At 34.3% G+C, this 72,089-nt stretch overlaps 3 protein-coding genes and 1 non-coding gene across 8 annotated transcripts; 1 reads left to right on the top strand and 3 right to left on the bottom strand.

Annotated features, from left to right (window-relative positions):
• Nucleotides 1-22,548: 22,548 nt before the first annotated feature.
• On the top strand, nucleotides 22,549-35,776 carry LOC127100383 (B3 domain-containing transcription repressor VAL2). 4 transcript variants are annotated; one of them, XM_051037530.1, is made up of 13 exons: nucleotides 22,549-22,923; nucleotides 23,048-23,186; nucleotides 24,109-24,190; nucleotides 24,286-24,387; nucleotides 24,758-25,395; nucleotides 25,537-25,633; nucleotides 25,781-25,955; nucleotides 26,493-26,569; nucleotides 26,749-27,066; nucleotides 29,299-29,348; nucleotides 29,484-29,597; nucleotides 29,685-29,755; nucleotides 34,667-35,776. In XM_051037530.1, the coding sequence occupies exons 2-13, from the start codon at nucleotides 23,074-23,076 to the stop codon at nucleotides 35,440-35,442; spliced, it is 2,613 nt and encodes an 870-aa protein (XP_050893487.1). In that variant the 5' UTR covers nucleotides 22,549-22,923; nucleotides 23,048-23,073; the 3' UTR covers nucleotides 35,443-35,776. The 4 variants fall into 4 exon arrangements, with proteins under 4 accessions (XP_050893487.1, XP_050893488.1, XP_050893485.1 ...); XM_051037531.1 differs by having other exon boundaries at nucleotides 22,550-22,923; nucleotides 29,688-29,755; XM_051037528.1 differs by having other exon boundaries at nucleotides 22,551-22,923; nucleotides 26,641-27,066.
• A 1,136-nt stretch (nucleotides 35,777-36,912) lies between these two features.
• LOC127100385 (probable serine/threonine-protein kinase PBL1) lies at nucleotides 36,913-40,865 on the bottom strand. 2 transcript variants are annotated; one of them, XM_051037532.1, is made up of 5 exons: nucleotides 40,612-40,865; nucleotides 39,237-40,060; nucleotides 38,743-39,000; nucleotides 38,417-38,539; nucleotides 36,913-37,862 (listed from the first exon to the last, which is right to left on the bottom strand). In XM_051037532.1, the coding sequence occupies exons 2-5, from the start codon at nucleotides 40,017-40,019 to the stop codon at nucleotides 37,248-37,250; spliced, it is 1,779 nt and encodes a 592-aa protein (XP_050893489.1). In that variant the 5' UTR covers nucleotides 40,020-40,060; nucleotides 40,612-40,865; the 3' UTR covers nucleotides 36,913-37,247. The 2 variants fall into 2 exon arrangements, with proteins under 2 accessions (XP_050893489.1, XP_050893490.1); XM_051037533.1 differs by having other exon boundaries at nucleotides 38,417-38,536.
• Nucleotides 40,866-43,298: 2,433 nt separating this feature from the next.
• On the bottom strand, nucleotides 43,299-44,217 carry LOC127104665 (uncharacterized). The gene is made up of 3 exons (XM_051041839.1): nucleotides 44,191-44,217; nucleotides 43,520-44,101; nucleotides 43,299-43,319 (listed from the first exon to the last, which is right to left on the bottom strand). The coding sequence occupies exons 1-3, from the start codon at nucleotides 44,215-44,217 to the stop codon at nucleotides 43,299-43,301; spliced, it is 630 nt and encodes a 209-aa protein (XP_050897796.1).
• Nucleotides 44,218-67,016: 22,799 nt separating this feature from the next.
• LOC127109963 (small nucleolar RNA R71) lies at nucleotides 67,017-67,123 on the bottom strand. Its single transcript, XR_007797204.1, has one exon. It is a non-coding gene; the product is annotated as a small nucleolar RNA R71 (small nucleolar RNA).
• Nucleotides 67,124-72,089: the final 4,966 nt, after the last annotated feature.

Raw genomic sequence — 72,089 nt, 5'->3', positions numbered from 1 at the left:
AACGCAAGGGTTGACAACGATTCATCATCCCCGGTAGCGGCCGAAAGCACAACAGACATCAAGAGATGGTAGAAGGATTAGCGGTCAATTATATTCAATGTACCCCTTTTCCATGTAAATTACCATTTTCAAATTTGTAAAAATCTATGGAGTCTTGTCATTTACAGACTACCATTCCATTAAATAAAGTTGAGCTTTTATCCAATTATTTTCACTCTTATTTACCTCAGCCAATAGTTTTAAATTTTATTATGATCATTTTGAAATTTAAAATTTTAATCAAAATCATTTTTCTTAAGTATATAAAAGCAATAATTTTTCAAAGCAAATTTAAAAGAAATATCAACAGCATTTCAAAAGCAGCAAGTCTTCAGTGTGAAGCATTAAAGGTTCCCCAAGCAGTTAACCATTCAGGTTTCCCAGCTAAGTCGGTTGATTCAGTACCCTGCAGAGTTGAGTTTGATCCCAGACAGAGTTTGTGTATTCATCAATAGTTTTGGTCCTTAGTGGAGTATTTTGATTCCCCAGTAGATCGCGTTGGCTTCTCCACCTGTCGCCATCCGACTCGCTCCCAGACAGAGTTTCCTCCTGGTTTCTGAGAAGCTATTTGTGTTATCCTCTGTATGATTGTCTCCCATTTAACATGGTATTGACCTAAAATTCCCCGCAGTCTCGATAATGTTTCCTTCCCTCAGCAAATCTCCTCCTTCCCCAGCTAGGGTTGAGCTTTTGGGATGTGGATCTCTCTGTTCTCTGGTAGTTATTTCCCTTTTGTGGATTGGCCGAGGATTGTACCGATGATTCAAATTCTGCGACACCTTTGTATCCTTTGTGATTGTTTTGTCAGCTTAATCATATATATATATATATTATATATATATATATATATATATATATATATATATATATATATATATATAATATATATATATTATATATATATACACTCATGTAAGTTCATATTTGCATATTTGCATCATTCATATTTGCTGAATCATTGTTTGAGATTCTTATGCTCTGTTATGGCGATACTTTATCCCCATACAAGTTCAGTGTCTGTCCTCTCTCCATTATAGAAGGTCGGCCCCTTAAGCAGAAAGACTTTAACCTTTCTCCTTTCCCCATTGAGTTATTTCCTCGTGGATGATCATTGTTTCAGTTTTTCCTCCCCAGTCGATTATCTGGATGGAACCACTCCCCTTGAGATATATCCCCATTGGGTTGAGTCCTGATTGACCGTTTCTTTCTGGCTCTTACCTAGATAGATGCTTTGAGTCTCCTAAGAGTTTATTGCCCAGTAACTGGTAATATTCTCTTTAGTTCACATTTTGTTACTTCTTGCCCAATACCCGACAAAAGTATCCCTGTTTTTCTCCTCAGTAGAGTCCCCAGTGGATCTATTCCCCAAGAAGTATATCCTTGATATGTCCATCCTAACCGGTGACAGATATCTTTCTCTCCCCTGCCTGAGTTTATCCTTGATATATTCATCCTAACCGATGACGGATCTTCTCATCTTTGGTATTCTACCCAGTAAAAAGGTAGTTGTAATTCCTATTTTGTTCCTTAGAGAGTTAATCCTTGATATGTTCATCCTAACCGATGACAGATGTCATTCTCTTTGCGGTCTTCTACCCAGTAACCAGTAGTTGTAAATTCTACTTTTGTCCCCTTCGTAGAGTCTATCTTTGACATGTTCACCCTAACCGGTGACAAATTTTCTCTTCAATGGTATTCTATCCAGTAGCTGATAGATGTAATTCCTATTTTCTCTCCTCACCAGAGTCTATCCTTGATATGTTCATCTTAACCGGTGACGGATTTTCTCTTTGATGGTATTCTATCCAGCATTCGATAGATGTAATTCCTACTTTTTGTATAGTTGGTATATCCTTGATATGTTCATCTTAACCGATGACGGATATCCTCCTTGACAATTCCCAGGAAAGTCTATCCTTGATATGTTCATCCTAACCGATGACGGATTTTCTTCCCTGTTGAGTTTATCCTTGATATGTTCATCCTAACCGATGACAGATACTCTCATCTTTTATCTTCTACCCAGTAACTGGTAGTTGTAAATCCTATTTTTCTTTTGTTTTCCCCAGCAAGGTTGTTCTTACCCAGTAACCGGTAATGAATACTCCCTCCTGGTGTTTCCCAGTGAGTCATCCTTGATATGTTCATCCTAACAGATGACTGATGTCTTCTCTGTCAGATCTTTATTATCTCCTTACCCAGTAACAAGTAGTAGATAATAGATTTCTGCGCCTCCTGTGTTGAAGTTTATTTCTTTCCCAGTTGAGTTGAGTGCGTAATTCCTTAGTGAAATCGCTTCTCCTGCATGATTCGAGTACTTCAGTGTTATCCTGATCTACTCACTTTCCCTGCAGATGTTTTGTTTCCCCGGATGAGTCTTTCCATTTTGTATGGAATTCCTCTAGTCCCCCAACAGTTTTAAGTCGTAGCCTGGCCTACGCATAACCTCATTTATTTCCCCAGAGTCTCTGTCTCCCCAGTGAGTTTTCCTCATGGAATGCATTATACTCCTGCGGACTTTCGGTCTCTCTGATCTCTTTTCCTTTGTGGCAATATTTCCCCACAGAGCATTAACTTTTACATTCATATCATATGCATCATGAGGTCTCTTAGGGACCAAAATTTGTTTCTATATGTTGTTATTTAAGCCCATTCTACTGAGTCGAGCCAAAGATTTTAACCTTCACCTCTTCAGTTAGAATGTCGTTAAATAGGGGCAACTGTAAGACCCCAATTTTGACCCTAAGATCCCCTATGCAATTCCATCATAAGCACTAGCATTGGGACCATACCTTGGCATCCTCCTTACCCCTCTCTCATTGGGTTTGTTTTGGGAGAGATCACCAAGCACTATGTGATTGTATCATACTTGCATCTTCTTATTTAAAGGATATTGTGGTTTGATGTAATCCGATAAATGAGGGTTTGGTTCATTGAGGATTTGGTTTTTTGTTCTCCGAAAGGGTGAATCTTTATCAATGAATTTATAAAGTGTTTCCCTTTTCTTAAGAGTCTCACTAGAAGCCTCATCTTCTATTGGGATTGTTTTGGTTCCTCATCTTTCTCATTGCTCTTTTCCATTATCTGTTTTTGTTTGTTTCTATTAGGAGTTGAGGGACTTATGCGGTTCTTTATTCTATGGTGTCACAATCCCCGCTTTCTTGTGCTAATGATATGATTTGATAGGATAGGTTAGACATTTGTCCTTCCAGTCTTTCCATTGACTCCTCATATTTCTCGTTCGAGCTTTGTAACCTGTTAATATTCAAGAATTTGTTTTGTGTTGTCAACATAAATTGAGCCAATGTTTCTTCAAACAATGAGATCTTGAATTCTGTCTCTGTTTGTGTTGCTCTTCGATTGGAATTCATAGTTACCGCTTGTACTTATCCCTACGTTTTCTTTAGCATAATTACCTACAAAATATTCTTCCCCACAGTTAGCACATAATAAAATACTACCTCATTTTAAGATTCATGCGTTGTACTTGTTGCATTCAACTTTTAGTTTAGTACTTCCAACTTTGTGAGAAGTTCCTCGTATCCTCCTAAAGTCAAACCCTCTGGTATTTGCAAAGTTGTATTCATTCAGACTCATCTTCTCTTTTAGCTTTTTTACCTGCAGTTCGGTCAGTGTTCTTATTGTACCTCCCGCCAATGCATCTAAAAGCATTCGAACTTGCGTTTGGAGACCCTTCACAAAATTTTGCATTTGTTCAATATTGCTCATATTATGATTAGGGCATCTGCGTATCAATAATTTAAACCTCTTCCAATAATCGTAAATAGATTTGGTCTCTTGTTGTTCGAAGTGTGTAATTTCAACATTTCTCTCCGTGAACTGTGTTGTAGTGAAGAATCTTTTAGAAATTTATCTTTCAATTACCTTCATGCTCTAATTACTCCATTTGGAAGACATAATAACCAATCATTCACTCTCCCCACAAAAGAGAAGTTGAATAATTTTAGTTTAACCTGATCTTCCGTAATATCCTCTGGTTGACACATTGACGTTGTCTCATGGAACCTGGCTAGATGTTCCCATGGGTCACTAGTTGTGTTCCCGTCAAATGGTTTATCCTTTAAATATGAAACCACCGAGTATTTGATGTTGAAATTTACGGGAGTAGCTGGAATAAACCCCAAAGAAACCTGTGATGCGCCAGTAGGCCTACAATAGTCCCTCATAGTTTGTGCTCTTAGTTCTTCCATGGTGAACTTTTCAACACATGTGCCATGCACTTCACCAACAAGAACAAATATCCACAGTAGTATTTCTCGAAAATATAGAGCAATAATAATAAAATAAAATAATTTAAATAAATAATGTAAATTAAAAATACTATAACCCATTGCACAAAGGTCGCCTTGTTGAAATATCAAAAGTGCCAGAAAACAGCGCCTAAAACTTGATGACTTATAGGCAAGTGTACCGATAGTGTCGCAGTAATAAAAAGATCGAATCCACATGGACTGCTTTTTAACAAGATAAAATGTGTGCAATTTATTGAAAAGCATAAGACGGAGGGGGGGGGGGGGGGGGGTCGAGTTTACAATACCAAATTGATAAATGAAAATAACATATGAATTTCCTTGAATTAATGATCTCCAATGGCTTCCAATGCCCTAAACATCACCCGTGATGTTGTACAAATCGTGTCTTGCTCTCCAAAATTCGTAACCCTAATCAAAGTGCATAATTTCCCCTTAAAAAGAGCTCAGAATGGATTCAGATGCGTCAGAAAAAGCCCAAAAAAATGATCATCGCGCGCGTGATGACTTGCATCGCGATGCAACTTTTATGGGACTATCGCGCACGATGCTACATGATGATGCGCTTCTCGAAAATGCACTCTTTTGCTCCTTTTTCACTCAATTTTTCACTAAGTCCGTTTTTTTCACACTTAGTTATTTTTTCCTCATTCTTTAGTCTTTCTTCTTCCTTTTGGCTCATCATTCACTTGTTTTGATCCGATTCTTCGACTAAATTCATGCAATGACGGAATGTCATCACTAACCTATCTTTTGATAATTTATTTTTAATAATTGGTGTATTAAACTTATTCTCTTTTTTTATGTCTACAATATTTTAGAAAAACATTAATTTTAGTAAGTCTCACGTGTAGAATAAATTATAATTAATATATATCAAAATTATTTATATTTTTATTCAAATGATATTTAAAAAATTAAATAATTGATTAACAACAAACAATTGTCTTGTATATAAATGTCATATTATAACCACACTATTCAGTGAACTATTCAATGAATTGCTTGTAAAAAAGTAATGATTTTAAAAAATAGGTGACAAAGATATTTAATTAATTTTCATTATTTTTAATAAAAAATATTCATTAAATATATAATTTTTATAATAAACTCAATTTAATTATTTAATTAATAATAAATTATAATTATTCAGGAACCGGAGACTTCAAAATCACTCTTTAGTAATTCACTTATAAAAAATATGTAAAAAATATAAAAAATTTGTATTAAAAGAAAGTATGTCAAAAATAATAAAAATGTATATCACATTTTAGTTATATGCATTTGTTCTATGTAATTTTATAATAATTTATTTTTATTTAGAAGATATAAAATTAAACTATTAATGACAATATCTGGTATTGTATATGAGTGATATATTTTAACGTCATTTAATAATTTGTTTGTAAAAATGAATATAAAAATAATTTGCTAAGATTTTTTTTACATATTAATATGGTAAATATATTTAATTAATTATTTAATTATAAATACTTATTTCTAGTATTTTTTTAAATAAATATTAACTCATTCATTAATTAATATAAAACAGGTTTTTTTTTTATAAATTATATGCTTAAATATGAAATAATGTTTTTTCAAGAATAAATACATAAAATAGTAAAGTTCTCTTTATTCAAAATATATGAAACAAAAGTAATTGCTATTTGCAATAAAAAAATGAAACAAAAGAAAATGTCAGTTTTACATTAAAAAGTGAATACGTGTCGTAAAAAAATGCAATTAGAAAGGTTATATATAAGTATTATTAATGGTCATGAGTTTTCTCAAATTTATATTGGATATATTCAAAAATTATACTATCAACACCTTACGTATTAAATACCAAAATAAATATTACAATCTTAAATAAAATCCCAGTCATTTTTTTAAAATTAGAAATTAGTTTCAAAGAAAAAGAGAAATTTTGATAAATGTTAAAGTAGTATTTTCAAATGCCAAATAATAACTTATGATATGTGGATCCGATTCCATGTGTTATGTCCGTATAGGTCGATATCTTCTCATGCGTACTAATGTGCTGTAGTTGATCTTTCTCTTCCATCGTCATCATATCCTCACAATGACGTCAGAAATCACATGGCTTTTCCATTTTTTTAAAGCATGAGTGGAGAAAAATAGCATTGAATTCAATCCCAAAAGTTCATTTTCAAAAAAACAATATTAAATCAATATAATTGGTTGGTATACAAGATGTCACTCTCATTTTCATTCAAAAATAAGTTTAACTTATCTTGTAAAGAATACGTCAACAAAATTATATACACACCTCATAATTGACTTATATTTTTGGTAATCATAAATTCTAAAAAAAGAAATTAAAAGTAATATTATCAGAGTTTAATCACATTTTATATTAGTCAACTTTCAAATATTACTTTTAAATGTTTAGAGTGATTTCGTAACTTAAGTTTTTATTAGGTATATTTTTTTTTAAATAATAAAATTTATGGAATAATTAATTTGTTTGATAAAATATTAAATATAATTTAATCGTGAGATCTCATTAAATATAAAGACAATATTTTTAGAATATTTGTAATTAAATTTTATTGTGAAGTGAGATATCATTAAAGTATTGAGATTGTAGTGTTGATAGATTGATGATCACATATTCAGATCATGGATAAAGAGTTATCAAGTGATCATATAGATATACATGAGTCATATTTATATAGAATTGATCTATCACAACAATACCACATAAAATGTTATGAAAGTGTCATAAATTATTCTCATGATGATTGTGGTGTACACCAACCTTTGACCTGAAACCACTATGAATCCTAAATGTGGAGTCGAATATTTTATTACTGTTAAATTATTGTGATAGAAACCATAAAGATAGTTTACAGGTAGTCCACAAATCATATTGAGGGACTTGAGGGATCTAGATGAAATTTGTTCATCATGCATAAGAGAATAAATGTCTAATGACCCAATATTAAATTGGACAAGGGTGACACACTTTATGTCTTGTGTTCAATGTAAAACATGAGAGAAAAAAAGTAATTGTACACATAAATATTATCAGGGCCGATATATTAGAGGGCCTCATATTTTTAAATTTTAATTTTTTTTTTATAAATATTAATAAAAATAAATAAAATATTATTAAAAAAACTCAATAATTAAAAAAATGTTATGATAAAAACTCAATTTATACAAAAATCAAGATTGATCAAAATTCAAAATAATTATAATTAAATTTATTTTTAATTAATACATAATTATATTTTTGATATATTTTTTTAATTATTATAATTATATTTTTTAAAAAAATTGGGCCCATTTTTATAATTAGAACGGGGCCTCCGATATAATTGGGTCGACCCTGAATATTATCATAGTAATATTTCTTTATATCACATAAATTTTGTCACTTAGATAACAATGAGTGTGTTGTTAGATATCACACACTACTTATTATATTAAATGCGTGATTTAATATAATTGACGACATTAGAAGAAACTATATGATCACACACATATAATAACTAATTAATGAGAGATATAATAAATAAGTTAATTTTATTTGATTGTGTGGTCTTCTTGCAATACACTAGCATTAATTATAGAAACACGAGAGACCGTAAGGTACAATATACTTAAGCGCAGAGACGGATCTATTAGTCTCAAAGTGAGCTCATGCCCCACCACAATTACCACAGTTTTAGTAGTAGTAGCAATAATAATATATTTATATATTGAATGTGATAAAAATTAAGAAGAAGTTTCTCTAATAGCCCCCGCTTAATTAATAAATATTGAATAATTTAATTTCTTACACATATGATCCAATTATATTTAAAATGTAATCATTTGGTACACTTTTTTTTGATAAATGATTAGTTTCATATATTAAATAAAATAAATGCATTAAATAAAAAAAAATTGACTCTTCATTTCCTTTTTCTATTAATTTTTTTTTACTCTTTTCAAACATAAACAAACCACTTTGTATTCTTCTTTCTTTCGGTGCAAAGTGCTTCTTCGTTATTAATTTCTTCTGTCTTGTTAATCTTTTAAAAAAATAAATTATTAATCTTTATGAATTTATAATTTATTTTTATTATTGTAATAAGAGTGAAAATATATTATTATTTCTTTATTATTATAATTATTTATTTATTTTAAAAATTATATATATATATATATATATATATATATATATATATATATATTGACCTCACTAATCAAAACTTATGTCTCCGCCCTTGCTTAAGTGCAATACATAACACCGTAAGGTATAGTGTAATTAAGTGCAATACAAAATACTTTAAGGTACGTGTACTTAAGTGAAATACACAATATTGTAAGATATGGTGCACTCAAGTGAAATAATGCACATCGTAAGATACAATGTGCTCAAGTGGGCATTTTCAACTTGCAACCCACACAAATAGTTCTATCTAAATGGAACTCTGGTTCTACTCTCTGGTCTCTCTCTCTCTCTCTCTCTCTCTCTCTCTCTCTCTCTCTCTCTCTCTCTCTCTCTCACTCACACACACACACACACACACACACACACACACACACAACCTTAATTCGTATCAGCTAGCACTATGTGTGAAGACATTCTGCTTATGTAGACTAAGTAGAGATGTTGGCATTCATGCAGTGCTCATGACCGCTCTCTAAATTCTGATTTAAGGGTTCATCACTATAAGAGGTAACCATATAATCATTGATCATGACCATTTGTAAGGATTCACCAAATAAAATATTTTTGTTTTTCACTACATATTTTCTCATAATTTTCCTTCAATGTATTGTTCAAACAAAAATATCTACTTGATAATTAGGGATTCAAATTTTAATACATTAACTACAATGTAATAGACACCAAGTTCGACATCATTGTGTCAATCAAAGTTACATAGAAACAAATAACTATATAACTATAATTCAATTTATGTTCATATAAAACCCAAAATTTGCATAATATCTATGTTATGATTTTTGTTCCAAAATAAAAACCCGAGAGAGAAAAAAACAAATGTTTACCATAAAATCCCTTTATTCTTTTGTTGAAGGGGATTGTGATTTTGCGAGACACGCTCCACATGAAATGATCCTGAAACCTTCTTGAAATCATACATATTAAAGCATTTCAGCAATTTGAATATGTATGTATTGTGACTAGGGGTGGCAAAACGGGTCGGACCCGTTAGGTCTGCCTGTTTAACCCGCCATTTTTGGTGGGTCGGGTGAGGTTTTTGGATCGATGTCTTAAGTTGGTCCGCCCCGCTTAACCCTCTTTTAAAACAGGCTGGTGCAGGTCTAGGCGGATTTTGTCCGCGGGATTTTTGTTAATTTTTTTTACTTGGAATTAAAAAAATATTAACGTGGTATGTATTATTGACCTCCCTTTAAAACAACCCTCATTTCTTCAAACCTAATATTCATTTTTCACATAACCAGGAACACCTTTTTTTGAAGACATTAACTAGTTTTTGCTTCATTCTCCATCTTCACTCATTATATGACAAGTCTTTATTGCAAAACATAGATAATCCATTGTTTTTCCTTTTCTATTACTTGTTTCCATTGGAGTTGGGTTCTAAAGCTTTAAGGTAATTTTTGCAGAGTGAGATTTATTTCTCATTATGATAATATATTTTTTATTTATATTTTGTTCTAGTTGAGTTCTCATTTCTTTTATTCTTTGACACTTAAATGTCCAACTAAGTGCTTATTATTTGCCCTGATAGTTATTAAATAATGAAGTTTTGATTTTACTTGGATTTTTTCATTTTTGAGATGCTTCCATTAATAAAGTTGTTGATTTTAATATTGTTATACTTCATGGTATATTGCTTGTTTTATGTTTGATTAAAATGTTTCGACCAAGCTTTGTTCAAAGAGCACAAGTTTAAAACTCAGATTCTTAGTTTTACGCATTGACTTAGTTTTGGAACTAAATGCCCTATTGTTTATCATTATTTGTTTGGTTCCATCCTTATTTGTAACCTTGTCGGAGTCTCTGCATTTATCACACCATGTTGTGAAAGATAAGGGGTAAAGACCCTTCATGATGTGAACATCACACACATGATGTCGACATATAAAAAATATCCTAGTAGCATAAATAGTCTATCTTTCAAAGATGTATCAAAGTATTTTTTTAGGACAGACCGATGTTAGTAAGTTATTGGTTGTTAGTTTTTAGGATTTGAAAATCCTATGCCTCCTTAAAATTTATTCAATGTTCCTTACCTTCATCAACATCTAGGTTAGGTGAGTATTTACAATCTGATAGTTTGTTGGCATAATTGATATACTTTTTTGCCTCGCATAATTTAAGTTTAAAATCATTTGCAATATCATCGACCTCAGATATTTAATTTTGGTGTCTAGTTAGGATAAAAACAAACAAGGTGCAATTTTAATTTTTAGAAATTTTATAAGCATGCTTGCGCCCTGAGCCAGAAAAATGAAAACATATTACATCCCTTGGCAACTAGGTTATGCTTGTTGGTTTTTTGAACCAAATGGATTATTTTGGTATTTTAGTGTGTTTGTTTTAAGTTTTTGGTATTATAGTTATTAAGTTTTGTTTATGTTAAAGAATATGACATTTACATTAAGACTTGTTAAAGTTTCATTATGTGTAGTTAAAATTTATAGACATCTTTGGCAATGATTAACAATTTTGTAAATTATGTAATAAATAAAATTGTAAAATAGTAAATGGGACGTGCTTGAATTTTGAGCTTTGACGCCTAAGTTGGCTCGCCCCGCCCCTCTTTTAGATGGACTTAAATAGTGTGGCCCTAAATAGGACGGATCACTCGCTTTGACACCCCTAATTGTGACTTAGTCTAATTAACCTTTGAGATTTATCTCTATAGATTCTTATTCCTAGTATATTGATAATTTCACACAAATCTTTCATAGAAAAGAAATTCCCCAACCAATTTTTAACATGTTACAAGGTAGCACATATAACACCATATATATACATACAACTATGATCTCACTAACCTTATTATAAACACAAGTTTCATTTTTCATTTTTAATGAGTCCAAACTATCTTAAAATGTCATCAAAATGAGTGTTCTTACTTCTAAAAGCTTGCTTTAATCTATTGATTGATTGATGCAACTTGTATACCTTTTTTTAGCTTGCTCTGGATTTTCAAAGTCTTTAGGTTAACATCCTATAAAATATTTCCAATTATGAAAGTAGTCTTGACATCCATTTTCCATATTTCATAATCGTGGTGTGCAACAATGGCAAGTAAAATTTGACTTACGTTGTTCTTGTATTACTTGAATAGGTTGCTCATATACAACATCTTATGTAACATGCTCTTGTTTCTTCATTGGGGTATCTTTACTTGGTGATTCTTGAATTCCTTCAAGTGATACTTTCTTCCCATTGTCACCAATGGAAATAGATTCCCTTTATAGGAATGCACTAGTTCGTGCGACAAAAATGTTTTCCTTAGAAAGGTTGTAGAATTGATATTCTTTTGTTTCTTTAGGATAATCCACAAAGAAATCTGATTTTTGATAAAGTGTAGTAAAAAAATTGTTTCATATACCCTTCACAATCTTAAATCTTTATGTAAGACATATTCAGTTTATTATCACCCCCACATCTCATATGATGTTTTTCCCATTATTTTGGATGGAACACAACCAAGAGTGAAAGATGCAGTTAACAGAGCATGTTCCCAAAAATAGTTTGGAAGATCTGCATGACTCGTCATCGATGAGACCATGTCTAACAAGGTTTGGTTCCTCATTTCATAAACACCATTTCACTGCAACGTTCTAGAAGAGGTAAGTTTGGAGATGATCCTACACTTTGTGAAAAAAACTCTTCAAATTCTATACTTAAATATTCACAACTACAATCGGATTGAAATGTCTTAGTATTCTTACCTAGCTGGTTTTTTAGTTCACATTTGAGTTCTTTGAAGATTTTCAAAAGATTCTGATTTGTATTTAATTAGATACACATATCCATATCTTTTGTAATCATAATTAAATGTTATGAAGTATTGGAAAAGGGTCATGTAAAATTCAAATCCCTCATGCCTAGATTGCTATTGATGAATCCTTATGAGGTGTTCGATCATATCGTACACCTTCATGTTCTCATGTTTCTTATAGATTTCATGGTATCCAACATGAGGCAAAAAAGTTTCACAATATCATCAAAATGCTTATTATAACCATCCTTTTGAGACTTGGTATATTTACTAGATGGTTCCTCTTCAAGAATGATCCCTTCAAGAACATACAAGTTTTTCTCGTGCTTGAGAATAATCCCCAAGTTTTGGTACAAGTCAAATAAATTATCTTTGTCAAGGTTTGTTCATATAATGTTGTTTGAAGTGTTTACCATAGTTATCTACATCAAAGAAAATTTGCGTAAATAAATATCATGTGATTAAAAATATTGAATTGGGTGTTTGATTTAATATGTCCCCACTATTTTACTTAAATCAAATGATCCTTAAAATTTGATTCGGAAAATCGTGTTGAAAGATTTTCAAGTAGTCCAAGATCCATATTTCACTATGAACTAGGAAAGCACTGATTGATCGCCTAAGACCTAGTTATTTATACATAAATTCCTTCCAATTATCTCTTTAAATAGTTGGGGGAATAACTTTTTATTCTATTCAATCATATGAATTATTCTTAACTTTTACTTCTAAAATGTTCAATCTTATTGAATTTAGTTTAATTTAGTTAGACCCAAAAGACATGAGTTAAATATTAATTGTATTTCATCTCATCTTATTATTATAAAAATGTACCTCACATTGGAAAAATCTACATTTATGATATTAATCTTGGCGAGTGCTAAATTTTGGGAAAAAATAACTTAATATTCAATTGAAGGGATTTTTGTTAAGTGATTTCACTTATTTATGTATCTCATACAAAATATCTCTCACAATATTTGTATATCATGTGTCATTCATACACATATATAGAAAATTAAAATGACATGCTTAGGCCCCATAACACAATTGTTTTCTCAAGTCAATGGGATAAATTTAGCTAAAGCTACAAAAAATTATGCTTCTTCATGCTTTGACTTTCATAGTTGTCCTCTTATGATTATTTTTCTTGTCTTTTCTACTGTATTACATTAATAAGAATATTTATTTTACATAAGAGAGATTAAAATGAGGAAAAAGAATATAAACATAATAGTAAGAGAAAGACATGACACATGCCACAGTTCAATAATTACTAAAATAAAATTAAAATTAAAGAACTAAGATCATAACCATTAACCATGCAAATCAATGATAGTAACTCACCTTTATTATCATTAATTTTCTTTAAATTAATTAACAATTATTAATAATAAAATTAAATCATTTTAATATTTTGAATAACACACTTCAAAAAGTTAGTATAAGGGTTCTAGTGCCCAGTCAACAGACGATGGTCAAGGGGGATGCCCCTTTTGAGGGTCGTGGCAGAGCCTGGGCAAAAAAAATCATGTTTTAGTGAACACTTTCATCATGTAGAAATCATTTCTCATTGTATCTAATCATGTCATCATTAATCTATTATGGGTATTAACACTTGAACTCATATGACACAAACCCTAACATACTATAACATGATTATCCATATTTTCACCAAGAGCAATCGATAATGAGTATTGAAATTCTAGTTAACAGACTTTCGATGTCACACGGGTTGTTATGACATCCAATTCTGCGCAGACAAGAATTATGCAAAACTTAAAAAGTAAGTGCAGTAAATAACACGAGGAATTGTTTACCCAGTTCGGTCCAACATGACCTACGTCTAGGGGCTACCAAGCCAGGGAGGAAATCCACTATTAGTAGTATTAATTCAGACCTTAAACCAACTATTTAACCCTATCACTTAATACCTACCCAATGCAATTTCAATCTTAAACTAAGATCAGAGTTCCTACTCACTCCCCCTCAATCACCTCAGCGATTACAACCTTTAATTAAGATTAAAAACAATTTTGAAGTCACACTTCAAACAACTCTTGATTGTGCTTAACAGCTTTAATCAAGATACACAGCACTCACGCTTAAAAGCTTAGAGTGACACAACACTTACAACTCAATGAACACCCTATACCAATGCAATCATCTCAGTGATAATAGCTTGGCTCACAAGATACACATAATACAAGACACACAAAAATACAACAGTGAAGTATGATGGACACACACAATCTTCACGCCTAAAATCCCCGAGTTCTGAAAGAAGGATTGCCATCCTTTTATATTGCAGCACTTGGGCCTTGTACTTGTATTTCCTGAATTTAAGGTCAAGCGAGTTAACCTAAATTCCACAACTAGGTTACTAACAAATAGGTTATTTGTTAGCTTCATTAATTGTAGCTTAGTTGTTGGTTTCCTGGATTTTAGCTCAGCTATTGACTTCCTGAAGAATAGCCTAAGAAAAATGCTGAAACAGAAAAACTAAACAACCTACAATTTAGCATATATTGTCTAGAGTGAATGTCACAACATTTAGTTTGACATCCAAAGCATATACCATATGCTAAGTCTGTTATCTTCCTGAAAACAGACTGTACAAATTTGTTGTACTATACAGGACCAATATGTCCATACTTCAGTAACAGCATACATTCATAAATGTCAAAGCATCTAGATTGACATTTACACAATGAGCCTTACGTCAGGTCTGTTATCCTCTTGATAAGCAGACTGAGAAATATACTGAACTGTAGCAGACAACCAACCTGCCTATTATCCAGTATATGCTGTCAATGATGAATGTCATAACATCCAATTTGACATTCAGACAGTAGGCTTTGTGTCAGGTCTGTTATCCCCTTGATAAACAGACTGGAAATAAATACTGAGTTATTAAAGAACACCAGCTGTTCTATTCCTCAGTAACTGCTGACAGGGATGAATGTCATAACATCTAGTTTGACATTCAGTAGATCCTATATTAGCTAAACCTGCAGCATACAACTCAAGTATGTCATGACATCAGTCAAGACATCAGAGTACAGTTAGATATCCTAACATACAATGCAGTCAAACAGTCATCTCCACAACATGTCATGACATCAGTCAAGACATTAGAATCCAGCTAGTGTTTTACCATACAATGCAGCCAATTAAACATCTACAAGTATGAACACTTGGACCCTAACAACATTAAACCCAATAACACAATATCAACACTTGACATAAAGTTGTCAAAACAGGCTACCCGGTCCTAAACGGGTCGGCCCTAGCAGGCCTCAGGCTTTTCAGGGCCCGACTCAAAAAGCTTAGATTAAATATGAGCTCTAATTTTACTACTCAAACTCAACCCTGTCTGACTGCGGGCAACCCGATCCTAAACGGGTCCATTCTCGATTTAAAAAAAAATCAAACAGTCTCTTTATTTTGTAAGTAACTATGCAATAATACATGTAGTAAATATTAAATTTCAAATCCAAAACTAGGATTTCAAAATAATCCATCTAAGTTAACAATTAAAATCTAAAACAAAACATGAACTTAATTCAAATTATCCAAAATAAAACACAAATTATCCAACATAACACATAAATTTAAATAGTCTAAGACAAATTACAAATTATCCAAGATAACACAAAATAACTTGTTCCAACAAGTTTTAAGTTATCAACTTAATACAAAACCAAATAGTCCTAACTCGACTCGTATTATCACTTGAGTTTTCTACAACGACATTCACATGTTCAAATGTGTTGGATACTTGTCCACTTCCATAATCTTGATTAATATTATTTTCATTATCAAGTTCTATAAAACAAGAAAAGTAGTCATTATGACCATGCAACATTATGAAACCATATAACCAGTTTATACCTTATGAAATTCTACATTATGAAATTCAACATTATAAAACCATATAACCAGTTTATACACTTGATAAATCGTATAACCAATTTATAGACAAGAAAAGTAGTCGTTATCAAATTCTACATTATGAAACCATATAACAAGTTTATACACTTGAGAAACCATATAACCATGCAACATTATTTATACACTTGAGAAAATTTAACAAGTTTACCTTCAAAACCATATAACCAACTCCGTTTGTACACGAAAGCTTGAACTGATTCCTCTTTCATTGAACATCTATACTTGTTTAAAACCCAAGAGTCAATGCTAAAAGCAGATTCAGATGCCACTGTGGTTATTGGAATGCTCAATATATCACAAGTCATTCTTGCAAGATTGAGACATCTATTACATTTTTCCTTCCAATAAGTAAAGATATCAAAACCAACCGATGGATGCAACTTTTGCTCGTCTAAATAAGAATCAAGTTTAAATTGTTACTTGATTGAATTTCATGCTCTTGAAATTCCTACAAATTATGCATACAAACAATGATAAAAATTTAAATTTTAAAATTAAACCAATTAAAAGAAATAACAATAAATTGCATTTGTAAGAGAAAAAAAAGAATAGTTTGCACTTACTTCACAAATATATAATGAGGATGTCAACAATTCTTTTACTCCTCCAAAAGTAAGTAGCAATTGTGAAAAGTTATGAATAGAAGAAATCTCATGTTTGACATATTCCGCATAAAGCTCATACAACTCACCTTTAATCTTTTTTCACTTGTCTTCACTAGTGTTTTTGTCAATTTTTTTATATGCAAAATTCAAAAAGTTTATTTTTTTGTTGGATCAAGAATAGCACCAAAGGCCGAGATAATATTATACTCACTCTAATACTTGTCAAATTTTCCCCTCATTTTTGTAGTCATATCTTGAATCAAAGAATCCCCACTTATCAAATAAGAGTTCAAAAGACACTATATCTTCCATATTTCCCCAAAGTATAAATTAGAAGTAGAATAAGAAGATCTAGAGATCAAGTTGTAATTTTGTAGAATGGATTCAAGAGTTCACACATTATTTTGGATCTTGTCCACCATTCATTTGAATGACACCACTTAAAATTTGAATCTCACAAACTCGAGCTATAAAAGGCACGACGATAATTAATCACACTCTTAAGCATTATAAAAGTGGAGTAATTATATCTTAATCCAATTGTTGTATCAATCTCACCAACATTACTAAGACATTCATGAATTTATCTTGCATATCCATCATTTAATTTTAATTTGAAGAACTAGGATTCTTTGAGTTCTTGAGAAAATTCTCCATGCTCAGAGCCAATCAATGGCCCTGATGCAGGGAGACATGAACGATAAAGTGTTGCGAAGCTAATGCCATGCTTGAGTGTTGCTAAAAACACGAGTTCATGGATTGCAGAAATCGAGCTAAAGGTTGAAGATGATGTGAACCTGCGTGTGTTTTGGTGCCAAGTTCAAATTCCATCCAATCAGATCTTGCCAGCGCATTTTTTTTTTGAATTTGGTAGCCGTTGGCGCCTATTTCTATTTTAATTTCTTTTTATTTTATTTTATTTTCTTTCATTTCATTTTCAATTTAATTTTTCACTCATTTTAATTCATTTTGATCCAACTTTTTTACATAAAGTCTTTAAAATATTTTGCATCACATACATTTCTCTCCTAATTTTTTAAATCAATTTTGCATTTATTGTTATTTTTATTTCATTTTCTTTTTAATTTCCTTTTCCAATTTATTTTGTAACCATTTTCAAATATTTTTGCATCCAATATTTGAGATATATTCATGCATAATATTTGGGACTTTGTGTATTTTTTGCAACCATTTTTGAATCATTTTAACCATAGTTTGGAATTTTCTCTTTAATTTCTCTTTTAAATAATTTTTATTCATATTTTTGTTTGACTTTTGATACACTTGATGCTTTTGATTTAGTTGTTGACTTGATTGATTATTGATTCTACACTCAAGTCATCCATAGATGGACTTAAGGTTGATTCAATCTTCTTTGTTTCAAACATGTTAATAAATGGTCATGTAATCATTTTTGACACTTTAGATCAATGATAGGTTATCCTTCATTGGGTCATATGTTCAGATCCCTTGATTTGTATGATAGTGAATCCTAAGTCAAACACTTGAGTCATGTCTCTCTTTAACTTTATTAATCTACCTTGTTTTATTTTGACCATTGTGTTACATGTTTTAGCATATTAACCTGTGTTAATTCTCTAACATGTCTGACATATAAATTATTATTGATCGACCTCAGATAGGTATGACTTCTACATAAGCCTACTTACGATTGCTTAACATAACGCTAAATTATCCCGACACAATCAATTAACTACTAATTGTCACCATTAATCGTTGACTTTACTTTATTATCATTTAATTATTGTCATTTAATTCAAGTCATTTACTTTTATACAATTTACTTTTAAGTCTCATTCATCATTTTATTTCATACACTGTTCAGTTTGTATTGATTATCTTGTCTTATTCATCTGTTGCTTCTTATATTATGTTTGATCTGCTTGACACCATCTCAATGAATTAAAACATGATAAAATAAACTGACTTGATCCTTAAGACCTAAGCTTGATCTGAAGTGATGATACCTTCATCTTTGAACTTTGGACTTTAGAATTAGGCCTTAGACCCTATGCTTGACTTGGATTGATTATGAACTCATGGACCTTGTGGACATTTTGACTTTGACTTGGTCCCACTGATGGACTATTGAGCTTTTGGCTTTATAAATCTGTTTCTTATACCTCTGCTTATCATATTCATCTGTTTAGGTTAACACACTATGAGACATAAGCTCAGTACACTTTGCACCCACATGGCTTTTTCTTGGGCTACCTAACAATGAGACCATATGTTAGTCTATATCTGATCATGCATTATATGTTATATTTCATCTCATTCCTCTTTATTTAGCTTGATCAAATTCTATTTTATCAACTAGATCCTTTGACTTCACACATCCCCTTTATCTTTGTCAAGTGACCACATGTCTCTTGGTCACTTGATGGGTGTTGAAAAGTATATTTCCGACAAATATTTTTATATCGTATCCACAGAGATTGGTTGATATTACTGCCGTTCTATAATTTCAATTGTTGTAAGTTTAAAAAGTAACCAAGTTGTTTTTGAATGAATTGTTATCTCTTGAGTAAAATGACACTAAGACAATGACATTAGTTTTAAAATCAAATATAAAAGGCTTGGCAAGATTGGAGTTCACTATCCAAATTTCTTATGTTTCCTTAATGACAACTATATGGACTTAAAATTATTGATGATATTCAAGTATCCTCTCAATAACATTTATTTCTAAATGAAATTGTGATAATCACTATATTAATCGTTAGACGATTTCTCCACCTAACTATTAACATAACAATCTTTAATGTTTGATACAAAAGAAGAATAATGTATAAATCTATTTCTACAATTTATTCACTACTTGAAAGCATATTTTAAGTCAAGACTTGAATAATCTTTCTCAACAATAACTCAAATCAGAATATTCAAAATAGGGCAAAAATATCAATCATTACATCAATAATCTTTTGTCAGATACAAGAGTCAATAGGAATACGTAATCAATAAGGAATAACTACTACCTCCAATCTTGACAAAATGGGGTTTAGCTCCTCATCACCATGTTTGACAGCAAATGGAATACACAAGAAAGCCTCTGTTTTTCTTCTCCAACACTTGTGATAATAATATTTCCTTTTCTCCCATTGTGTGTTTAAAGAGTTCATCCTTTCCCTAAATGTCTCATTTTGGTTTAAAACAAAAAAGTGCTCTAAAAATGATCTAAAACTATCACACTTAAGTTGGGTTCAAAACATAACAAGTGGCCCAAACCAAATAACAAGCTTGCTGTCTTCGCAAGGTTCGCGGCGCCAACAAGGGTCGCGGCGCAAACTGAAGGAAGTTCAGCTTCCTTGCCTGCAAGCTTCCTTTAAACCATTTCTTCCAAGCTTTGTTCTTCAAATGCTTCCAAAATGCCATTCAAACTCATTCCAAATTATGCTCATGCAATCCAATGCTCTCTTGTCCATAATTTCTACGAAACTAACAAATAAGTGAAATATCTACTCAAAACATAATTAAATTAAACTTAATTGCATTTTTACTAAATTGTGAGAATAAAAGTGTGTAATTCAATAAGAAAATGGTAAAAGGGACCAACAATAATATATGAAAAGTAGTGATAATTGGTCCATAACAATGAGACTTGTCTTTATTACTTTGGAGCTTCAACCTCTCAGCAAGTACAAGACCTCAAGCACCAGTCAGGCGTCAGTTCATCTACCTTAGCCCCATAGATCATCCTTGTGAACCTGCTTCAACAACTTGTCAGATATTGACAAGGATTGCATGCCATGAGCCTTAAGTAATAAATAAGGGGTGAGAGGGAGCATTCCTATCCTCATTCTGAATATTTTGGATACGGGACGAATGACCTAACTGCTCAGAGTATTCATCTGTATTCATAAACTTTAGTGCAATTCCAGTCAACTCACTGACAAGTCTGCAACTAGCCACGTGGCTCTTCTTTTCAGATCCTTTTGGTTTAAACACCATTTCAATTTCCTTATTGGGACACACCTTTAAGGTTAACCCCATTATCCTTTCTTGATTTAAACTCCACAATTCAGGTTGACACCCTTAGTGGTTATACACCTCCCTTCTTGGTCTAAACACCATTCCCTTACCATATCAGACCCAGTGCTCTGGTAAGATCCTTGTCATGTCAGTCCCAGTGCTTTGACAAGCTCCTGCTTTATTTCCTTACCATGTCAGACCTCGTGCATTGGTAAGCCTTTCCTCTAGGTTTTGACACCACAATTCAGTTTGACACCTTCAGTGGTTATATACCTTTGTTTCCTTTTTTGGGACACACCTTCATGGTTAACTCCTTTTTCTTGGTTTTGACACCATAATTCAGGTTGACACGTTCATTGGTTATATACCTTTATGTTTCTTTTTTGGATTGTCACCTTTATGGTTATACACCTCCTCTATTGGTTTTGACACCATTTCCTTACCATGTTAGTCCATGTGCTTTGGTAAGTTTTTCTTCCGGTTTAAACACCACCCTCAATCATCTATCTTTTCTCAATCTTTTCCTCTGAACTACGGAGCTCTGACTTCCTCATTGCACTATGAGGATACGTAGACACAAGGATTCAAATCCTTGGCGAACATTTTTCTTTCTTTCTCTCTGGTTCCACGAACTACGAGACTCTGACTTTCTCATTGCACTATGAGAATACATATGCATGAGGGTCCTAATCCTCACTCAACACTCTTTTTCTAACCTATTTTCTGTTTTGTAGGTACATGATGATAACAACACCCATCCAAGCAAGATCATTCAAAACGGTTTCCATGGAGTACCATGGATGCGAAGAGTGCTAATACTTTTCCCTTGCATAACCGACTTCCTTACCCGTTTCTTAGTTTCCCCTTGGGTTTTATCGATATTTTCCCTTCCCTATTTTGGGATAAATAAAGTTCGGCGACGACTCTGTTGTATGTTCGATCATGCGATGCGTTCGGGTACATTTCCGTCCAGTTTCAGGTAAGGTTTTTGATTTTATGGTACACTTACCAACCTACTTAGAAAACCAAACATTGTTGTCATTACAACAAACAAACACTTCAGATATATAAGTTTTGCATTGAAGAGCATTTTTTGCAGCTCTTTATCCAAGATATTCCTAAAGACTTAAGCCATTTGTTCATATTTAAAACACTCAAACTGAAGTTAGTATGTTCAGTGGACAACCTTGAGGACCTATTACATTATCTCAAAACACACCCCGTCTTTGATTTGTGATAAAATGCTTGTAACATATTATGTCGAAGTACCTTCTACCACCCGTTTGCATCAAAGGATTTCCTTGCTATTTTAATATTTTCTAATTCTAGTTTAACCTCTAGCAAACCTAGTCTAGTTCTGGTTCATCATCCTAGATACCAATTGAGATAGAAAAATGGATTTTAAGAACGAACTGAAAAAAATCTAATTATTAAAATAGAGATTCTAATGATTAAAGATTAAATGAACATCCTATACCGAATGAGAGAATTTGAAGAAAAAAGATAATTTGTTGAATGTTGATTGATTGTTTTCCAAATGACATAATGCCTTTAAATACAAATATGAAGGTTAGAAGGCTAAAAGAGTAAAATACATAAAGTAAACTATTATTTAAAATAAACTAATAATCTAATACTTAATTCCTGTAACATGATGTTAAAAAGATTATTTAAAATTTCAAAAAATAATAAAAGATAGTACTCATAAACTAACTAGAAATTAATTAAAAGATTCTTAGAAGCAAGTGGTGGAGTTGGCCAAGTCTTGAAGTATAATCATCTATCTCATCGTGCATGCATTTTAGTGTTTCCTTCTTACTCTTTTTCATTCTGCATGCACACGCCTTATCTCTATGTTCCACACCCTCTCTTTCTTTCTTCCAACTTTCTCTCCGGTCACCGTCGAACCAATCCCTCCTTAACCACTTCTCCTCCGGTCAGATTCCAACGAACTTCCGATCAAACATTCGCCTTTCTATTCCGCCGCCACACAAATGAAAATCCTAAACAAGAGCCACACGCGCGGCGTCGACTTATTTCCCTAACCGCCAGCGAACGGGACTTTCCTTGCATACTTCCGGCGCCGCGAGCAAGGTTCGTTGTTCGATTTTGTACCTGTACGACTTTTTCGATTTCGATTTTATGTTTCTATTTTTGAACTCGGTTAGTTGGTTAGTTAATTCAATTGTTAGGGTTTATACTGAATTTTGTTTTGTAGTGAAACTTGTGGAATTGAAGTTGAAAATGGAGTCAAAGTGCTGCATGAACGGTTTGTGTGCTACCTCCACGTCGATTCGGTGGCGTAAAGGTTGGATACTTCGATCCGGTGAATTCGCCGATCTATGTGATAAGTGCGGGTAATGATTCTCTAGATTCTATATTGATGCGCGTGCGTGAGTTGAAAATTAATGCGCTTGACGGCGTTGATTTGTTATGAAATTGTACGGATCAAACAGTGAATTATGACGGAATAGTAATAAATATATTTGATTTATGAATTAATTGTTCATCGTTAATTTCTTATAACTACCGATTTGGCCTTTGTCTACTTTGTTTTTTTCTGCCGATTTTTCATAGTGGGGCGAAGTTTGCGCTTTAACTTTTTGCTTTTTTTTTTTGTTTTTTGTTTTGTTTTAAAGAAGTGTTTTGGTGCGGTTGTTGATCTCATCACTGGTAAGATTGTGGCTGCGAATCATAGTTTGAAACGTTTTTCTTGGCACGTGTTTATGCTTTAACATATTTGTTATCCTGATGTATTCCGAGTAAATGAGCCAAAAATAATTATTGGTGATATATACGAAGTAGTAGCATAAGATTTTCCGAAATGGGCAGATACATTAAAAGAAAACAAAAGAAAAGCCAGATAATTATATGATCTGTTTCCTTGTTTGATTGTGAAGATTGGAAGAAGGTTCCTTCAGCTGAAATTTCACTGTTCAAATCATGTTTAATGATCATGGGATGTCATCATTTGATAACACAAAGTTTTTTTGGATAAATATGATTATTGAAATTAATACATATGCTAATGTTTCCACACACGAGTCTTGTGACATATAGTTTTCAATCAAGTTTAGAGTGAAAATACCAGGACAAGTTACTCTTATCATTTTCACACATTCATGTCAGCATAAGTTGATAAAATGTGTTATTTAGATTCCGTATTGACTATGATTAGTAAGGATGTTAATATATTTTACTTGGTTGAGGTTGGACAAAAACTAGAAACAACTCCATGTTCATATTCTTACTCTGGGTTTTTCTCTACTTCTACTCTAGTTTTGCTTATGAGAAATCAGAGTTTTGTGATATGTTCCATGCAAAAGATTCTGGTTGGAGAGAGTGCACTTCATGTGGCAAGGTAAAGTGTGTGTAACCCGTTTTCTTTACCCATAATTTTAGTCTCTCAACCTGTCATGATATACTTAATGATCCTATTTGTTCTATTATCTGCAGCGTCTCCACTGTGGATGCGTTGCTTCAAGGTCTCAGCTTGAAATACTTGATACTAGTGGTGTAAGCTGTATAACCTGTGCAAGTAATTTAGGACTTCAACCTGTAAGCTCACTTCACCATGTTCCATATATAACTTACCATTGTGTTTACCGAACATATTAGGATTTAAGATTTTTATTTGACAAAATAAATAATTTACGATGATAAGTAGAAGGTCTTAAACTTAGTTTTTAAAAAAAAAAAATCTTGTTTCATCATGTAATTGGTAAGTTAATTATTTATTAGCATTTAGAGGGTAGAATGAATGGTATATGATCTGATAAAAAATTGTGGTGATCTGATCTCTGCATTTCAGATCTGTTCTTCCATATATAGGTTGTTACTTCCTGCCTATATGGTTACTTTGTATTTATGCTTCAATTTTCAAGTCTAACTGTATGTTCCCAAAATTGGATGATAACTTACTTGACAGATTGCTAGTAATGAAAAGCCTAATGAATCTGGAACAGCAAAGGTAAAACATGTCACTTCTCAGCAGTGCATATCTATGGCTGACCAATTAAATGGGAAGGATATGCAAGTTGGGAATTATGCAGAAAATGATGGTCTGAGGTGCTGGCTCAAACCTCACAATATTGATATGGATGGACCTTCTACAGAAATCAAACCAGAAGTTTTACATTCTTTTGGAGAATTCGGTAACACTTCGATATCTCAATTTCATGTCGAGTCAAATGGATCATCTAAGACTGCCAAAGTAGAGAATTATAAGGCAGACAACATGCAAGATATATATGAATCACTAGCACAGACAAATTTGAGTATGACCCTTGCTGCCCCTTCGGTAAATTTGAATCCCTTTCAAAATGCCCTTGTTGATGAAAGGGAACAAAGAAAAATGTCACCTCCACTTCTATTGGCGTCTAGATCTCGCCATCTTTTACCTAAACCCCCTAGGCCAACTCTCTCTCCAGGCTTAGAAGGTAATGCAGGCACGGTGTCCCAGATTCGTATAGCAAGGCCTCCCGCTGAAGGACGAGGCAGGAATCAGTTGCTTCCACGATATTGGCCTAGAATTACAGATCAAGAGTTGCAGCAAATATCGGGAGAGTATCCAACATTGTAACTAGTTCTTTAAATTGCCAATTATAGTCAAGATACTTTTGAGAGATTATAACTTGTTATTGTTTTGACAATTACTATTTGCCTCATAAATATATTTCCTTAACCATGAATTATGGTATGTTCAAGTCCAAATTCTACCATTGTGCCACTCTTTGAAAAGATGCTTAGCGCAAGTGATGCTGGTCGAATTGGTCGCTTGGTTCTACCAAAAGCATGTGCTGAAGTAAACTTTTTTTAGCTTATCTGTTGAATTTAATTTATATTTACTGTTTTCATTTTGTACAACCAATTATTAATTTATTATATTAAAATTTATTTTTCTTGATGAGTCATGTAATTTCGTAGAACTGAAAGAGATGGGATTGTGCAGGCATATTTTCCTCCTATATCTCAACCTGAGGGCCTTCCTCTACGAATCCAAGATGTGAAAGGAAAAGAATGGATGTTTCAATTTAGATTTTGGCCAAATAACAACAGTAGGATGTATGTTTTAGAAGGTGTAACCCCCTGCATTCAGTCTATGCAACTGCAAGCTGGTGATACTGGTATGTTTTAGTGAGAAAACCGCATGGGAACCTTTTTTATTTATTTATTCTAATTTGTCTTTCCGTACTGCAACATAAGCTAAATTTGAAGAGTGATAGGTGTTTTTTCTTTGGCTCTACGCATGTCTGTTGGCAATCGGAATCTCTGCAAATTCCTGGCTCAATGTTCTTACAAATCACTAATCATACCTATAAGTTATGCTGCCTTTAGATAATGACTGCAAATATTTTTTCTGGATTTTTTTGATTCCTTTCTCTGTCTTCTGAGGAATGTTATGAAGTTTGTCTAGTTTTATTGATAACTTTTTATTGTTATTTGGACAAAATGCCAAAAATATTTAACAGAATTTGCTTTTGTTTTGGGGGTTTGGGAATGGGGATATGTTCAAATGGGTTCTCTTTAATGAAAAGCAGTTGATTTCTGTACTGTTTCTAAGTTTTATTTGGTACATGAAGGTTTTCTTTTTAACTAAATAAATTGTGTTTATCTACAAATTTAACCACAAAGAATATAAGCTTTTCTTAAAAATTCTGCAGTAACATTTAGCCGAATGGACCCTGAGGGGAAACTTATAATGGGGTTCAGGAAGGCAACAAATTCTGCTTCATTACAGGTAATACCCACTTTTAGCTCATATAGCAAATCCGAACTTATTGAATTGATATTAAATTACCTATTAAGCAGGAAACTTTTCCGTCTAATATGCCCAATGGTTCTCATTCAAGTGAAACATCCTATTCTGGTGTTTATGAGAATATACCTATATTAAGTGGTTACCGTGGCCTTCTTCAGTCTCAAAAGGGTTGCTCAGAAACCCACTTAAATGCGCTGTCTAAAAAGTGGAACTCAGTTGGCGGTGACATGGATTGGCATAATGTAGAAACACCCGAAAGCAGGAAAAGAGATGCGTTGTCTTTGCCACCCGTGCTAGTTCCCGAGAAGAAAAGAACCAGGAATATTGGGTCAAAAAGTAAGAGGTTGCTTATTGATAGCCAGGATGCACTGGAGCTGCAACTTACTTGGGAAGAGGCTCAGGATTTACTTCGTCCACCACCAGAAGTTAAGCCAAGTGTTGTCATGATTGAGGATCACATATTTGAAGAATATGAAGTGAGTTTACTATTTATAAGCAGTAATTATTTATGAAATCATGTCATTCAAGTTCTCATACACACAAATATATGATTGTATGAGAGATAGAGAGTTGTGGAGTCGAGTTATAACTCAGACACCAACTTTAAGGCAAAAATATATAGAATCTTTTGTCGGTTCTAAACAGTTAATTAATGCATTCATCTGCTGTCTAAAATTAGGAACTTTTCTGACATAACGTCAAAAAAACAGTTGATGGGTAGGGGATGTGTTCCCAAAAAACAGTTGATGGGTAGGGGATGTGTTCCCAAAAAACAGTTGATGGGTAGGGGATGTATGCCCAAAAAACAGTTGATGGGTAGGGGATGTATGCCCGTGTAATTTTGAAACTGGAAAGGTTGAATGCATAAGCTAGGTAAGATGAGGACTACCTCCACTTATAAACATATATTGAGACCATCTCTCATCAATTTTTTTTCTTCCAAATGTGGGACTATTAACACCCAAGACACATCTGGAGTGGGACCCGAGTGATCAAATAGCAGGTGGCCCAATGGATCCTGGATAAACTTTGATACCTTCTTAGGTTTTTATATTGGACTTAACTCATTCTTATAAAACTAACTTTTAAGGCAAGAAATACCACCGCTTATAAACATATGTTCATACCATCTCTCATTCAATTTGAGACTTTTAACATACTCCCTCTAGTCTAGGACTGGATATCTGGGGCGTGACTCAAGTGACTGGATAACAGAAACTTGATTGCAGGTAGTCCTACAGCTCTTTGGATAGACTCCGATATTATATTAAATTTTTATAGAGTCTAACTCATTCATACAAAATCGGCTTCGGCTTGTAAGGTAAGAGGGACCTCTCTTTATGAATTTTTATCAGGCCTGTATATTTTTTATCTAAGATTTGAGTTTTTCCAAATACATCATCTTTCTGAAGCCCCAAGGCCTATTTTTTATCTAAGATTTGAGTTTTTTCAAATACATCATCTTCGTGAAGCCCCAAGGCCTATTTTTTATCTAAGATTTGAGTTTTTTCAAATACATCATCTTCGTGAAGCTCAACACTGTTGAGTAGTGCTTTGATAGGCTGATACCATGTTAGATTTTTATATTGGACTTAACACATCTTTACAAAACCGGTTTATAAAGTGGCGAGTGTCGCTTGTTATAAATATTTGTCAGATCTTATGTTTAACCTACGAGGGATTTTGATTTTTTCCAATACTATGAAGCACATACTCTGACACGGACACCGATCATGTTGACATTGCTAATGTCAAAAAACATAGGACACCGACATCGAACATACATATATTGTAATTAAATAAAACATGAACAATCATTTATAAAGTATCTAATTTGAGAATGATAATTTATATCCGCATCTAAGTTGAGCAATTTATTTTATTAGAAAAAAAATCTAAAACAAGATATACTAGCATTTCACTTTCATCTTTCTATCACCAATAGAAAATTTGAAAACAGGGTAATCAAATTTAAGACTTTTAACCCACTCATAATCATTATCCTTGAACGATGTAGAACATGGAGATATTTGTATGTTAAAAGACATGCATATGCAGTTAATTTTTTAAATACCTAATTAAATTAATATTCTATTACCATTAGAACTTTTTTTTTGTTTTAATTTTTTATGGGTGTTTATTATTACTGTAAATGAGTCTATGGCGTGCTTGAGGATTGTCGAAGCAAAGAAAAAAAAAGTTTTTAGGACACTTCTTTGAGTTATCCGACATGTGTTGTACAAGTGTTTGACACCGGGGTACACGTAATCCGAGGAGTGTCCTTTTCTTTTTAAAAGACCAATGTTAATATTGTTAGGGATTGTTAGCATTATTATGTTATGAGTGGGGATCGAATCCTCAACTTCCTTTTCACTCCACTCCTTAACACCATCCCAGCTGCCAAAGCAACCTTGTCCATATAATTTACTCATTTTTATAACATGGACTTTACTTGCATTAGTCTGTAAATACATATACACTAACCAGTATTGGAGTTGCAAATTTGAGCATCTCTGCTCGTTTTATGCTTCACACATGGACGTGATTAAATTTGTGCGGATAACATAAAACTAAAATATTTAAATTGATTTTTAGGTCTTAATAATTTTACTTTTGAAGAAAAGTCTGGACTAGGAAGATAAGAGTACATTTTCTATACAGCCTGTATGAGATCTTGCTTAAGGGTGAATTTACTTCTATTCATGCAGGAGCCTCCTGTCTTTGGAAAAAAGAGTATATTTGTGGTACGATCTAATGGGTAAGATGAATGTTTGCATTAGTTACATTTTCTTTTCATTGCATGTATCTTTATGATTTCTATTAGAAAGTTCTACAAATACAGGATCTTATACATTTCAATCGTCTTATAATTTGGAGTATGATTGCACCACAGGATAAATGAGCAGTGGGCACAATGTGATAGTTGCTTAAAATGGAGGAAGTTACCAGTTGATGTACTTATTCCCTCTAAGTGGACTTGTATGGAGAATTTTTGGGATCAAAGCAGGTGAATAGATGATTCTTTTGTAATATTATTATTGCCTCTACATGTTTCTAATAAGACCTTTGTGCTTCTGCAATGCTGTCATGTCAGCAGGTGTTCATGCGCTGCTCCCAATGAATTGAACCCAAGGGAACTGGATAATCTTTTGAGAATGAACAAGGGTATTTCTCCGTTTCTTGCTTTAACTTAAATACATGCAATGCTTTTGTAGTTATTGCTGATAAATAAATACTTGTACAAAATGGTTTTATCTTCAATTAGCTTTCATTACATTTGAAACTATGCTTCTTTTCTGAGAGTTTCTCCTATTGGTATTTACAGATGGTTTTGAAACATGTCTGCATTATGGGGAGGGTACTACTTAGAAATTTGATCCCCGATCTTTTACATTTAATTGTTGTTGGAACTAATGGAACAATTAAGATTTTAATAAGAATGAAGAAGAGAGAAAATTGTTGTTGGAACTAATGGAACAATTAGGATTTCAAGAAGAATGAAGAAGAAGAAAATAGAGAAGAGAGAAAAACTATATTTGAAAAGTTGTTAAGCTGTTAAAACTGTCAATTGTAAAACTATACAATGTCATGCCTATTTATAGGCGATCAGGGCCCAAACCCAAAACTTATAACCCAAGCTAAATGCTGAATTCGACTCTGTCAAATACAACTGACTCTTACTACTTCGACTAGCTACTTCGACACAGTTGAATACTAATTTTTCTACAAAACATCGAATTACAACTTCTAACGCACCACCTAATTCATGTTTTCGAGACTTCTCATCCCGATGCTTCTCTTCAACTCATCGAAGCTGACTTTCTTCGGGGGTTTGGTGAGCATGTCAGACAGTTTCCATTCCGTCTTGCAATGCTCAAGTTTAAACTTTTCTTTGTTAATTTGATACCTCAGAAAATGATACCTCCTCTCTAAGTGTTTACTTCGACCATGACACATAGGATGGTTCGCCAGATCGATAGTTGACTTGTTGTCGAAAAACAACATTTTCTTAGGTTCCATTATCTTGAGCTCTTTGAGCAACAACTCTATCCATGCTGATTGACATGCTGCATATGATGCAGCCACGCACTTAGCTTCACAAGTTGACAAAGTCACAATGCCTTGCTTTCTTGAACTCCATGAGACTGGGGTGCCTCCAATCATGACTATGTAGCCTGCAGTACTCTTTTTCTCGTCTTGATCTCCATTGAAATCTGAATCACCGTAGCCATGTACCTCCGCATCTGTGCTGGTCTTCTGTTGCCTTGGCATCAACACACCATGATCAATAGTACCTTTGATGTATCTCAGCACTCTCTTGACTGCACTGAGATGACATTCTTGGGGTTTTTCCATGAATCTGCTCAACAATCCGACACTTTGACAAATGTATGGCTTGATATTGCAAAGATACCTCAAGGATCCAATGCTTTGTTTGTACAATGTTGCACTTACAAACTCATCATCTGTCTCCTTCAACTTTGCTCTAGTTTCTAATGGCGTGGCAGCTGCATTACAAGTGCTCATCTTGATCATTTTCAAGATATGTTGGACATATTTCTTCTGGTGTAGGAACACTCATTCACTTGTGTCTTTGAACTCCATCCCTAGGAAATATGACAATTTTTCTACGCCGGACATCTCAAATTCCTGCGTCAGCTTCGACTTGACTCTTATCTTTATTTCATCTGCATCTGTAATCAACAAATCATCCACATACAAGCATAAAATGATTCGACTAACCCCGTTAGTATCATTTACAAACACTCTATGTTCTGAGACACATTTTGAGAAACCTGCTTCAATCAGGAAGCTATCTATTCTCTTATTCCAAGCCTTGGGGCTTGCTTCAAATCATATAAAGTCTTCCTCAATCAATACACCTTCAACTGCTGTCCTTTGATTTCGAATCCTGGTGGTTGACCGACTTAAACATCTTCTTCCAAAGGTCCATTCAGAAATGCTGACTTTACATCTAGTTGATGTATCTTCGATCCTTTGTATGTTGCAGTCGACACGACAATTCTGATGGTTTTCAGCCTTGCCACAGGTGCATAAATTTCGTCGAAATCAATACCAGGTTTTTGTAGAAAACCTCTCGCTACCAGTCTTTATCTTTCAACGTGCTCCTAGTTCTGTTCAATATACTTCTATTTCTCCTCTCAGATATACCATTATGCTGAGGTGTATTGGTGTAATGACCTCATGCTCTATACCTTCATCAGGGAAAAATCTTGTAAATTCTCTAAAGGTGTATTCACCACCACCACCACCACCACCAGTTCTCAGTTTTTTTTAACTTGCATCCACTTCGCTTCTCGACATGCAATTTAAACTTCTTGGACAGTGTGAATACCTCACTCTTTTTTTCGATAAGGTAAATCCACATATATCTAGTGAATTCATCTATGAAAATTAGAAAATAGCAATTACCTCCATTCGACCTTACTTCAAAAGGTCCACACACGTCAGAGTGAACAAGCTTAAGCTTTTCTCTCGACTTCATGGGCATGTCATGTTTGAATGCATTCTTTGCCACTTTGCTTTGCAACATTCCTCACACACTTGTCTTGGTTCTTTCACTTGAGATAAGTCATACACCATCTTCTTCTGGTTGAGCATACCTAGACCTCCGAAGTTTAGGTGTCCATACCTATGATGTCATAGTGAGTTCTTATCTTCGACAGTAGTCGAAACAAGACATTGATGATCAACCATGTTGATTTGAATCTTGAAGATTTTGTTATCTGCCAATGGTGCCTTTAGGATCATCATTCCTTCACCATTATAAACCTTTATTAGATTTTCTTCCAACTTTATATTATACTCTTATGCAAGTAATTGACATATGCTTATCAAGTTACTTGTCATCGAAGGTACATACAATACGTCAATAATGTTGACTCTTTGACCATTACTTCTCACCACAACTATGTTTCCTCTTCCCTCTAATGTAACATGCCTGCCATCTAGAAATTGATCACCTTCTTGACTGATTCTTTTAACTTGGTAAACCGGTTTTTATTTCCAGTCATGTGGTTGCTGCATCCTGAATTCAGATACCACATATTGATTTGTTCATTATTCGACTGAGTTTTTGCCACGAGTAGCATATCATCATAGTCGCTTTCTCCAACATGTGCATATTGCATTTCGTTATCATCTTTTGCTCTTGATTCTTTCTTTCTTCGATAATCTCGAGCATCATGACCAAATCCTTGACAGTTGTAACATTACACCTCCTTTAGATCAACTTTCTTTCCCGAATACTTGTTGCCCATGACTTTCTTGATTGAATCAGAGTGATTCTTTGAGTTCTTGCTTGACTTCTCATCATTAGCAAGGTTCTTTCTCTGCTTTGCCTTTTCTTTTCCAGATTTCTTGGTGAATCTTGCTTGCATTGTCTGTTCAACTACTTTCTCCCTCTCTGAATTCCTCTGCTTCTGTCTCATCTCATGAGCCTCCAATGAAGTTTGAAGTTCTTTCACCTTCATCTCAGTTAGGTTATTGGACTCTTTAATGGACATGACAATGTAATCAAAGTTTGCAGTTAGAGATCTCAGCACTTTCTCAATCTTCTGCAGATCAGTGATTGATTCACCATTCGCCTTCATCTAGTTTGTTAGCGATACCACACGCGTAAAGAATTCTGAAATCGACTCATGTTCTTTCATTTGAATCATCTCAAATTATTTTCTCAGCGTCTGCAACTTCACCCTCTTCAATTTTTCATCTCCGCCATACAAGTTATTTAACTTGTCCCATGCTCCTTTTGTTGTTTCTTCTTCAATAATCTTCTCAAACAGATTAAGATCCACACATTGATGGATAAAAAACAGAGCCTTTTCATTTTTCTTTCTTCGTTTCTTGTGCGCAGCTTGCTGAACATCGTTAGCATTCTCTTCCAATGCAGATATTCCATCGTTCACGATTTCAGTCACATCTTGAAATCTTAAGATGGTCTATCTGCCAAACTCACCTCTCGTAGTTCTCCCCTTTGAAAATCGGTAGATTCGCTGGAAGTTGCGTTGATGTTGTGTTTCCATTTGCCATTATGGATTCTCTCTGAATTACAATCGGGCTTGTTGATACCAATTTGTTGGAATTTATGGAACAATTAGGGTTTCAAGAAGAATAAAAAAGAAGAGAGAAGAGAGAAAAACTATATTTGAAAAGTTGTTGAGATGTTAAAACTGTCAATTGTAAAATTATACAATGTCATGCCTATTTATAGGCGATCAGGGCCCAAGCCCAAAACTTATTGTTGACCCCTACTACTTCGACCAACTACTTCGACATAGTCGAATACTAATTTTTCTACAAAACATTGAATTGCAACTTCTAACAATAAAAGTTAATCATATTTTAGTAATAGATTTTCTTAGGGTCATTGATAGTCTGGGTTCCAAATTACTTTCCTTTTAAAGTCAGATGCATTTTTGTTAATGAGCTTTTATAACTATGCCCTTTTTTTTTTGTCCTTAAAAGGAAATACACACAACTGAATAATGCAAAAGCCTCCTTAATATCTTGTTTATATATTTAGTTCACATGTTTGCATTAGAAGACTTGAAAGTCCGTACGATTGGTGTAAAAATTCAGAACGGAAAAATATGCACAGGATGGTTATAATTAATAAGTGTTGACTTTTTATGTATGACATATCTCCATTTTGTATTGTTGAAAAATTTATCAAAACTGATGCATAATGAGTTTTACAATGTCATCCTAGTATATTTTCTAACAGTTTTAACTCTAAATGATCTCATGAGCCTCCACTTGAAAGAATTGACTTTTTTTTTTTTACCAATATGACAAGAATGTGAAGGGCAGTAACACTTGATATTATATGGTGTTGCTACCTTAGAGCTGTTGCTTTTGTGAACAAATTATCTGTTTTGAATGAAATTAATAAATCCATGATCCCAAATTATGCTGCATGATCAAGGATGGTTACTTTGGGACTATTATATGTGGATGTTGAAATGTTTTTCATGCCAACAAATTCTTGTCCCCTAGAAGTCCAACAAAAATTCTTGTTCCCTAAAACATTTTAAATCCATCATTTTGGAATAGAATTCAAGAAACAAAGACTTGCAGCGGCAAGCCAGAGGCCAGCTCTGGAACGTGAAGGTCTTGATGCTTTGGCCAATGCTGCAGTACTTGGAGATGATACTAGTGACTCTGGCAGGACACCAGTCGTGACCACTACAAAACACCCTCGTCATAGACCTGGGTGCTCCTGTATTGTCTGTATCCAGCCACCAAGTGGGAAGGGCAAACACAAACCTTCATGCACCTGTAACGTGTGCTTGACAGTTAAACGTCGGTTTAAAACCCTGATGATGCGAAAGAAGAAACGTCAATCTGAGCGCGAAGCTGAGATTGCTCAGAAAAATCAGCTATCATGGAGGACCAATGATGAATCAGAAGTAGATAGCACCACTCGACATTTAACTCCAGTTGATGGTTCGGAGAATGAAGCAAGGGTGCCAAATGAGTTAAGCTCAAGGAGTCAAGACCAAGTGGCCGAAGCTGCCAAGGGACAATTAGACTTGAACTCCCGACCGGACCGGGAAGACATGCAAGCTGGACCAGACACTCTAAGCATGATGACTCTTCTTGAAGAAGCGAATCTCCCATTGGAGACATACCTGAAGCAAAATGGTCTCTCTAGCTTGATATCAGAGCAGCAAACAAACTCAGCTTCAAATGTGCAGCCACAGACAACCACTGAGAGTGAGGGAAGACAAAATGAAGATTGCTGTACTGCTTCTGCAGTTCATGAACAGGTAGGCAGTCCTGAAGAAAACAGTGAGCAAGACAGAGACCAAAACAAGTCAGTTTCATGAAGTCTTGCCGCCTTCATTTTCTTTTTCCCCTTTCCTTTACTCTGAAGTCCATTATACAAGAACTCTCGTGAAGGCTATAAAAGTACAAGAGGTTTGATAGGGATGTCTATGTTTTTTTTTTCTGTCCTAACTGTGAAATTTCCCACTATACATATAAGAAGCTAAAAATGCTGAAGTTTATATTTTAGGTTGTACACCAGTGTGAGGCAAGGAGTTGAAGTACAGAATCTTCTTGCCACGGTAATACATTAATACATCTGATAGTATTTGTTTATTATGTTTGTTGAGTTCAAAGAAACGATTTTACAGATTTAAAAAAGCCTTGTTTGTCATCTTTTAAATGCTAAATCATTAATTTGCTGACTAAACATGGTAACAAAGTTGAAACTGGCTATTTGGAAATAGCTAGGAATAAGAGTTTGCTTGATTTAGGGACTCTGGCTACAGTGCTTATAACACATTCCATCCTATTGATTAAAACTTACAATGAGTTTAAATCATGTACTCCACATAAATTTGAGGTGACTCATGAATTTTAATCAATAGAAGAATGTGTATTCAAATGAGTGTTTTGCTAGCATACTTTGATTTGTAGTAAATCTCCTTTCTGTTTGATGAGTTTGGAAAAGGCTCAAGAAAATTCGACCCAAATCAATCTTTTGGAATCAAGTAGTATTTCTCTTATTCGAGTCAAACTTAAACCAAAGTTGGCTTTGCTCTGGATTATTAGGTTTATTTGGTAGACTCAAGTATTTCTCTTATTTGAGTCGAAAAAGTTGGGTTTGGTTCGGATTCTTAGTTCCAACGTGTCTAGGAAAAAAATCTTGAGACATACAAATTTATTTTGTTTGAACAATTAGATAAATGTTATATAAATAAAATGAATCTCGCACTAAAAATGAATTCTTCTCAAGAAAAAGTGTAAAATAATTTACTTGTCTCAAACTTAATAACTTTGATAAATAAAAAATTCTACCTAAACAACCTATCTGCTGAATGACATGAGTTTTGGTGTAGGAAAAATTCTCCAAATACTCATTCGTAACTTATCCAGCAAAGCAATTAAAATTCCCAACCAAATGCCACAAAAATATTTGAAGTAGTTGGAAACTCAATAAAAAAAGCTCTAGTTTTAATGTTAGAATTTTCTAAGCTCAAAACCGAACACATATTTTTCTTGGACACATATTTGGAAAACATGCTTTGTCATGTATTTAGAATTCCTAAATCTATGCTAAACAAAAGTTACAAAATACAGTTTATATAATTCTGTAAACACAAAAGCTAATGCATACACATACTTTAGATTATCCATATATATAATTAGAATTAGGAGAGGTTGTGGGTGTAATCGTGTTGAGCATAGAAGTAGCAAAATGCTTGAAACCATGAAATATGTTTTAGATCTCTGCATTTTGCTTGTAGACGAAAAGGCATAACAACTACATGGTTTATCCCCTATGAGGTTTCTATGATAGATCATATCAACCCTAGACACCCCCAAATTTTATTGCCAAAATAAAACAAAACATTATCTAGTGAATTCCAAACTTGTTCCATAAAATTGAAGCCCTGATACAATTTGGTCTTAACATGACCGGAATTCTAAAATGATATTCAAATTTATTATTTTTAATCACACTTTGATTTCATCTCCAAAGACTAATGTGATTGAAGATTTTCAATTTTAAAATTCACTGAAAAATTCAGTAAGGAACTAAAATGTTTGACACTTATAAATTTATTGACTAAACTGGCAATTCAATAAAAATAATGAAAATAGAGAAATTCAATTGCCTACAAAACTAAGCTTTCTCTGATACTGAGGATGATTGCTTTGTACTTTCCTCCCTAATGATCTCCTCAGTAATGACATTGGAGGAAGGAGCAAGAGGAGAAGGAAGCGCTACGGGAACAGAAGACCATCTTGGAGGATGTGAAATAGATGCTCTGATTGATGGTAGCCATGGCGGAGAGAAACCCAAACTACGTCCATGATTGATACCGTCGACACTTAGTGATCTTTCCATTTGCCTTCCGTACACAGCGGCCGGCTCATGCAGTGGGAACCAACGAGGGTACTGCATATCTATTAAGATTTTGAGATCCTCAACAATGGCTCTCATGGTTGGTCTTTCTGATGGTTCCTTTTGGAGGCATCTTTGCGCAATGCCAGCTACTATTCTTGCTGCTTTGGGCGGAAACCGACCTTCAAGTTGAGAATCCATGATCACAGACAAGTTATCAGCTAAGAAAGGCTGACACCATCTGACTAAGTTCCTATCTCTCTTGGGAAGATTTAGGTCAAAATTCTTTCTTCCGGTGAGTAGCTCCAGAAGAACAACTCCAAAACTCCATACATTGCTCTTTGGAGTAAGCTTTCCTTTTTTCATTGTCTCCACAGAAAGATTCCCTGACGCCTGTATACACGAAAAGAATGAATGTGAACAAAACTAAAAGAGTGCGGCTAAGTGCAAAGTCTCCCACCGGATGAGGTCTAGGAAGGGAAAGGTAGATGTACGCAGCAGTGTTACCCCCACTCGTGACCTTTAGGTAAGGGTCACAAGCAATGTAGTCAAACATGGGATCTTAAGTAGGATCGATCGACTTGTGAAAGATCATAAAACTCGGATTATTAGAACAATATGTAAAATCCTACCAAAGAAAAAAATGGTATGAAAATCATATTCAGGCACAAAAAAAGTCCTAGCACATTTTTTTCACGATCTTACTTCAAACAAACTCGATCTTGGCCATACCAACAACGAACGATCTTTCTCTAATCATAGCACTCTTAGGCATCCTTAGCACGTAAAATCTTACGAACTTACAATCAAGCAAGGCTACTACCTTACCAATTCACCAAGTTCGACTTAGAATGAGCACAGAACTATTGGAATAAACATAGATGTACAAAGTGAATGTTCTATACCGGCACACACAAATGCACTTATGCATGAGTATAAGAACTTACAGATGAACTTCTTGAAAACTTTAACTCAGCAATATGTCCAACAAAACCATATCCTGAAAGCTTTGCATTGAAATCTAAATCAATCTGTATGTTCACTGCTGAAAAATCATTATACATGGCCTGCTAGAGAGATTTAAAGGTGTATCAGAATAGGTAGAAACATACTAAACACAAAATTTGAAATCTAACGTACTACAAAACATTAAAATAATATCTAATCATGCTATATTTTTTCAATCCATATCAATAAATACACGATAACTCATCTTGCAATCACAATCACTTAATGAGATCTAAACGCCGCATACCAAGAGAATGTTTATTACCTTAAAAGGCCCTTCCTCATGCAAATAAGTAAGACCTTGTGCAGCAGAGAAGGCGATTTTCATTCTTGTGTTCCAATCAATCGAGAAGCCATCAGATCTCCCGAACAACAGACTGTCCAAGCTCCCATTGCTTAGCCTCTCATAAACTAACATCCTTGTTTCAGAGGTATCGCTTGCATAAAATCCGAGCAATTTACAGATGTTCGGGTGTTGCAGTTTTGAGAGAGTACTAACCTCATTCATGAATTCCCTCAAGTCCTAGAAGATGGCATGACATACATTCATATAGACCGTGTCAGAGACGGAAAATGTAAACCTTTTTACTGTCAAAGACGAAGTTTTAAACCTTTCAACACAAGGCTAATCATAATTCATACTTATATTTGAACATGTTTTGATGCAATACAAAACAATTTCAGTTCTTGGTTTCAAAATGGTTTGAAAACATTCAAATTTATGAAGATAGGAAAGTAATGTAGCAAGAAGAAAAGTACCTGACTTGATGGGTGAAGGCGCGCGACAATGGCTTTAAGCTTCTTACATGAAGCTTCATGAAAAAAGGAAGCTTTATATAAGGTGTAAGAAAAACATTCTGACATGCATCTATCCCAACGGAAATTGTGACAAGCAGCGACAATTTCCTCATACAGAAAGAAACGAACCGAATCAGTAACTGTTCCCGACTTAGAGCTGCTAGTAGTAGCCTTCGATGGATATCTTCCTATAGGTGGTAAAGGTAGTGGAGTAGCTGTAGCTAGATGCTGTTTCTTCACGGACCTGTCTCGTTTTTTAGACCATTCTCGCGCATCATACTGAAATGTTTCAAAACCATCTTGTTCTGCTGTATCAATAGCCGAGCCAGAAGCATAGAAAGGATCACTAGCCATCTTTAACTTCAATGGACCCCTTCTTCCAGGAGATGGAAGAGGTAAGGGTAGTGGACAAGGTACTGGACTAGGTACACGAGGCTCCCTCATTAATCTCGCTAGAGTTTTCGGCATTTCTCGTTCCTCTTGCTCAATTGAGGCTAGAGCTTCTTGTTCTGCAGCTTCAAGAGCTGATGGAGCGGATAACGCTCTTGTTCTGTTGTTGGTAACTCGGGTAACCGGGTTTGGGGATTTCCCGCTAGTCTTTGGATTTCGAGGATTGAAGTGTAATGAGCGAGAAGCTTGAAGTTGAGGCAGTGCTGTAGATAACTGCTCATTACGACTTCCACTTTGTGATTTGGATTTTTCATACCTTTTCTTCATGTTCTTAATGACAGTTAAACATCCCATTTTCTATGCAGAATTTGGTTTTTGTATAGAACTGTTTAACTCTGCATAAACAAATTAAAAAAAAAAGCATAATTAAACTCAGTGTGGACTTTAGCATATTGAACATTGACACATCAAAGCATTATTGGCAGTTTTACACAGAAATGTCATGCCAAATTTCACCACAAAAAATAACAAAAGATTAAGAGATGAACCATTCGCACATACATCTAACACTAATATGAATTTTAAAAAAACCTTATTACATATATCTATGTTAGACGTTAAGACGTCTTTGTTCAGAGATGTCTATACTACAAAAACTATGATTCATCTCATAAAGGACACAACCATTCTATCAAAGAAATTATACAAAACTTCAAATGAATTTACCATATCTTTTACTTCAACCTCATCACAAATTATAAATAATAAAGCAAACAGGAAAAAGGCCAACTTTTTAAGATAAAGAAAAACAGTAAACTAGCAAATGAATCAAACAACAATGAAGCACAATGTTGATTTAAAAAAAAAAACAAAAAAAAAAACTCACCAATAGATTTTGCAACATAAAAAGATGAAAAAAAAATCAAAGAAAGGGACATAGACACACCTATAAAGAAACCAGATATCAGCACCTCATTCAACTCAAGAGTGAAAAATATTATTTCATGTATTTACGTATTTATAAAGTCAAAAGAAAGTATATTTAAAAATGTGTCATTAGGGGGAGGAATATTTTAATTTTGTGATAAGGAGAAAAAAATTCACATTTGGAAACATGAAAACTGTAGAGAAAGACTTGAAATTTGTTTCATATGGTAAGTAAAAAATCAATGTGCTAAAAAATCAAAATCACCTAATTTTTTTAATCTTTTGTCATTAATGAATTATTATTAATAGAATCCAAAACATAGACACAAATGGTAGTTACACGAACACTTTTTTTTTACTTTATCAACTTTTCTAATTATATCCCCTAAACATATTGTAATGACCAGGAAAATCTCTTTTTGATTCTTCTCAAAGTCGTGCTTTGAATTTTGACCTGTAAATTATTTTCTGGCTTATAAGAATATTTTGGTTCATGTTTGAATATGATCAAAAATAGAAAAGTTTGAATTGACACTCTTTTATACTAACAAGTACATGGGTATTAGTTGAAGTAGGAAAAGTAAAATATGTCTAAAATAATATTTGTTTATTTATGTTAGTTCAGTTGATAGTTGTGCAGAGATATCAGATGTGAGAGTGTTAGTGGGACATCCAACTTATTTATTTTTAAAGTGTAAAATTCATCCCCACTAATAAATTTGTCTTATATTTTTATATTATGAAATAATATTTGTGAATAAAAAATATTTTATTTTGAATTAAATGAGACATAATTTAATAATTACCTAAAGTAAAAAATTTATTTTACAAAAAGTCTTCTTTTAAATAATTAATTATATCCTAAAAATTATTTGTTAATATCTTACATAGAAGAGGGTAGGTGACTACTATTCTACTAATGATATTTATTGATGTCTCTTATCTTATAAATATTGTAATATTATGTGATAAATTCTAACATTAGATGCTATGAATTTAACTCTTTAAATTTACAAATATCTCACCATTTGATGGGAAATCTATTTTAAAAATGGTGAGTTATATAAATTATAATTAATAAGAGTTGAAAATAGAATAATAGAGTTACATAATGAGTATTTAATAAAATAAAAATATTAATATTGGTCAATATAATATAATTCAAAGCTTTTGAATTGTTTATAAATTTTTAATATTTTATCATGCTAGGAAAAAGTTTTTTTTTTGACTCAATGCTTGGAAAAAGTTGGATAATTATTAAAAGAATTTTAAAAAGGTGATCCTTTTCATTTAGTGAATAATTAATTCATAAGAAAAAATTCAAATAAATAATATAAAAAATAGTATATAATATGTATATATTTATTTCTTCATTCAAAATAATAATAAAAATAAAACTTATTAATATAAGAAAGTTTTATTTTTTTAACATTAAATTTTAAATAAAAATGAGGGTGAGATCGAAGTCGAAAATATATTCAAATTTTAAATATCCAAATCTATTGATATGGAGGCTATATTTTTATGGCAAATTTTTAAAATCAGTAGAATTTCTAGAGATACAATGAATAAAATATTAATATTAAAAATGACAAATAAATAGTTTATGTTAAAATTTAGAATGATATCTTAAATTTTTTATTACTTGTCTTATACGAGTATATTATACCTTGAATGATTTTATATATTTATTTACAATTATAAAATGTTTGAAGAAGGTAAATATTTTTTAATTATTATTTTTTATAAATTATTTATCAATCAAAATTAAACTATTTCCGTTCAGTTCTTTATAGGTGAATATTTCTCGTTCATAAAGTATCTTCTTTATTTAGATTTAAAACCTTATCATAAAAGAAAAGCTAAAGTTAGTCACAAAAAAAAAACTACCATAAAGTGTTTTTTATATATTATTTTCTCTATTTTTCTTAGATGTTAACTAGTATAAGAACCCCGATCGAATAAGAATAAAAATACATTATAAAATTTGAAGAAATAAAAAAAAATCCTATTTTTTGTATAGAAAATCAATTTTTTGTATGTCATAAAAATATTGCATTGCACTATTAAAAATACTTAATTTAGAGATGAAAGATGTATATTTCTAAAAAAAAAAAAGAATAATTCTATTTTGTTATTGATTATTCGCCATCAAGTTGATAGAGACAAATTTAATATTTCATCAGTAGGCGAAATGTATATGTTCCTGCCAAATAAAATGACATTCATAGCGATTTTTTTTTGTTTATTAAAAAATATATTTAATAAAGCATTGGACCAATTTCATAAAAGCTTTGACTAAAATAAAGGGTATTATTTTATCCACCACATGTGGTGAGGTCACTATGATTAAAATTCAATTTTATCTTTTTATATTTCAGATATACATCTCCGGATGTATCTAAAATATATACAATGTTCCATAAATGAACTTTCCACTTCAAATTTTTCAAAATATTTATCGGAGATGCATCTTTGTAAATTTTTAGGGGTGATTCCGTATATGCTTCTCCGAAATATCTTCCAAAAGCATCTGAAAGATTTTGCCTTGGCATCAACCGTCTCAAATTGATATTTTTTTATCCAATGATGATTATACTAATGAAGATTATCCAATGATGATTATATTAAGAATATATTAACACCATGCTAATTATAGTAATGCAATTCAAGGATGTCTGATATAAATTTAAACAATAATACAATTCAAATGTTATCACGATACAACTGTTACCAAAATACAAATAAAAATAAAAATAAATTATTGGGTATTTCTAAACTCTTACTCTCCTCTGCCGCTGCCTGTATCCCAAGGCATTATGTTCCTCGAGTAAGATGGTCTATAAGGCAGCCATAACAGGAATGCCTTCCACAATGTCTCCTCTCTCAATGGCATATCTTGCAACTTGCGCAAAACACTAACATACCGACAACAGGTCCACTGTGTGGTCATCCCAAGCCCGCACCTCTTCTAATATCTCTTGATGGGCAGGTCTAGGTAGTGCTCCCGCAACATTTGATATCATGTAAGGATGTGGCACTTGATAGAACCATTGGATGTAGCCATGTTCATAAGCCCATGGGTCACCCGCTGGCACACTGTGTTCCTTCTCTAGTATCAGATGACTATAGAAATCATCTAGTATGACATCAAGATCTCTATGGCAGATTGTCAAAGGAGCAGACGTAAAGGGGTTTCTTGGAATCATTTGTTGTAACCCAAACTGGCGCATGGCCCGCTCAGACAGATGTGGATACATCAGGCGCGACCCAGAAGCCAACCATCCAGAGTAGAAGGCTATATCGTCCAATGGACGTGTCTGGCGGTGGCCATCGTACGAGCAAAAGAAAATGTAATATGCTACAGTTCGGTCAATAAACACCCTGTATGGCTCTATCGTCGTATTCCCTCTATATGGGGCAAAGGCACAAGCACGGGGCCAATCCTCATTGTACTCCATCTCAGACGGCCATCTGGATATGTGAGGAAAGTGAGAGATGATCCATACCTAAAAATGGTTTAGATAAAATATTAGTAACAAATATAATACAAGTGTTGTGAAAATATTAGTAATAGTAAATGTTGCAAAGAAATTACCGTAAATAGTGTGCAACTTTCAGTCATTTGTCTTGTCTTCTAAAGACAAGCTCCACCTAGTTTGGAGTACAGATAAACCAAACACGCGACCCTCAGTTGTACTAGTGAATCCGCTATAAATCGATGAAGTATGTCACATAGACTACATCGACATAGGTTACACTTTTGTCCATAAATATTGTCGTGCCAACCAAGTATAGGAAGTATGACCTTAATGCAGATTGTCTGTGGAACAAAACCTACCCGTCATCACCTTTGTCCTCCACTGCCGCAACTGGGTTTGATTTGTCGATTAGAGAATTTTTTAGTAATCTTCCTCTAATCGGAAGATGCAGAAGGAACGAGACATCATCAAAGGTGATGTACATCTCACCATGAGGTATGTGGAAAGATGATTTTTGCTTGTGCCATCTCTCCACAAAATCCGCCAACATGCCATGGTTAATGGTCATGTATCAAGTGGAGCATAAACCTGCAAGCCCATAACAACAAACACAATCTTAAAACCATGTATATGCATTCTATTCCAAGTTTAAAATCTTCTTGGCATAGTTTACCGATTTTACCTTTCACGCTCCTGTAAAAATAAATATACCAACATTAGTGGCAACTCAATCAGTATGAAACAAATATAACGTAAAAGTAAATAAATATCTCTCCTTCCCACACATGCCTAGCAACGTGTTCAACATAAAAAGGAAGTAAAGAGGTGTCATATGAACCTCCTGAAAAAATTATTAGGAATGTGATAAGCAATAACAAGGGCTTCATGAGGCTTCATAAATTGGAGGGTCAACAGGAGACACATGCCCTTTGAAGGTTGAAGCCTTGAGACACTAAGCCTTATGATGCTTGAGATGTAACATCCCAATTTTTCGTATTTATATTTTGAATTTAATTAAATTTGGCTTTATTTAATTGTTGGCATGTTTGATTATTTTGAGGGGTTTATGGGGAGTTATGTGAATTAATTAGAATATTGGCTAAATTTAGTTAATTAAAATAATGAGAAAAATAGGAATATTAGGAGTTTGGGTGGAAGATAGAATTAATAGAAATGTAGTGTTGAATGGTGAAAGAATAAGATTAAATTGGGTCGTAAAGTAATAATAAAAGTATGGATTAAGTTAAATAAATAGTAAGGATTAGTGGAGATGAGAGTTTAGCAATACGTGTCTTTGGAGGCTTTAGTGATAAAAGAGATATTTTTGAGAGAAGAGCAATCAAGTGTTTTGAGAGGAGAAGAACACCATAGCCTAAAGCTTGATTTGCTGGAAAATTAAGGTAAGTGGGAGAATTACTCTAATAATGGGTGTCAAATGCATGAAGGATAGTGAGGGATCCTTACCCTCATCTTGATTTTCTTCCTTTCTTTCCATTGATTGATAATTTTATGCCATTGATACAAATTGGTGATTGGTCTGTGATGATTGTTGATATTAACCTGAATTTCGTGTACGATGATTGTGCTAATTATTGTTCATGATGATTTTCCATGAATATGATTGTTGTTTTTGAAAGGATGAGCTTTGATTTCATGAACGTAATTTTGAATATGTGAGTGTAGCGGTAAATTCATGACCATCGAGCTATTGGTTAACTCAACGTCAATAAAACCAGAGTCGCCACCGCGCTTTTATTGTTTCCAAAGGAAAAAGGAAAAAGTATGAAAAAAATCCAAAGGTAAGAAATTTTCAAATCAAAACTAATAAAATGTCAGGGGGTTGGTTACACAGAGGGAATGTATTAACACCCAAAGTGTCCTAGATACTCCCAGTGAGTCCTTTTTTTGTGCGTAAGTGTTTTTAGTTGAAAAAGAAGTTTGTTAGAAATATAGAATAAGGGGATGAGAAAATAATTCATTAATTACAATTTTGTGTTTGACAAGACCTTCGGTCTTAAGCCTACGTACCAACATAAAAATGAGGGATCAAAACCTCGTAGTTCGTGGTAAAATTTTCAAAGAAATGACTGGATTGATTTTAACAAAAGCTTAAAGATCTTTTGTTATCAAATGAAGAATACTCAACCAAACATCCACGATAATGAATGCTTTACAACATTTAAGAAGGAGGGCTCCAACTTGGATTCAATCAACAAGTGTGCCACTAACCCCTAATAAATGGAAAGACTTATAATCAAATATCATATAAATGGGAGAATTATATCTCAACCAAAGATAACTCAAATCTAAATGCTCTATTTTGAAAAGGTTAAAAGAAAAAGGCACAAAACGACCAAAAGAATTAGATGAGATTGTTAGTTCTTTTTGTCTTTTGAAATTAAAGTCAATATGGTTAAGTTTATTTATAAGTTTGATTTAAGGAAATATTTGAAAATTCAATGGCATAAGGCCAAGGTTTCTAACCATTAAAACAAGTCTAAGTTTGAAATCACAAGCAAAAAAGGTTTTGAAATAAGGGAGAGATTTTGAAATTAAAGAAGTGGGAGGAGATGAAGAGACCATCCTAGACAAAAATTAAAAGTTAAGAGTTGAAAAGATATGACCAATGGGATGCAATCCACAAGAAAAAAATGTCAGATAGAAACCCATTTCCTTTGGACTTTTAAGCAAGCAATAAGCATAACCATCCAAGCAATCAATATGAAGATCAAATGACATCAAATAAAGATAACCGAGATCCAAGCAAGCACTCCAAAAGCAAGCAGTCTTCAGTGTCTTCAAAAATATTAGATGAAATACTCCTTGTGGCAAACTCATAGAAACAATAATCAGATATAGATAATAAGATCAAAATAACAACTTAAGCACAGAGACAAAATAACAGATAAACCAATGAGCTTCTCAAGGCTTGTTTCAGATGAATGACATTGGCCAAGATAACTCTGTCTCAAATAATGGCATTGGCCAAGTCCCCAAAGCATAAGGATGTTGCCTACTCTAAGTCCAAAAGTTCAAATCAAGTCAAAGGCAGAGGTCCAACAGTCCATCATCATATTTTTTAGGGGTTTTGTTGTTGTAAGACCCATATTTTGACCCTAAGATCCCTCATACTACCTCATCATATGCATTAGCATTGGGATCATACCTTGACATCCTCCTTACCCCTCATTCATTGGGTTTGTATTGGGAGAGATCACCAAGCATTATGTGATTGTATCATACTTGTTATTTTATCATTTACTAACCAACATACCAAATATATGTCTTTGCATTTGTCTAACTCTTTTGTAGGTAGGGCACATGATCACCTTTGGTTCATCAAGTTCACATCTAAGGTTTAAGACCCTCATTGCTAAGAGCTCAACCAAAAAATGATCCACAATGGCTCTAGGCATCATCACAATACCATGAAAGAGGGGAGACTTATAATCTCACTTACAAGAATGTTATGCCTTTTTTGTGTCACAAATTTAGCGCTATGTTAAGCAATCATAATTGGACTTATGTAGAAGTCACAACTATTTGAGGTCGGGCAATAGAATTTTGGTTTTAATGCATGTTAGAGACATAGTATAATGGACTATGCTCATGAAACATATCACACACAAAAACAATATGCAAAGTGGTGAACCTAATCTCATCCATACTCATGTTGATTTTGCAATCAACTAGCCTTAGGATATAGAGATATCATAGGTCCATGACATGAATGAATAAAGAATGGGAATGAGATGAATAGGGATAGGGAATGGAATCAACACAAATTGGTCAAAGGAGGACTTTTACCAAATTAAGATCATTCATTCATTTTGGGAGATGAAATATACATTTCATCAATCCCCTAAATCCAATGATCTTAACCTAACAAAGTCAAATCAACTTTGACCAAGGCCCAACAACACAAGTCAAACTCAACAAGTCAATTAAAATAGCTCTACACAATTTATTTGGCATTTAAACAATTAAAAATAATCAAAATATGCATTAAATTAAATAATGGTTGGTCAATTTCCTAAAACCTCATCAAAACAACAAAGAAATGGCCATGAGAATCATAGGTCAAAGGACCTTGGAGAAAAAATTTCATAATTTTTGGAAACTTAAAACTATTTTTAAATAATTAAAAATATTCACAAAATCAATTAAATCATGAAAAATATTAATAATGATCCAAAAAATGATTTTAATTTAGAAAATGATAGAGGCATTTATCTAAAAAATTTTGATGAAACTCTCATATTTTTTGGATCAATATTAAAATTAATATGAATTAATGAAAATAATACAATTAAAATGAAATTCAAATAATCAGAAAAAACGTGGACCACTTGATCTCCCTCATTAATTGAGGTGGCAGATCAAGTGGCCACAAGCGCGCGTTCCATGGTGGACTTAAGTCAGCGCGCCAAAAAATAAGTAATCAAAACCAACGCTCGTGATTCAAACAAATTGAATAGATCATGTAGCTCTGGACCTTGCCAACATCACCACCAGAGCAAATCTTCGGCCACCTTCTCAGGCGAGCCTCGCCGGACTGGTCCAATCATAACCATCACTAAAATAGGACATGATTTTAAAGTAAAAATGGCACTGATAACGAATCTGACCTTAATTCATCCTAACTCCAAGTATATTGAGAGATACATGGAGTTGAAATTTAAGGTACATGATCTGAGTTGCTTCGATTTGACCTCAAAGCAACTCAATCTTCTTGCCTACATTGGTAGGACTTCAGACAACTAAGGAACCAAGAGAATTATGGAGAATTGAGTGAGAATCGAAGAGATGATTTTTTTTGGAAAATACCTTCAATGCAGGTCAGAACTCACTTGTTTTTGCTTTGATTCGTGTTTGATCTCCCTCAGTAAGCTTGCAAAAGTAGATATGAATCAACCAAAGGCTTTGGATCCCTGGAGTTTTGAATCTCAAAATAGTGAGATTCAAACTCAATTTTCAATGACAATTCTCAGGATTATCCTACAAATGGAAGGGTTTGGGGTTTTAGATCAAAGCTCGCGCGCAGGGGTCCTTAATTCTGAACCTAGAGGCTTCTATTTATAGCCGAATCACATGTTATTTGCACCTTCAAATTGAATTTCCAAATTTGGCAATGGATGATGCATGTTTGCATGGGCGTGTACAGGCCTATGAAGTCACTCCTTTAGGTCCATAACCAAGTGTGAATGAGTCTGAAATCAACTTGGAATGCAAGGCAATTGTACACAGCTGTTTGAAGTTTTGATTTTGCCAAATGATGATGCCATGTTCAAGCCATGTGCAGACCATTCAAATCTTGTCCAAAATAGATAAAATTTGACTTTTTGGAAAGGTTAGATCAATAGGAACAACTCTTATGTTGAACACTTTTCCATTTGGAGCTTGTATCATGGTGAATTTTGAGGTAGAAGTTTGGAAGTTTTAACATATCAAAAAAATTTCTAAGTGTCAAGTCATATGTTCACTTATTCCACCTCGGCTAACTTTCTATATGAGCTTCAAATGAGAAAAGTTCCTTCATCAAAGTTGTATCTCTTTCAAAGTCCTTCAAAATTATCATAAAGTTGACCTTATTTGGATTTTATATGAAGGAGTTATGCATTTTTGAAGTTGAGGAAAATCACTTGTTCAATGGTATTGGTCCAAATTGACCTATAATGTATCCTTATATCACATGCTCATAAAAGTTGAATTAGCTCTTCCTCCAAACACCAAAGTTGAAGTAGACACCTTGAATTTGATTGTGCAACTTGGAAATCTTTCATCTCATAAAAATTGAGCAAATTATGGCCTTGAGAAGTTGACCTCCAAATTAGGGTTTAGACAAAATGACCTATAATCTTTCAACATAAAAAATGACTTTCCAAGAAAAACTATCTCTAGAACTCAACATGAAATTTGTTTGGAATGTCATTTAGAGTAACGTTTCTCTTGGAATCATTTTCATATGATAAAAATTGTAGGAGATAAGGTCTAAGGGACCCCAGTTTTGATCAGATGAAATCCTCTAGTCAACCACCATCAACCAACTTGCTAGCTTGCAATTCTCTTGACTTTTGGGACTCATGGCAGATCATATATGCATAAGATGATGAAATTTGAAGTATCCCTTGAAGTATTTGATCATAGGTTGAAGAAGCTTGGTGAAGAACTTACACAAGATACCCATATGAACTAGGGTTTCCAAGGCAAACCAATTCCAAACTCTTGATGCTTTCTTGACCAAAATAACATGTAAAGATCATAGGGACTCATATATGATGTTTAAAGCCATTGTAGACTAATTCTTTATTGAACTCTTAGCCATGAGGGTCTTAAACCCTAGATATGAGCTTGATGGATCAAAGGTGATCATGTGCCTTACCTACAAAAGAGTTAGACAAATGCAAAGACATATTTTTGGTATTTTAGTTAGTAAAGATGATAAAGTACAAAGTAAGATACAATCAAATGGTGCTTGGTGATCTCTCCCAATGCAAACCTAATGAGTGAGGGGTAAGGTGGATGCCAAGGTATGATCCCAATGCTAATGCATATGATGAGATAGCATGAGGGATCTTAGGGTCAAAATTGGGGTTTTATAATGTCATTCCAAAGAAGGGAGGTGTTACCGTTTTTAGTAATGAGATGGCCGAATCCATTGCAAAAAGAACTCAAACTGGATGAAGAATGTGCATAGACTATAGAAAACTAAATAAATCCACTCGTAAAGATCACTTTCCATTACGCTTCATTGATCAAATGCTTGAACGACTGGCTAAACATTCTCACTTCTGTTATCTAGACGGATACTCAGGATTTTTTCAAATTCCTATCCATCTTGATGACCAAAAAAGACTACTTTCTTATGCCCTTCTGGTACATTTGCCTATCGAGGAATGCAGTTTGGACTGCATAATGCCCCTGCAACATTTCAGAGATGCATGATGTTGATATTTGCTGATTTTATAGACGACATGATGGAAGTGTTTATGGATGACTTCTCTGTTTGTGGGAAAAGCTTTGAAGGATGTCTTTTGAACCTAGAAATGGTACTTGAGAGATTCGTTAAGGTCAATCTCGTATTAAATTGGGAAAAATGCCATTTCATGGTCCGACAAGGAATTGTACTTGGGCATGTCGTATCCTATCGAGGAATTAAAGTGGATAAAGAAAAAATCGAAATTATATAACATCTTCAACCTCCGAAAACAGTTAGAGAAATTCGCAGTTTCCTAGGACACGCCGATTTCTACCGACGATTCATTAAGGATTTCTCTAAAATCATTATAAAATCCACAAACATCCACCTCCTAACTCCATAAATCCTCTCCTCTTACATTTCTATCTTCACAACACCTATAACCTCTTCTTAAAATTTCTCTTTCCCTTTGTTCAACATGTCTCCTAGAGTAGTTAGACTAAGAAGAGAGATTAACTATATGGGAATTGCATTTGCCGAGGGAATTGATGGTGAGAATCAGAGGTGTAGATACCACAAGCTCTTTAAGAGGGACATCTTAGCAACACGGTACCCCGACAATGTTGCTCTTCGCGATTTGGGTTTATCTGACAGTGTCCATTGGATGCTTAATAACTTAGGTATGTCTCATTTTCTTACTTTTAACTAGTCCTATATTTATCCGACTTACCTATGAATTCTTGAGCTCTTTTCGGTACACCTCTCCTATAGGAGGATCCTGAACCACTGACACTGCATATTTTAGGATGTTCAACAGAACTTACGTTATTAACCAAGACCAACTGGCCGGTTTACTTTCGTTCCCTCATGGGGATGACTTTGTATGCCAACACTCTTTAGAGAGCGATTGGGAATCCAGCGCTCTTGACTTTTGGCAGCAACTAACGGGAAAAAGCACCACCGACTGGGAAGACCTAAAAGCTACAGCTATTTAAAACCCAACCATTCGGTATTTGCATCATATTTTAGCCAGTACTATTTTTGGTCGAGAGAATACCGACAATGTGAATTCTAGAGACCTTTTTCTTATTTATTTTGCATTGTCTGGAACAAAAGTAAACCCGAAACCATTCTTACTCGCACACTTCCAGTCCACATGTGTTCGAACTGGAGGTCCTATTTGTGTCGGAGGGATAATTACATCCATATCCCTTGCTTTAAACCTAGGCACAGAGTTGGCTACGCTTGAGCCGTTGGAGACTCCGTTTGTCGACCTTGATTATTATCGTAGCATACGCCTCATTAAAAATAAACCTGACGGCAAGTATTCCTTAATGATTAGTAACCGAGAGGTTAGGGGAGTTACTTTACTGTGCGCCGCACGTATCAATGTGCGAATGAGCGCTAACTGGACTTTTGATCTTAACGCCCCTGAGCCCAATCACATGGATAAAGATACTCCCCACACTGGCACCCAAGCACACACCACACCTGCTTTTCCTGACTCTTTTGCAGGTACCTCATCCGGATATCAGCTCCGCGAGGAGTATGACTACACTGCCATGAAGACAGCTCTTGATAACGTCCTAAGTGAGCTTAGACACCAGAATGATGTTGAGGCAGACCATGATGTCCTACTTAGGAACATTAAGATGCAACAGGTAGAGATGGGGGTCTCCATTGATCGGATCAAACATACTCAACTTGACTTTGTCGAGCGGATGGAGATCAACATAGCTGACCTCATCGAGAATATGAATGGAATGCATATGGAGGTGGCAGGTATGAGGGAGTACATGCAGCATGTTCCCAACCCTGATTTCGGTAGAGGAGGTTTTGCGCGACATCGAGGTCGCGACCGACATCATTGAGCCACCCAACCAGGTTTCACTACTCCTTTCTTCGCCTTGCACTGAAACATTGAGGACAATGTTTGGTTAAAGTGTGGGGGGGGGGGGGAGCTTTACCTCTTTTGTATTATTTACTGTTTTATTTTCATTAGTTTATTTTCATTAGTTTCCTACTTAGTTATTTTTAGCCTTTGGTCGAGTCATACATGTGCTGTCGAGTCCTATTGCGAGATAATTTTTTTCTTTTGTTTGAAAATTCCCTTAGATTTGACCCCCAATGATGAAATTTTTTGTTCTGATTCAATGGCATGACACACCTTTAGTGTAGTCTGTTTCTACTTTTTAGGCTTTGTTAGATAGACTTGGAAAAGTATCGATAATATCGGTACCGTCCTAACACCCTAAATTCCCTAAGTATGCGACATTGATTTGAATAACCATTATGTCAAGACCTTAATTCTAAGTTTCTTTAAGTAACCCCTTGAGTAGTTTATACTAGCAGTCAACACCGTCCTAAAACATACATGAGCAAGGAAGCCGATGCAAATAAGTGTATAATCTCAAGCAAAAACACAAAAATGAAAAATATAATGAATAAATATTATGATAAGATTTGTCCCTTCTAAGTTAGGTGATCCTCACCCGATCATTTAGCCCAACGGTACGAACTCTTAAAAGTTTAGTTGATACTTAAGCAAAATTTTGCTAAGTAAGTATGATAAAATTGAAATCGAGATCATAGTCACTAACAGGTTCACCTGCCTTGAATGTGTACGGATAACGGGCTGATCAATGCATTTTGATGCAAATTCTTCTACTATTGTACTTAAGCAACTCTATAGTTTATTATATTATTTTTAATATTTTAGTGTATTTTTATATTTAAGTTTATTTTTGGTTTTATTTTATTTTCGTACTTTATTTTCAGCATAAATAGTTATATCATACCTTGTTACTATGCAGATCATAACTTGAGCTACGAGGATCGGATTGATGCGTTCTAATATGCGTTGGAAATATGAAAAGATAAGCTAAAAGTTTCATGTTATAGTCAAAAGTTGATTCTAAGTGAAGGAGGGCCAAATAATTCGTTGAAGTTCCTGACTTAATTAAAATAGTTAGTTTGGGCCAGTTTTTGTAATTTTCGGGTCAGATCTTATAAGGGCCCGAATTTACCTTTTATTATATTAGGTCTTTCACTACTATAAAAATCCTAATTCTGAATTTTAATGAGACAATATTTCTTAGAAGATTTCATGGAGAGCTAATTCCCAAAGAGTTGATCTGTTGTATTCGAATTCCACTTTGAGGTTTTTATTAATTTCAATTTATTTTCAATTCTTCCTATAAACTCGTTTGCTTAATTCGATTACTTTTGTTTGCTTAATTCGATTGTTTATTATAGGATAGAGTTGATTAAATTTGATTGTTTGTATGATCCTTAACTATAATCACGTTAGCGTAGCTTTTTCGTTATCGTGTTTGATTAAGTCACGTTTGCTTAATTCGCGTCTGCTTAATCTGTTTGCTTAATTCGGAAATTAGGAGCATACATCATATAATACCAATTTTCGCTTGTCAGTGGGTATTGTAATCGAATGGGATTGAATCCGCTAGGGAATTGAAATTATAAGAATCGATGATAAGTCAGAAATCGATACAATATATTAGCTTATTTATCAATTTTAATTTTACCTTTAATCATCTTCGATTTAAGTTTTGAACCTTAAAAACCCATTCTTTCTATTCCTTTGGTTATAGAATTCAAGAGTCCTTGTGATACGATATTCGAGTGTCGCTTCCGTTTTACTACACTTTTAAACTCGTTTTTGACCCGTGTGCGACAGCGGATCACGGGCTTAATGTGATTGCTCTAGAATGAAAAAGAGGTTGAAAAGGAACAAAGAATGTAGGTCGAGTTATAATGGTATGATTTGAATTGGTTTTGCATAGGGGGAGTTTTTATCCGTGAAATACGGATGTGTGTCACTACGATATCCTTATTTTTGGCATCTAGTACTTATTTATCTAACATTAACCTAGAAGTCTTGTACTACTTAGGGTGTCGTCGTGCCTATATTTCAGACATTATGTTTAATTGTTTATCATATGCGTTGGGAGATTGCTTGAGGATAAGCAACGGTCTAAGTGCGGGGGAATTTAATAACGAGAAATTATATAATGTTTTTAGGATCATTTCACATGATATCCGTTTATATTTTTAGGCATTTTATCGTATTTTACTTTCGTCTTATTTATTTTGCAGTTGTTATCCGATTCCATTGAAGTTTTGGAAGCCTCGCGGAAAAGGAACGAAATAGGAGCTAAAAAGGAGCGAAGGAGCCAATTTTATACATCCTGTCCAGATGGAGTTCTCCATCTAGAAGATGGCGTTCACCATTCACTTTGCTGCCACATCATTTAAAACATGGAAGGAATGGCGTTCGCCATTCCCCTAATGGTGTTCGCCATTATCACGCAGTAACAAAACTGCGCTAGTAGGCAATTCTGGACCGTTTTTTATCCTCTATTTTCCCTCCAATCTCCATGCACGATCCAAGTGAGTTATTTGGTCTCAAAACCTCTATAAATAGGATTGTGGGAGACTTTTGATGGTATCCAAGTTGTGCGAAAGCGCTGCCGAAATCGTATTTTAGAATTAAGCATAAATTACCTGTAAAAGTGACAATAGCCCACATCGAGGGATTGTCACACCTGTTCTGTTTTTATTTTGTTTTCATCTTCATTGTACTCCTGGATCAAGAACAAGCTTTCCGTTATTTTCAAGTTCAAGTTAATTCCAGTTTTATTTTACGCAATTTCAGGTTCTTTTTACTGCATTTGGTATTTGTACGTTTTACTGTTTTAATTACTTGCATGTCATGTTGCTCTTAATTTTGAATGTTTTAATTCTGCTATTTTCAAATAATATCATGTCTTGCTAATTTATTCTGAGTCTAGCGTATGAGGATCATCGTTATCGACGGGACTCAGTAGAAATGATAGGTGCGAATTTATGATTTAACTTTGTTATGGCTTTAGTTTCCAATTGCATGTTTTACTGTTTTGGCACGAGAGTGTGAGATAAGTTAAGGTTCAATCCGATAGCGCGAGAGTGTAAGGAAGGAACCAGATAGTGGAAACTAGCCATCGATCCTAAAAATAGGGAGAGCTCTTTAGGCATAGTTTAGGATCTCATTTACTTTCAAAATACGCCTTCTAATTAGAACGGGCGAACGAGAGCAAAACCTTGTGGTTAGGAGGTGTGATCTTTGTCAATAGTACAAGAGTGTGAGACGGGACCTTTAAGTCGATATTTTCTACAAACACAATAGAATCATATTTAGTGCCCAATTCTACCTAATCCCTTAGGTACACGGAATCCATATTCCAGACTCATTTTCTATCATAACTTTTAAACCGTTAGAAATTAGTATTCTCATTTCCATTCCTACCCTTATGATCTTTAGCCTTAGCTTTGCACTACAATAATAGATAACATTAGCTTGACCATTCGTCTCTATGGGTTCGATAATCTTTTAAAACTACACGATAGGTTGTGCACTTGCAGTCATAATCCGATAGACACGCCCGTCGTGATCAATTCTTGATATGTTTATCCTAACCGATAATAAATATTCTTTGTGATGAGTTTATCCTTGATATGTTCACCTTAACCGGTGACGAATATTCTCTTTTTTTGGTCTTCTGCCCAGTAACAAGTAGTTGTAAATCTTATTTCTTTTTTGTGGTTTATCCTTGGTATGTTCATCTTAACCGGTGATAGATATTCTTCCTATGAGTTTATCCTTGATATGTTCACGAATATTCTCTTTTTTGGTCTTCTGCCCAGTAAAAGGTAGTTGTAAATCCTATTTCTTTTTGGTGGTTTATCCTTGATATGTTCATCTTAACTGGTGACAGATATTCTTCCTTCAAGTTTATCCTTGATATGTTCACCTTAACCGGTGATAGATATTCTCTTTTTTGGTCTTCTACCTAGTAACCGGTAGTTATAAATCCCATTTCCCCTCCTGAGTCGATCCTTGATATGTTCATCTTAATCGGTGACGGATATTCTCTTTCTTTCGTCTTCTACCAAATAACCGGTAGATGCAAACCCTATTTCTTTGCGAGTATATCCTTGATATGTTTACCTTAACCGACAACGGATATTCTCCCCGACAGTTTATCCTTGATATGTTTACCTTAAGCAGTAACGGATATTCTTCCTTCGGTCTTCTATCCCCGCAGATATTTGTAAATCCTATTTCTCCATTTTCCCCAGTAGGTTATTCTTACCCAGTAACCAGTCATGAATATTCCTCATTTGTTCTCCCCAGTGAGTCATTCTTGATATGTTTACTTTAACCAGTAACAGATGTTCGTTTGTTCGAGTGTATTATCTTCCTACCCAGTAACAGGTGGTAGATAATATATCTCTTTTACTCCTGCGTTGAAGTTTTTCTTCCCCAGTTGAGTTTGGATTCATATTTAGATTCATTCTAATTAACGCCTTTTCCTGGCGGTTGTTTCTTGCCGTGTTGGTTCTAGTCTGATACATAAAAATTCTTTCCCCCCAGTCTGAGTCTTTCCATTGATTCGTTTTCATGGAATCCCCTAGTATCTCCAGTAGTTTTTTAAGTCGTAGCTTGGCCTACACATAGTCTTTTATCCCCCAGAGTCTTTGTCTCCCCAGTGAGTTTTCCTTATGGAATGCATCGTGCTCTTGTGGACTTTCAGTATCTCCCGAATTCCTTTCCTTTGTGGCAGTATATTCCTCACAAAGATTATTTTTGCATTCATATCATATGCATCATGAGGTCTCTTAGGGACCAAAATTTGTTTCTTGATGTTGTTATTTAAGTCCATTCTACCAATTTGATACGAAGGTTTTAACCTTCACATCCTTTAATAGAATGTCCTTAAATAGGGGCAGTTGTATGACCCTAATTTTGACCCTAAGATCTCTCATGCCATCTCATTAACTTGGCATTAGCATTGGGATCACATTTTGGTATCCTCCTCACCTATCATTCATTGGGTTTGCAATGGGAGAGATCACCAAGCATTTATGATTGTATCATACTTTATTTTATTTTATTTACTAACCAAAATATGAAAAATATGTCTAGTGTAGCTTTGTTTCTTTTGTAGGTAGTGCGTATGTCCATTTGTGCCTCATCAAGCTCACAACTAGGGTTTGAGACCCTCAGTGCAAGGTACCAAGCAAGCAATGGTCTAATTCAGTTCTAAGCATCATATATGGATCCCCATATTCTTTACTTATCATTTTGATCAAGAATTCATCAAGAGTTTGAAGCTTGTTTGTCAAGGAAGCCCTAATTCATCTAGGTATTTTGTGTGACTTCCTCAACAAGTTTCTTCAACAATTGGTCAAAAATATTATGGTATACTTCATTTAACATCATCTTAAGAATATATGATCCTCCATGAGCCCCAAAGAGAAAAATAACTTCAAGTTTGCAAGTTGGTTCAAGGAGGTTGACCAGAAAAGTCAACTGGTCAAATATATGGTTCCCTAGACCCTATATCCTACAATTTTTGTCATATGAAAATTATTACAATATAAAATTTATGCTTTATGAAATTCCAAACAACTTTCATGTTGGCATAAATAGCTAATTTTTCTTTTAAAGTCATTTTTTATGGTGAAAAATTATTGGTCATTTTGTCCGTGCCATAAATAGAAAGTCAACTCCCAAGAACCATAACTTGCTCAATATTTATTATATGAATATGATCCAAGTTTCATGATCAATTTCAAGACGTCTTATACAACTTTTCTTCTTTTATAAAGGTTAAATTCCACTTGCAAGGGCATGTTCCATGAGGAAACATTATAGGTCCATTTTGGCCATTATCATTGAACATGCATTTTTTCCCAACTTCTAAAACCCATGACTCCATCATGAAAGCTCCAAATGGTGTCAAATTTGTGACCAAATTGAAGATAATTTAAAGATATACAAATTTGTAGAAGGAACCAAAGTCATTTGTGTAAGAACAAGATTTTGTGTCTACAATTCATCTCTAAGGTTTTGATGATAACAAAGGATGAAATAAATTGGTACCCTAACAAATTTATCTAAGTGTGCAAGACTCTAACAGAAAAAGGATCAGATATATAAACATCTGACAATCACGTAAGTCCAGAATAGCAACTTAGAATAAATAAAGCAGGGCTTCTGACTCTGAAGAAAAGAAAGCTCAGAGAGTCTGACGAAAGAAGACTCAGTCACTCTGTATCTGAACAGTTCCACACAATGAATTTGATGAATTATACTCTGAAGAAGGCATTATCAGAAAGACACATCAAGAACGTCTGAAGTATATCTGCTCCAAGCAACTATCTGAAGATATACATGCTGAACAAGAACATTTGAACTCCATGTACACTGATTCAAGAATAACCATAAAGACTTAGCTACAAAGTTTTCTACTTTTGGTATGAATCTATTTTTGGAAGAGATTAAACGCTCTCCAAATTTTCTATGGAAAGGACAACGAGATTAATGACATTAAAAGTCCATCATTGCCAAGATATTCATGAATGCTTCAGCTAACAGTCTCTTTGATCAAATCACTATATAAAGTCAGGATCATCTTCTTACAAAAGACGAAGAATACTGTAAGACCCCAATTCTGACCCTAAGATCCCTCATGCTATCTCATCGTATGCATTAGCATTGGGATCACACCTTGGCATCCTCTTTACCCCTCATTCATTGGGTTTGCATTGGGAGAGATTACCAAGCACAATTTGATTTTATCATACTTTTTTTTTCATTATTCACTAATCAAAATACCAAAAATATGTCAATGTATAGTTTGTTGCTTTTGTAGGTAGTGTGTATGCTCACTTGTGCTCCATCAAGCACATATCTAGGGTTTAAGACCTTCAGTGCAAGGAGTGTAATCAAGAAATGGTTCACATTGGCTCTAAGAACCATATATGGATCCCCATGATCTTCACATACTATTTTTATCAAGAAATCATCAAGAGTTTGGAGTTTGTTTGCCTTGGAAACCCTAATTCATTTGGGTATCTTGTGTGACTTCTTCAACAAGTTTCTTCAACAATTGATCAAATATTTCAAGGGATACTTCACATTACATCATATTATACATATATGATCCTCCATGAGTCCCAAAAGTCAATAGAATGTCAAGCTAGCAAGATGGTTCTTGGTGCTTGACCAAAGAAAGTCAACTGGTCAAAACTGGGGTTCCCAAGACCCTATCTCCTACAATTTTTGTCATATGAAAATGATTCCAAAGCAAAGTTACTCAAAATGACATTCCAAACAACTTTATCGTTTAGGTCAAGAGCTGTTTTTTCTTGTAAAGTCATTTTTTATGGTGAAAGTTATAGGTCATTTTGTCTGAACCCTAGTTTGGAGTTCAACTTCCTAAGATCATAACTTACTCAATTTTCATGATATGAAATCCATTCAAATTGCATGATCAAATTCAAGATGTCTACTTCAACTTTTATGTTTAGAGGAAGTTAAAATTCAACTTTAAAGTGCATGTTCCAAGAGGAAACATTCTAGGTCACTTTGGACCATTACCATTGAACAAGTGATTTTCCTCATTTGAAGGAATGTTTCTCATTTGAAGTCCATAGAAAAAGTTATTCAAGTTGGAAGAAGTGAACATTTGACTTAGGACTTAGAAAATTTTCAAATATGTTTGATTTCCCAAACTTCCACCTCAAAATTAATCTTGATACAAGCTTCAAATGTAAAGTGTTCAACAAGAAAGTTGTTCCCCTTGATCTCACCTTTTCAAAACATCCAAGATCACCTTATTTGGCCAAAGTATGAAGGACTTGCGCATGGGTGTAAGTTGAAGGACCATTTGGATGTTTTCCACTCCCACTTTTCTTACACAATTGCATGGCCTTCTAACATGGTTTCAGCATGATTCACACTCAATTATGGATCAGATTACATCACTTGATGGGCCTAGCACACGCCCATGCAAGCATGCAAAGAGAATTTTCAAATTTTTCCAAAATTGGAATTGTGTGGAAATCAATCTCATGGTCTATAAATAAGACCCTCATTGCTTAGAATTAAGGACCTCATGCCCAAGCTTTGAACCTACAACCTCAAACCCTCACCATTGAAGGATAAACTTGAAGATTTTCTTTGAAAATCGAGTTTCAGTTCTCTATCTGTTTTGAGATTGAAACTCCAAGAGTCCATACCTTTCCTTGATCCATTTAATTTCCAACAAGAATCTGAAGCAAGGCCAAGCATAATTGAAAGCAAGATCTTGCCAATCTGAAGCTCCATTGAAGGTGAATTTTCAGAATTTTCATCTCTTCGATTCTCCCTCAATTCTTCACCATTCTTGTTGATTTTTCGTTGTCTGAAGTCCTATAAATGTAGGCAAGAAGATTGAGTTGCTTTGAGGTCAGATCGAAGCAACTCAGTTCATGATCCTCAAAATTCAAATCCCTATATTTTTTATATACTTGGAATTGGAGAAAATTGAGGCCAGATTCGTGCTCCTGAGCATTTTTCCTTCAAATTAGTGTATCCACTTTTCATTTTCCTTTGAGTTAAGCTTGAACCAGACCGGTGGATCTCACCGGAGAAGATAACTGGAGCTAGGACTTCAGTGGTGTGCTGGCTTATCTAGGACCAACTGATCTGAGTCTCATCTTCTAATCTCACGTGTCAATTGTAATTACCATGCTTGTAGCGTGTTTGGCTCATGTGCATATGGAACGCGTGCTTCTGGACATCTGATCTGCCACCTCAATTAATGAGGGAGATCAGATGGCCCTTATTTTTTTGATTTTCTATTTATTTCATTTAATCCCTTATTTTTAATTAATTCATATCAATTTCATTTTTAATCCAAAAAATATGGGACTTTCACCAAAAAAACTAAAATATTTTCCTCTTTCATTTTCTGAAATAAAATTATTTTTTGGATTAATTTTGATACTTTTTATGATTTAATTGTTTTTGTGCATATTTTTAATTGCTTAAAAATACTTCTGACTTTTCAAAAATTATGAATTTTTTTGTCTAAGGTCCTTTGACCTTGTTAGACCTAGGATAAATCTCTTGGCCATTTATTTGATGTTTTGAAGAGGTTTTAGGTTTTTGATCAAACATAATTCAATTTAAATGCATTTTTATTTGATTTTTAATTGATTTTTAATTGATTAATTGTGTAGAAATTATGTTGAGCCATTTTTATTGATATGTGAAGTTTGACTATGTGTTTGGGCCTTGGTCAAGGTTAATTTGACTTTTGTTGGATTAAAATCATTGGATTTAGGGCATTGATGAAATGTACATTTCATCTCCCAAAATGAATGAATGATTTTAATTTGATAAAATTCCTCCCATGACTAATTTGTGTTTGTCTCATTTCCCCTCCCTATTCATCTTAAATCCCATTTTATCCCATCTCTTTCATTGACCAATGAAGTCTCAATATCCTAAGACTAATTGGTTCATCAATAACTTTGTGTTAGATGAACCAATACAAGTATGGATGAGATTAGGTCCATCCTTTGATCATTTTCTTTTTGTGTGTGGTATGTTTTAGGAGTATGGTTCATTATACCATATCTCTAACATGCATTAACACCAAAAAATTTATTGCCCGACCTCAGATAGTTGTGACTTCTACATAAGTCCAATTATGATTGCTTAACATAGTGTTAAATTTTGACCAAAAGGCACATCATTCTAGTAAGTGAGATTGTCCCCTTTCATGGTATTGGATGGAAACTTGGCCTTTTTTCCTTCCTTTGGAAGATGTCTTGGTTCAAGGATCCATGCTTGTGAGTAGAGGGTTGAGTGTTCTCCAAAGAATGACTTAAACAATTGAAAAGCAAAACACCACTAACATCTAATCAACTAACATTTGACTAACTTCTATTATTATTGATTTTAATTTAAAGTCATTTACTTTATGCAATTTAAATTCAAGTCATTTACCATTTCATTTTCCATTTACATATCATTTAACTTGTTTATGTTTATGTCATTTTCACTTTGCTCACTTGAGTCGTATGTTGTGATTGTATATATTTGTTTGTGTATCTTGCTTGTGCTTGTGGTCTTAGGACCTTAAAATACTTAATAAACAACAAAACCCCTAAAAAATGTTTATGTGGACTGTTGGGTTTGATCTGAGCTTTTGGACTAAGAATTAGGCAACATTTCATATGCAAAAAGGACTTGGCCAATGCCAACATTTCTGAGACCAAGTTATTGTGATTTGAGCTTTCATCTGATGTAAGTATTGGGATCCACTTGAGTTTATCTACTACATGGTCTTGATGCAACTGTTATTTTGATCTCATGATACACCTTATTCTAAGCAAAAATCAAGAAGTATTTCATCTGATACATGATAAGACAAAGAAGACGGTTAGCTATGGGTTTGTCTGCTAGGATGTGGCCATCTTTATTTGATGCCTTGCTCTTCATATTGCTAACTGCTTGTTGATTATTGCTTGATTCAAAGTCCAAAGGGAAAGTGGATTTTCTATATGACATTCTTCTCTATTGGATTGCATCCCATTTGTCAGATCTTTTCAACTCTTAACTTTTAATTTTATGCTTAAGATTAGTCTCTTCATCTCCTTCCACTTCTTAAATTTCAAAATCTCTCCCCCTATTCAAAAACTTTCTTTGATTTTGATTTTAAAACCTAGACTTTATTGCAAACTAGAAACTTTGGCCTTATGTCATTGCTTTTTTTAAACTCTCTTCTTAAATCAAACTTGTAAATGAACTTAACCATATTGACTTAAAATTTCAAAAGACAAAAAGAACTAACACCCATTCAAACTTTTGGGCTTTTTGTGCCTCTTTTAAACTTAATTTTGATTAAAAGCAATCCACTCATTTTAAAATTGTTACCACGAACTATGAGGTTTTGATCCCTAATTTTTATGTTGGTACGTAGGCACAAGTACGAAGATCTTGTCAAACACAAAAATATGAACAATGAATTATTTTCTCATCCCCACACTTTATTTGTTGCAAACACCTTTTATACCAAAAACACATACACACATAAAAAAGGGCTCCCTAGGAGTAAATAGGACACTTTGGATGCTAACACCTTCCCTCTGTGTAACCAACCCCCTTACTGGTAATCTCTGGCATTTTATTAGTTTTGATTTGAAAACTTCTTATCTTTGGATTTTGTTTGTACTTTTCCCCTATTCTTTGGAAACAATAAAAGCGAAGTGGAGACTCTGGTTTTATTGACGTTAAGTTTATCCGTAGCTTAATGGTCATGAATTTACCACTACAGAAGTTAAATGGCGACTCTGCTGGGGAGTAGTCCTCAGTGGGTTTAGCTTTCTTTTTTATGTGTATATAATTGTATATTTGTTGTTTGTATTTGTTTGTGTGATATAATTTTCTTGTTGTGCTTGGTGATCCCTGAGTGGTGAGATAAGTTCTAACCTGAACTTGAGTGCAATTAAGATAGGAAGATGGTATAGTCATGTTCGACTTGTGTGGAGTAGTTCTTAACAAGTTGACTTGAGACTCATCTACTCAGTGGAGACCCTTTTGGAGTAATTGATGTCACACAAGTTATTTGTGATTAGGAATTACTTTCTCTGATATGGGGTCCAAGAAGCTGAGGATCGTAGAATATTTAACCCCACTTAACTTATTTAGGACGTAGTGCGAAGACTGTTCAAGTGTAGACTTGATAACAGTTGTACGCGATACTACACTCATACGAGTTTCTCTTGTGAATATTATGGGTTGATGAGTGATAACATGAAATTATATCACATTTTAGGACTTAATTCAATTAAATTATATTATTATTTGCTTCAATTTATTTCATTTTACTCGATATTACTCGGTATTTCCTTTCTATTTATCTCAGGTAGTTTATTTGAAGCACAATTAAAAAAGGGAAGAAAAGGAGGTGCAGAAAGAAGTTTTTGAAACAAATATCAAAAGCCAAAGCCCAGCCCAAAAAAGGCACAGGCGTTGTGCCTGTGACGAGCGTCACAAGGGCTGTGACGAGCGTCACGCCTTGCACACTCCTGTGACGAGCGTCACACATGGTGTGACGGACGTTACACCATTCCCCTATATTTTTGCCTTCAGAGACGTTGAGTCCTATTTGCACGCCTAACCCTTCGTTACGTGAAGACCCCTTGACACGGACTACTTTTGGAAACCGTTACAGAAAGTACCAGTATAAATATCAGCTTTGCAAACCCTGCAGCGGTTCCACGCTTCCACACTTTTTCCAGTTTTCGCTTTTTCGCATTTTTCTTTTTCCAGCAGCTTAAGCATATTTTTACAGTACTACTTTTACAATTTTTATATTGTTTCTTTTGCAATTCTATTTTCTTTTCTAGCACTTAATTAATTTTTCGCACAATAGTTTCTACACCGGAAACTATTGTGTACCTTTTACCAGATCTAACCTTACGTTAGAATCTAGTTTTTTTATTCCTTCGCTTTTATTTTCCTGTCTGATTGAAGAATTCAAGAAAAGATCCAACCGACCTGTGGTGGAGTGTTCAAGACTGCTGTTTAATTTCTCAGGTTCTTTAATTATTGTTTGAATTTATATATGCTTTGTTTTATTGTTTATTTATATTATATGCTTGAGATGAATCTGTTTATGCATGATATTTATTTAAGTCTGTTTAGTATGTCTGGCTAAATTATTTAGGTATCGGTATGTAAAGTAAGCGGAATGAAGGAATCAAAACTAAGTTGGATTAATTAAGTTTAAAATTAAAATCACTCTTTTTACGGTCTCAATTTACAGGTTTAATAACAAAGTTTTTGTACGAAAGTAAAAGACATAAAGAAGTTAAAATCAATAGAGCGAGAGTTTGAGGTTTTGACTGGACAGTGTAAATTGGACATTAATTCTAGATCAGGGCGAGAGCAATTTTTAGAGTTAATTAAATTCTAACCTTTTTCAAAAAGTATTTTTAAAGATTGAATGTGAGGACGAGAGTTAAGCATTTGAATTTAATTATATAACCTAAGTCAACAGAGCGAGAGTTTGAGATAAGGGTGTTTAAATGATTAGTGTTTTCTTAAAAAGAGTTTCTACGGATTCTATTGTTTTCAAAAAGTGGTTTTTGACTTAACTATAAGTGACAGCTACGTTAATATAAAATCATAGTTTATTCAACAGAGCGAGAGTTTGAGATAAAACTTTTAATCAATAGAGTCAACTGAAAAGATTCATTTTAAAACCAAGAAACCAACAAAGAATTGATTCCCTAATTACGACGAATTACATACCGATATCCGCTTATTAGATATTTATTTTAGATCTTATTTTAGTTTTAGCTTTTTTCCCCCAAACAATCAAAGTATTACCTGCCTTAGCTTTACGAAGTAACCTTAGATAACGGTATATCGATTCATAAGTCCCTGTGGGATCGATATCTTTTAAAACTACGCGATAGAACTGTGCACTTGCAGTTTGTACCCCAAATTCGACTCATAAAGTCGCGATCAAGTTTTTGGCGCCGTTGCCGGGGACTTTTATTTAGTCGATATCGTAACTCTTCTGTTACGCTGTAGAGACTAAGGCTTTTCTTTCTCTTTTCTTTCTTTCGTTGATTTGTATGCCACGCACTCGCTCACAAGGCGAGCCATTCTACTTACGAATCAACGATATCGAACTATATCTCCAAGTCTTACGACGAATTCGGGAATATCGTGCTGCAAACAATCTCCCTCCGGTAGAACTTCCCGATTTCAAAAATATTTTCCCTTCGATACCCGAGATGGCAGAACCAGCTCGTGCTCTTCGAGATTACGCCGCTCCATCGCAAGATGAACCGCATTCAAGTATTGCTCCACCCGCAATCGAAGCAAACAACTTTGAACTCAAACTTTCACTGTTGCAGGCAGTGCAACAGAACCAATTCTCTGGAAATCCTACCGAGGATCCTAACCTTCATTTATCCGTATTTGTCCAATACGCTGATACTGTTAAAGCTAATGGTGTCACTCCAGAGGCAATTCGACTTCGTCTTTTTCCTTTCTCACTAAGAGATAGCGCTAGAAGATGGCTTCAATCTCTTCCTTCCAACTCAGTCACCACATGGAACGAGTTGAAGAAAGTTTTTCTTGCTCGATATTTTCCGCCAAGCAAAACAGCTATGTTAAGAGCCCAAATAAATGGATTTAAACAGAAAGATAACGAATCTCTCTTCGAAGCATGGGAAAGATACAAAGACATGATGAGACTTTGTCCACACCATGGTTTAGAAGACTGGTTAGTAATTCATACATTCTATAATGGTCTCCTGTACAACACGAGGTTAACAATAGATGCCGCCGCAGGTGGTGCACTAATGAACAAACCTTATGTTGATGCCTACCAACTTATCGAAAGCATGGCTCAAAACCACTATCAGTGGGGAAGCGAACGAACAATGGTGGAAAAACCTCAAACGAAAACTGGCATGTACGAGATAAGTAACCTTGATCATGTTAATGCAAAAGTGGATGCTCTGGTCCAGAAAATTGAAAGTTTAAATGTATCACCTCCAGCCACCATGGTTGCCATAACTCAGAATTGCGAAGTCTGTGGAATCCAAGGTCACACCCCTGCAGATTGTCAACTCCTAACAGGAATCCAAGCGGAGCAAGTAAACTATGCTCAAGGAAGCCCTTACTCGCACACCTATAACTCAAATTGGAAGAATCATCCCAATTTTTCATATAAGAGTAATAATGCTTTATACGCACCTGGACAATCTCCAAATCAAGCACCAGCTATACCTCCGGGATATCAGAAGCCGATTCCATCTACACCTAACAATAACGCCCCTAGGAAATCCAACTTGGAAATCATGATGGAAAACTTTATAGCTTCTCAACAGCAAACCAATAAAGATTTCTTAAACCAGAATGTACACACTGGCGAACAAATAAAACAACTAGCAAGTAAAGTAGATGCCCTGGCTACTCATAACAAAATGCTGGAAACGCAAATTTCACAAGTAGCTCAACAACAAGCGCCTACCGCTGCCCCAACTGGTACATTTCTTGGCCAACCCCAACCTAACCCAAGAAGCCACGCTCATGCAATTATACTGAGAAGTGGAACGGAAGTGGAAGGACCGTCTGACCCAAGGATAGAAAACCAAAACTCTAAAAAGTCAACTGAGGAGGAAAGTGAACCTAAGGAAAAGGAAGAGAGTAATAAGGAAACCGTAGAAAAGAAGGAACCTTATGTACCTCCACCACCTTATAAACCACCTATCCCTTACCCTTAAAGGCTTATTAAAACCAAAGATGCGGGCCAATTCAAAAAATTTGTCGACCTACTAAAACAATTAAACGTCACAATTCCGTTTACAGAAGCTATTACGCAGATGCCCTCATATGCCAAGTTTTTAAAAGAAATTCTTTCTAATAAAAGGAAACTTGAAGATAGCGAAACCGTTACACTCACCGCTGAATGTAGCGCTATAATCCAGAATATGCCTCCTAAACTTAAAGACCCAGGTAGTTTCTCTATACCCTGTCACATAGGAAAATTTGTCATTGACAAAGCCTTATGCGATTTAGGATCCGGTATTAGTGTTATGCCTTTATCCATATGCAAGAGACTTGAAATGGGAGAATTAAGACCAACTAAAATGTCTGTGCAACTAGCAGATCGTTCCGTAAAATATCCTGTAGGAATTCTTGAAAACGTTCCAGTGCGCATAGGTCAATTCTACATTCCAACTGATTTTATAATTATGGATATTAGAGAAGATGAAGTTACACCCATTATACTGGGAAGACCGTTCTTAGCAACTGCCGGTGCAATCATAGATGTAAAACGAAGACGACTCACTTTTGAAGTAGGAGAAGAGAAAATTGAGTTCATTCTTTCCCAATTTTTGAAAGCACCTGCAATAGAAGATACATGTTACTTTATGGATATCATCGATGAATGCATAAAAGAAACGGAGTTAGAAAAAGACAAATCATCTGACTATCTTGTAGAAGACAAACTTAACCAATGTTTAGCAATAACACCGGATCCTACGCAATGCCTTAAGAAACCAACCTTAGACCTGAAAACACTTCCCAAGAATCTGAGATATGAATTCCTAGACTTAGAACTTGAACGACCAGTGATAGTTAATGCTGACCTAGGAAGACTCGAAACAGAAAAACTCCTGCATATCTTAAGAAAATATCCAACCGCACTAGGTTACAGCATCACCGATCTTAAAGGAATAAGTCCTTCTATTTGTATGCACCGCATCATGCTAGAAGAAGATTGTAAAACTTCTAGGGAACACCAGAGGAGACTAAACCCGATCCTGAGTGAGGTAGTGAAGAAGGAAATAACCAAGTTATTAGAGGCAGGTATCATATATCCTATATCTGATAGCAAATGGGTTAGTCCTGTACACGTAGTACCAAAGAAAGGAGGTATAACAGTCATTGAAAATGAAAAAGGAGAAACTATAACCAAACGAATCGAATCGGGATGGAGAATATGCATTGACTATAGGAAACTAAACAAAGCAACCCGAAAAGATCATTTTCCTTTACCATTCATTGACCAGATGTTAGAACGATTAGCAAAACATTCTCATTTCTGCTATCTAGACGGTTACTCAGGTTTCTTTCAAATACCAATTCATCCTGATGACCAAGAAAAGACAACGTTCACGTGCCCTTTTGGTACCTTCGCTTATAGACGAATGCCGTTTGGCTTGTGTAATGCTCCTGCAACTTTCCAAAGGTGCATGATGGCAATATTCACCGATTTCCTAGAAAACATCATGGAAGTATTTATGGATGACTTTTCCGTATGCGGACAAAGCTTTGAAGAATGCCTTGAAAACCTAGAGAGAGTTCTAGAGCGATGTGTAAAAGTAAACCTAGTACTTAATTGGGGAAAATGCCACTTTATGGTACAAGAAGGAATTGTTTTAGGACACATCATCTCGAACAGAGGAATTGAAGTAGACAAAGCCAAAATAGAGGTAATCGAAAACCTTCAACCCCCGAAAACTGTGAGAGAAGTACGAAGCTTCTTAGGACATGCCGGTTTTTACCGACGATTCATTAAAGACTTCTCTAAAATAACTAAACCTTTAACCGGACTATTAATGAAAGATGCTGAATTCATATTCGATAATAAATGTTTAGAAGCATTTCAAACGCTTAAACAAGCACTGATCTCCGCACCCATAATGCAGACACCAGATTGGAATGAACCATTCGAAATAATGTGTGATGCTAGTGATTACGCTGTAGGTGCTGTTTTAGGACAACGAAAGGATAAAAAGCTTCATGTTATATATTACGCAAGTAAAACTCTAGATGAAGCACAAATGAATTACGCCACAACCGAGAAAGAACTTCTAGCAGTAGTGTTTGCGTTAGATAAATTTCGTTCTTACTTGGTCGGAGCCAAAATAATCATCTACACTTACCACGCTGCTATCAAATACCTCTTAACTAAAAAGGATGCTAAACCTAGACTCCTAAGGTGGATCCTGTTGCTACAAGAGTTCGATTTGGAAATCAAAGACAAGAAAGGAACTGAAAACGTAGTAGCTGATCACCTCTCTAGACTTGAGAACCTTGAATCGGAAAGAACATCAATTAACGATGATTTCTCGTACGATAAGCTTATAACTACTTTAGAAGAAAATAACGCTGATAAACAGGTAGAAACCACCTTAGCTATATCTGTTACACCGTGGTACGCTGACCTCGTTAATTATTTAGCTGCCGGAATAGTTCCACCTACCTTATCCTACCAACAGAAGAAACGATTCTTCTATGACATAAAACATTATTACTGGGATGACCCCTTACTTTTTAAAAGAGGCCCCGATGGTATTTTCCGTCGGTGTATACCCGAAGAAGAGGTAGAAAATATAATCCAACACTGTCACTCCGCTCCTTATGGTGGACACGCAAGTACATCCAAGACCTGCTCTAAAATCCTACAAGCCGGTTTTTATTGGCCAAGTATATGGAAGGATGTACATGCAGCTATTAAGAGATGTGATAGATGTCAACGCACAGGAAACATATCTAGACGTGACGAGATGCCACAAAAGGGCGTTTTGGAAGTAGAGATTTTCGACGTGTGGGGAATAGACTTCATGGGACCTTTTCCATCCTCTTTCGGTAACAAATACATACTCGTGGCAGTTGACTACGTATCGAAATGGATTGAAGCTATAGCTTCTCCAACAAACGACACACGAGTAGTAACTAGACTCTTTAAGAATATAATATTTCCAAGGTTTGGTGTCCCAAGAATAGTAGTCAGTGATGGTGGATCGCATTTCATATCCAAGGTACTCGAAAAACTACTGCTTAAGTATGGCGTAAGACATAGAGTAGCGACACCTTACCACCCTCAAACCAGTGGGCAAGTGGAAGTGTCTAACAGAGAAATCAAACAGATACTAGAGAAAACAGTCGCCACTTCAAGGAAAGACTGGTCATTGAAATTACCAGAAGCTTTATGGGCTTACCGAACTGCTTACAAAACTCCCATAGGGACAACCCCATTTAAGCTAATTTATGGAAAATCCTGTCACCTCCTGGTAGAATTAGAACATAAAGCCTATTGGGCTATTAAAAATCTAAATTTAAACTATAAAGCCGCCGGTGAAAAGAGAATCCTTGATATAAGCGAATTAGAGGAACTCAGAAGAGACGCTTACGAAAATGCCAGAATCTACAAAGAAAGAACAAAACAATGGCATGACAAGCGCATATCAAGGAAAATCTTCAAACAAGGCGATACAGTCCTTTTATTTAACTCCAGGCTAAAGTTATTCCCGGGAAAACTACGATCTAGATGGTCAGGTCCTTTTCAAATCACCAATGTTTTTCCCAGTGGAGCAGTAGAAATTAAAGGCAAATCTATGGAACCATTTACCGTAAACGGGCAACGTCTAAAACATTATCACTATGCAGAAAACACTGAAGATTCGCAAGTCTTGCACTTAGACGAAATACCTCCAGAAATTATAGATTATAATTGATAGTTTTTATGTCGAGCTTGCGACATTAAACAAAGCGCTTAGTGGGAGACAACCCACAAATATTTTATCATTTTCTTCTATTATCATTTTTATTTTTCTATTTCTTCCTTAATTATTCTTTTAATTTTTGTTTAGTATTCATTCTTAATTTATTTTAATTTATTAAAAACTTTTCTCTTCTTTCGGCATTTGGCCAAATCCTGACTA

This window comes from Lathyrus oleraceus, chromosome 7, assembly GCF_024323335.1.
Source record: "Lathyrus oleraceus cultivar Zhongwan6 chromosome 7, CAAS_Psat_ZW6_1.0, whole genome shotgun sequence".
Classification (NCBI taxonomy): Eukaryota; Viridiplantae; Streptophyta; class Magnoliopsida; order Fabales; family Fabaceae; genus Lathyrus; species Lathyrus oleraceus.
Note: the sequence above shows the minus strand (reverse complement) of the source record. Positions and strands in the feature narration are given on the sequence as shown.

What these genes read in the sequence shown, in the direction of transcription:
- LOC127100383 (XM_051037528.1), top strand. Translation starts at nt 23,074, where the DNA reads ATGGAGTCAAAGTGCTGCATGAACGGTTTGTGTGCTACCTCCACGTCG. An exon ending in ACATATTTGAAGAATATGAA is followed by an intron (nt 27,067 to 29,298) that starts GTGAGTTTACTA and finishes CTATTCATGCAG; the next exon opens with GAGCCTCCTGTCTTTGGAAA. An exon ending in TTTGTGGTACGATCTAATGG is followed by an intron (nt 29,349 to 29,483) that starts GTAAGATGAATG and finishes ATTGCACCACAG; the next exon opens with GATAAATGAGCAGTGGGCAC.
- LOC127104665 (XM_051041839.1), bottom strand. Translation starts at nt 44,217, where the DNA reads ATGACTGAAAGTTGCACACTATTTACG. An exon ending in AAAGTTGCACACTATTTACG is followed by an intron (nt 44,102 to 44,190) that starts GTAATTTCTTTG and finishes AACCATTTTTAG; the next exon opens with GTATGGATCATCTCTCACTT. An exon ending in ACACAGTGGACCTGTTGTCG is followed by an intron (nt 43,320 to 43,519) that starts GTATGTTAGTGT and finishes TTTTGGTAACAG; the next exon opens with TTGTATCGTGATAACATTTG.
- LOC127100385 (XM_051037532.1), bottom strand. Translation starts at nt 40,019, where the DNA reads ATGGGATGTTTAACTGTCATTAAGAACATGAAGAAAAGGTATGAAAAA. An exon ending in GCCTTCACCCATCAAGTCAG is followed by an intron (nt 39,001 to 39,236) that starts GTACTTTTCTTC and finishes GCCATCTTCTAG; the next exon opens with GACTTGAGGGAATTCATGAA. An exon ending in AGTTTTCAAGAAGTTCATCT is followed by an intron (nt 37,863 to 38,416) that starts GTAAGTTCTTAT and finishes TCGTGTATACAG; the next exon opens with GCGTCAGGGAATCTTTCTGT.